This window comes from Alosa pseudoharengus, unplaced genomic scaffold (assembly GCF_046254945.1).
Source record: "Alosa pseudoharengus isolate Yale_2024_CS ecotype anadromous, Long Island Sound unplaced genomic scaffold, YU_APseudo_1.1 YU_APseudo_1.1_scf_48, whole genome shotgun sequence".
NCBI lineage: Eukaryota > Metazoa > Chordata > Actinopteri > Clupeiformes > Clupeidae > Alosa > Alosa pseudoharengus.
In genome coordinates, this window is record NW_027468822.1 from 66,555 (window position 1) to 134,759 (window position 68,205).

The following is a 68,205-nucleotide window of genomic DNA, read 5'->3' on the forward strand; positions in this document are numbered from 1 at the left end:
CGATGGTGCAGGTGCCTGGCTCGATGGGCTTCCCATAGTGCTCCATCCAGGTGTTGTTGAAGAAGGCTCGCAGTTTCTGACACACAACATGACAGACAGGAGTGCAGGAGTGAAAGACCAGCATACTTATTTCAGCTGATTATTTCAGACAGAAATACACACACACACAAACACATCACACCTGTTCTGGAGCATTGATGACACCCGTGTTGTATCCAAACTGAAGGGATCCGATTACGGCTGTAGTCAGTGAGAACAGCAGATAACCAAATCAACCTGTTTGGGTTTCTGACGGAAGAAAGACAGAGAGAGAGAGAGACATATTAAATATGTCAGACATAGGTATGAGCTACACGGAACAAAAACATGAAAAAAACAATACTCGTTCGTCCTCTCCTCTGTGCCGACTCATGCTTCACTCAATCCTAATTGGGTGATTTCATCCGGTGACATTTGCGGAGGCTAACGTTTCATTCTTACCAAAGGGTATGATTCACAACGAAAATGAAGTAAAAATAAGAAATGAGAAATCTGAATATCAGCATCTGAATTTCACAATTGGTGCATCCCAAATAATCATCCCCAGACAGCACACATACAGCTTCCATGTATGTTGGCTTTTGATCGTTCCTACTACCCAAAGCAGATCCCACTATCTGTTTTTTTTACCCCAGCTTCCATGTATGTTGGCTTTTGATCGTTCCTACTACCCAACGCAGATCCCGCTCTCTGTTCTTTTTTTGTGTGTGTGTAGCAGGCAGCCAGGCATGTCAGATCAGCCTCCTGGAGCAGCGATTTTCAGGTTGGTAAATTCACTCATGTGAATGGTCAGAAAATAGGCATTGTGTCAATTAAATGACTTGATATATTTGCCTGCCTGGCTAAGCCATAACTTGGTGTACATTATATAAAGAGCGGTTTTGGGGTAATTACAACTTCGTTGTGAACTAATTCACGTTAGCTAGTTGAGCTAACACTGGAAAATATGTTAAACCTATAACGTTAACGGCTATGGTGAAATGTTAACACTACAGCATCCATGATTACCGGTACAAGGACAGCAATATGCTTGGGTGTAAGAATAGAAAGTTGTTAGTTGACCGTGAGACTTAACCCAGGAAAGGCTGTCGTTTTTGTATGGAGAGGAGTGGGAGTAGGCTATTAGCTAACGTTACTGTCTTGGCTGAGCTAACCTGCTGGACGAGCCATCATAACGGTTACATGCAGCTATTCCGACATGCCGCTACTTAGACATTGGCGTCTAATTGTCGAAGTGGCGGCATTAACATTCATTTTCAAGCGTCCCACTACTGCGACAATTTTGTTTTTCCATTGTCGGAGTAGCGACACCTTTTTTTTTCAGACGTCCTGCCATTCCGACACAAGGTCATTAACAGTGGCGTAGCCAGGATTTTTCAACGGAGTGGACTTTTGCGAAGAAGGCCTAGGGTGGGCCTTTATTTTTTTTATTCCAATATGGGCAGTATAGCCTAGGCCTACCGTAATCCCAACTTTAAACAACACACGATTTCATCACAGCTCAGACGATTCATGGCAAAAAAACAATAAAAGGCTACATTGATAAATAGCAGGGGCAACAGGATTGGATTATATAACAGCCTACGCACAATAACTTCAACCGAAAGGATAGTCGTGTCTCAAGGAGTCCAAGAGTGCGCCTCACACACACCAGCTCCGTTGAACAGTGTATTTTAGGTGTTTAAGAGCTAAAAAAAAGTTGATTAGAGAGTCACATTTGAAATGTCGGGTAGCCTAAATTATAGCCTATAGCGTGTGCATCTCAGAGGAAGAGATTTTGGAGAGAGAGAGAGGATTTAACCTAGGTGATGATTATTTGTGTCTGGTGGTAATTAGACTTGAGTATGGATACCTACGAATTGTTTTGAATAAAAAAAAAGATGAAGACAATGAATGAAATGTGACCCTGCAAGGCGAAACCAGTCGTTTTGGTAAAATTTACAAAATTAAGTTATTGTACTCACACGAACAGCCATAAGCTTTCCAACAATATGTATATTGAGGGTATTGCAAATAGTATTGGGCATTGGATAGTCGCCGACCCTCAGTAGATGTGGATATCTGGTGTCGGTTGTGCAGGAGGACCCAAATGCAAGACTCCACCAGGCAGAATTACGGACAAAAACAATTTAATTCTTAACACAAACTTTCAAAGACTTACTTACATACAAACAGGACTTGGGCTAGACAAGGTGAAACTGAGAGACGATCCAACAAGGAACAGAGAAACAGGAGGGTAGAAATATACATACCAATTAACAGAAAGACAGAGGACTGGACGAAATCAGAAATCAGAGACAATAACAGGTGAGGAGGCAGAAATGGAGGGAAAACAAACAAGACAGGAAACACAGACCAAATAAGGAGATGGGGCGGAGACAAAGACAGATGACAGGCAGGTAACACAAAGCACATGGGGAACAGGCAAAAACAAACACAGGACAATACACAAAATGGCCACCAGGGTGGCACAAACTCAACAGTCCGGGCCAGATCCTGACAATCTGGACGTAAGCATAGCCTTCAAGAAACAAGGTTATCGCAGTTGCTGTGAGACATACGGCCCTTCTCCAGTCTCTCTCAAAATCAAAACACACCCAATTCACGCTTGGACTTTTCGATTATGTTTCCAAATGTTGGGACTGATGGACACTGAACTCTGGGGGTTATTTGAACGTTCGTTGTGAAGTGGTTTACTGTAAAAGGAGCGTCGGATATCCCGCCTGTCTTTGCACAATTATAGGGCCATGATAATGCATGCGCTAGCCTAGAGTCGAGAGAAAGAAGACTAAATAAATATGCAGACATGTTATGTGCAATTCAACAATTGCACGCATGACATATAAAAGATATATTCCTAGCATACATTACTGTGTAGTAAATTGAGTTTATCCAACCTGCTGGCAAGCCAAAATGCGTTGCACATGGCTTTATCATTGTCCTCTAAAATGCAATATAAGCAACTTGAATATATCGCACATCCAGTTTGAACACCCTGATGGACACTGAACTCTGGGGGTTATTTGAACGTTCACTGAAGTAGTTTAGGCTACTGGACTGTAAGAATTCTAACCTGACTCTCGCTAGGCGAAACAAAATTCATCTGGCGAGAGTCAGGTTATAAGAATTCCGCCGGTCTTTGCGCAATTGGCCCGTCTTTGCGCAATTGGCCATTGATTGACGGCCATTAATTAATCAATATAGGTGGCCTGCACGCACAGAGTTTGTTTGATGCATAGAGTTTCCGACCGTTTCCCCCTGAGAGCTTAGAGAATAAAATGAGGAAAGCTACCTGTGTTTTACATAATGTGTAACATTTATTCACATGGCCAGTTCAAAATCACCTAAGGTTTTGACTGAAATGTGTGGCGATTATGTGGAAAAACATTGTTTGGAGTGGATGGCGGGTGTTGGTGTAGCTGCAGGTGCAGATGACATGACTAGCTCATCCATGCATCTAGGATGTTGGTGCAGAGATAAATTGAAAATGAGGATTGGTAATGTCGGACTAGCGGTACTAAAAAAAATCGGAGTAGGGGCATGTCTAAATAGAGGCATGTCGTAATAACGGTATGTCATAATAGAGGGTTGTCGTACTAACGGGATGTCATAATAAAGGGTGAACCCCCATCATAACACCTTTGCACAGAGGAAATGCACAGATATATGCATCAGCCGAAGTTCCCAAAGCAAATGTAGGCTACGTTTCAGTCCCAACTTTATCTAGTCACTTCCAGAGTTTGTGTTTTGGCCGGCGTTAGCGCACTAGCCAAGTAAACGGCATTAGCTCGCTTCTGCTTGATTTAAATATCAGCTGAGGTAACGCTAATGGGTTTGAAATCTATTTCTCCGAGCTCGGTAGTGGTTCTCTGCATCTATGGAAGTTCATTAACAGCAATCGGTAAGGGTAGACTTAAAAGATGAAAGTGTTGCGGTGAATTAATTGTTGTTTTTGTCTCTTGCAGGAGAAGAACCTGATTTTTGGGGGAACATTTTCTAACAACATTCAATAAAATGAAATGAAAATATTTCTGGCATCTTTCTTGTGTCTTTATAGATCGAATCATTTATAGCCTAGTGTAAAATGTGCAATCTCAAGTTCCGACCTAAATAAATAAAGGTCGTATAAGCCGGGGGTGGGCATAGTTTTGATGAGTCGTTGAAACATTGGCTCATCGTCGTTTTCGATGATTTGCCGACATCCCGGCGATGTCTTGTAAATGAGCAAATGCTTCCTAGGCGATGTCTTCTAGACTGTAACAGCATTCATCGGCCCGACCTCGGTAAGATTTATGTGTGCTGTCTGGGTCATCAAATAAGTTATTATTTTGTGTACATGCTTGGTGTATGGATTAGAGAGTTTTATCAGGCCATTAAATGGCTGGCCATTTTTTACAGTCTACAATACACAGATCCTTGTCGATTGTATATGGATCTGGTAAGCTCTCAACATTCCAAAGGTTTTTTTGTTTGTTTTTTGTGTTGTTGTAGTCAGCATGATCAGGGCTTCCATAATCCATGTTGAAAATCTACTAGCCTGTGTACAGTCCAGTATTTAGTGACTGTATGTGATTTTATGTGTGCACCTTAAACCTGCCAGGTCATAAACTAACGTAAATGTAGCTAGCACCTTAGCAAATAGCTTGCATCTGTCATGTCAAATATGTACATAGACAAAGGCTTAAATATGTAAATAGTTAGTAGAATGCTTGAACATTCTATTTTGGCCTCCAACTACTTCCTGTTACATTAACATGACATATGGAATGTTAATGCCTGCATCTTAGAAGTCACCAATGACAGGCAGACACCCAGAGCTTCGATTCAAGCTCAACCTCACATGAAGAACAGTGCATTTCCTCCATAACGCGGAAGCGATGCGGGCCATAGTTTTGCACAAATTGAAGCAGAAATACACCAAATCTTGAAGAAAAAAAAACATGTGTGATGAAGTCTTGGATCTGTTATTCACCTATTTTGATTCTGAAGGAGAATATCTGCCTTTTGGAGAAGAATATGATCGATCGTCTATTGACTGATAGTCACGGAGCGTCGACAGTGTCCACTAAGCATACCATGCTTATTTCGACCCTCTGCCCAACATAGCTGGAGGTGCCAGTGACAATAGTGATGATAGTGTCCTTAAGGGGACAGATACTGTGGCTTATGAAGGGGTAGGGTCGTGGTAAAATACTGAGTTTTCAGTTTGGTAACCTTTGTGAATAAATTGGCTACAACTGTTAAACGTTTCATAAATCATGCCAAATGAATCGCTCACTTTCATGTCAAATTTGTACGTAGACAAAGGCTTAAATATGTAAAATTACATTTTGAATTACGCCGAGGGTGTGTCTGCGAGCCTTCTTGGCCACAACTACATGTAATAAACAATTACATTTAAACTGGGCTGATGAACTGCACTAGTAATTACGCCAAAAGTTCAAGGTGATGAAGTTCATACAAAATGAGTTCATTAGATTATTGGTAGCGACAATTCACACACAACACTTACCATAGTCACTGGTGGTAGGCTATCCATTATGCTCTAAAATTACAATCTATTATCTGCAAGGCAAGAAAAACGGTTTAAGCTCAACAAGTGGAATGTAGGCCTATAGCCTACTACACTGTATTAAAATGCTACGGAGTGACATCTGTTAAATCAAACCTGTTTCAGAATATTTTATATGAAAAAACATAAACATTACAGATTTAACGTTTGGCCGTCCTCTTACCACTGTCAATCTCACCCAATCTCACTGGTCTCGATAAGGACAGATGTCACCTGGTTTTATGCTACTGCACTGCCTAAGCTATTTTCTGTATGTACAGGAAACCCAACTTTTCACATGAATGATATATGGCCAGGGCATGAAATTGGCACCCGCCCACACGCCAAATGCGGGTAACTTTTGTGTTTGGCGGGTAAAACTGTCAATCTACCTGCCACGTTGGCGGGTAGCCAATAAGACAACACTGAGCAAGGAGATGCACTGTCTGGATTGCCGTAGGAAATGTACTCTTTACTCCGCTACATTTTCAATTGCCTTTCGTTACGAGAACAAGTTTATTATTGGAGAAAGTAGGCTATCTCAAGGGAGAAAAGAGCACCTCTCCCCCGGTACACAACGGCGTGGGAGAAAAGAAACAGGGCTTCAGAAAGCATTGCTACGTTTCCCCGCGATTATAAAAGTGATGGCTGGCCTATGTAGCCTACTACACAGAAGTAGATGTTCTATATAGCTAACAACTCAGTTAACGCAATGACGTCCTGCCAGTTGCTGCATCTTCTGGTGAGGCTGCCAGAGTGCCAACGAGACTAGAGGTATGGCATGACACGGAAACTTCCACATATATTCATTTCTGGCCAACATCGTTCAACAGTCACATTGGACAAGGAAAGTAGGCCTACAACTTAATTTACAAGCAAAGCAAATGCACTGGAAATCGAGCATACAAGTTAGAAAAAGCCTAGCATTCATTTATGTAGCCTCAATGTTGCAGGACATGACATGAGACGGTCGGCTGAGAAAACAGATAGCCTGCTCTGTCGCTCTACCCGAGTGGATATGCCTAGGCTATTATAGCCTAAATATAGGTCTACCCATAATATAGCCATTGTTTTTAGGTTACAAAGTATATTAAATAAAATATATTTGAATAGGGCTATGTTTGACTATATGATTAGCCTACAGAGGAGGAGAAAAGCAAATAGGCATAAAGGATACTTTTGTATCCCTTTAAAGGTCCATCAAAAATATAAAAATGTAGGCCTACAAAAAAGTAACTTGTTAGGCCTACTTGAGTAATTTATTAACAAAGTACTTTTTTACTTTTACTTGAATACTGTAATGTGTATTATGTACAAGTTCAAGAACCATTCTTATGCATTTTCTGAGCCGTTCACCTTTATTTTGGGCACAAAATAATTTTGGCTGGTAAAAAACCACTGTGGCAGGTGGATTTCAAAATTCACCTGCCACAGTGGCTGGTGGCCAAAAAAGTTAACTTCAGGCCCTGTATATGGCCTACATTAATTAATTCATTAATCCATTGCATGTAAATAAAAACAATGGCAAAACAATGCTTGAACATTCTATTTTGGCCTCCAACTACTTCCTGTTACATTAAGTAAGTATAACAGAGTTAGCATGAAATTAGTACAATAATATGTTTTCAATGTCCTATACAAATATTTTGTACATTGATGTTCCTTGGGGTCAGTTTGACCCCAGCTGTATGAAACATAGGATACATGAATATTTGACACAATATGGATATTATTATTTGAATAGTATGAGAACATTCTTGAATTTCCCCTGGGGATAAATAAAGTATCTATCTATCTATCTATCTACATATTGTTATTATCATTATTAGATACACAAGTACATATTACATATAAGTCATTTTGGCAGGACTGTATAAGTCAAAAGGGGAAGCAACAGCAAGCATTTGGGCTGCTGACACTGGATGGGCAATATTGCCAGCCAGGGTTCCAAGGATCATAAAGGGGTGTGGGGGGGGGGGGGGGTGGAATTGTTTTTTAGGGCTTTTGGTGGTGGCTATTACACTCTTGTTAAGTACCTGTCACAAAAAAACTGGGTAACAATATGAACTAGAATTGCGGTTCCGAGGAACTGCAAGAGTGGGTTTGATCAGTGGCACGGAACTCGGCCTCATCCAAGGATTCCAGCGGTACCTCATTTATGAAAATCGGGCACACGGATCAAAAGTTGTCTGCATTAACGCAACATCCAATAAGCTAAAACGCATAAATAACATGGTTGCTATGCTGGTTGCTATGGTGGTCGCTAGGTTGACATTACAGGGGTGGTTTCTAGGTTGTTGCTAGGGTAATTAGTTAGTTGCTAGTAAGCCATCTTAAGCTGACTGCATAAAGTGATTATTTTAAGAGATACATTTTCAAACCAGAACTGTGTATAGGTCATGGTTAAAAACGTATCAGAATCTCAGAAATAATCAATGCAGTAATGCAGCCAGTTTAAGATTTTTTAAGAAGTCAGATTTTTTAAAGGCAATCAAATTTCTGCTGACTCTCTTCTGGCTGCGGTTAAAGGCCAGCGCCTGCTGAGAGGCCTGAAGGGTCAGTTCTGAGGTTGTTGGCTGCTGGAACCGAAAAAAGGACTGCATTTTCTTAAAAGACTGTGACTGAAGTGCGGGCAAAGTTTGCACAGAAATGTACGATTTTTCCCACCCTCATCGACCTTGTCATAAAACTTGTTTAAATGATCACACGACGCCTCCTTGCTGCTTTGTTGTCTACATCAGCATTTCTCAAACTTCTTTGACCTGAGGCCCAGTCAAGGCATACTTTGGGGTCATAGGGCCCACCTACATGAACCCACCCCCTCCTCCCAACCCCTATCAAATTGTAATGATATCACAATTATTATTTTTATACTATATTGCCTACATGCACTTCAAAACAGTCAATGTTTAAAGTACAAAGATTGTTTACAAAAGTTTGTGAAAGCATGCACATCAGAGTACTGCTTTACTAATGTAAAATATAATTAGGCCTACACTAGTTTCATTGTTTTTGCATTGTTGCATGATTGATATGCTATTTAATTACATTTCATTTGAATGCCTGAATGTAAGAATTCAGGAAACACAATACCAGCTTTTAACATTTCTGTTGTTAGTTTATGTAAATCACATAACACATGAACTGTTTACATACTACTGATAGCCCATTACTGTACACAATAATACTGTGCCCATTCATTAACATATATTAAACATCAGGCGTCTTGTTTACACATTTAAACCATATTTGCACTTCGAATTTCGCTTCCAAACTGTAATAACTACATCTACAAAGTCTAAAGAAGATAACCATGTAGTCTGTTCATAGATAAGATCAATTTTGACAGAACTACAGACTTCGTGAAAGTAGCCTAGTAGTCCTACATAAAAGGCTCCATATTCACTTCATTGCAAAATCGCGGTTGGTCTGTTTACACACTAAAACCATATTTACACTTCGAAATTCGCTTCCAAATTGTAGTAACTACATCTACGAAGTCTAAGGAAGATAATCATGTAGTCAGTTCATAGATAAGATACATTTTGACAGAACTACAGACTTCGTGAAAGTAGCCTAGAAGCCCTACATAAAAGGCTCCATTAACTTCATTGCAAAATCGCGGTTGGTCTGTTTACACACTAAAACCATATTTACACTTCGAAATTCGCTTCCAAATTGTAGTAACTACATCTACGAAGTCTAAGGAAGATAATCATGTAGTCTGTTCATAGATAAGATACATTTTGACAGAACTACAGACCTCGTAAAAGTAGTACCTAAAATGAGTGTGATAAATGGCCATCACGTAGCCTAAAGCATATAGCACTAGCATATGACAACAGCAAATAGCTAACGTTTACGTTAGCCTAACTTACTTATCGTTGACGTTGACCCCTTTGACGTTGACGTTCTTTTTAATAAACTGCCTGTAGACTTACACAGTTCTGAATGCTTCGGTTTACATGTAGATACCCTCATTATGCTACGGTGTGAGTGTGTTGCTATTTGGAGCCTTGGTAGCTATTTATTTTTAGCCTACTACGTTTAGTTCAAGTGCTCTGGTTCAAGCATCGTTGTGTTTGGTGGGTCAGGTGACGAGCCGTCGGATCACAGCACAGCACCCAGAATGCATTGCAACTTGAATAGTGATGCGTGGATGTGCATAATATCTGTATGAATGCGTGTTTCTCAATGTAATAATCTATACAACTGTACACATGACTGTGTTTGAATGGAGCTAGCTGGGCATAGAACTGGGCTGAATGGATTGGGAAAAAACTTTATTTATTTAGTTTTTTAATGACCTATATGAACATGGTTTGGCTTTAAAAAAAAAGTCTCCTCTTTTTTTACATGACCTTTACACTTAGTGCTGGCAAGGCATTGAACTGGGCTGAATGGATTTGGAAAATATATATATTTTTTTTTTAATGACCTGTATCAACATGGTTTGGCTTTAAAAAAAAGATGAGACAGCATTACCTTTACACTTAGTGCTGGCAAGGCATTGAACTGGGCTTCATTCAAGGATTCCAACGGTACCTCATTCATGAAAATGCCATGCTGTGGTCTTGCTGGATCAAACCCACTAATTATAATCATTTTCTGAGGGTTTATTTGGCTGGGGTCAAATTGACCCCAAGAATAAAGAGTGTCGGTAAGATTTGAGGGATAACACAAGGGTTAAACAGACCTCTACGCTTGTGCGCAGGCTTTAGCAGTTCACCAATAGCGCCACAGGGTGGCACACTTGCACTGTGACAAATGTTGTCCTGGCTAGAACTCCTTGTTGTGTCATTGGTTAAACAGTACCATCAATGGTGGACTAACTGTGCTGCAGTATCCCAGTTTAGGTAGACAAGTGCTGGATAGGCCTACGACATGAGACGCTGCCTTCTACGTTTGAAAGCCTCAAAGCTTCTTGAAGGAATTCTCTTTTCAGAGCACTGTTTCACATAAAGCTTGTTTAACTACAGTACATAGTGTGTTCATTTTACTAAATCGTGCTCTCGTTTTATTAAAAAGTACACTTATTTTACCTAAATTGTGTGTTATTTTTCCAAAAATTAAAATGAGAATGTGATGAAATAAAATGAGTGCAATTTAGCAAATGAGCCGACAATGTAGTAAAATAAACACACTGTTTAGTAAAACAAACACACGATTTACAAAATTGAGCGCACAATTTAGTAAAATGAGCACGCACACTTTAGTAAAGCACATTCCCTCCATATACACAAGCAAATATGTTGCAAACATACCCCCGGTGTTCCGTATTGGAACATGTAATTTAAAAATTCAATTTAACAGTTCAGTTCACAAGACTGTGTGAAAGTGCAAAATGCAAAAAACAACGCAAACTGTGTGTGTATATTGAAAACTGCTAAACATTTTGTACTAGCACCACAGGTATTGTGTGGACGCAATCTGGCACATTAGTTAATGTGGTCACACTTATACATTTCTTAAATAGTTAAATATATAGATATATAGACTTTATTTACTTTGATTTACTTTACTTTACTTCTGCATTGTTGCACTGTTGAACTTACTCATTTGCTCTATCACCATGACCACTACCACTATCACCATTGCACTACCACCATGACACTCATTCGCAGAGCACCTTAGAGCACCTTAGAGCACCTTACCATATCTCACTATGCACAGAGAATCACAGGCTCAGTCCCTGCCTCAGTCATTGCAAGCGCCTTTGATTGATTAATCACCACTATGTGGATACTGTTCTTAGAATGACTTAGATTAAGTGTTAGTTAGTATAATTTGTATTTTTGTCATTTGTATTTTAGTATATTTTTATATATTGTATTAAGTGTTAGTTAGTATAATTTGTATTTGAGTATATTTAGCATATTCTTTATCTTCTACTGTCCTTATTGCCTAGTTGTGTTTTTATATTATATACTTTAACTACTATTTCTGATGTTAAAGAATGTGTTTGTGTTGTATGTATGCTGCTGAGACCTTGAATTTCCCCTAGGGATCAATAAAGTATCTATCTATCTATCTATCTATCTATCTATCTATCTATCTATGTGCATGTTTTGACATGCTCATAGACATATAAAAACATTTAGACACATGCAAACATCCAGTTCCAAATGTTTAAGTCATACGTGATTATTACTTTCAATACTATACTCATGTCATTTTACACCTATTTAGTCGAGGCGTCCATTGTAATGGACATTAAAAAACAGTAATAAAGACATGATTTATCAAATAATTCTTTTTTCCCCTTTATTAGTAAAAATCAGCTGAATAACTTTTTTTAACAGAAAAAAAATCAGGTCTGAAGGGATTCCAGCAGGGGTTAAACAGACCTCTACGCTTGTGCGCAGGCTTTAGCAGTTCACCAATAGCGCCACAGGGTGGCACACTTGCACTGTGACAAATGTTGTCCTGGCTAGAACTCCTTGGTGTGTCATTGGTTAAACAGTACCATCAATGGTGGACTAACTGTGCTGCAGTATCCCAGTTTAGGTAGACAAGTGCTGGATAGGCCTACGACATGAGACGCTGCCTTCTACGTTTGAAAGCCTCAAAGCTTCTTGAAGGAATTCTCTTTTCAGAGCACCGTTTCAGATAAAGCTGAAAGGCCTCATTGTGTGAATCTGTTGGACTTGTACTGACGCACGAGTCCTCAGGTCTCGTCCAGCGGCGATTATGGTTTGCGGGCAGGCGCATGGCAGGTGAATCCACTACTGGTTTGGCATTGTCCTGGTCTTCGACAGCCTGCACGTCAGCATCTTCTGGTTGGGCGAGGTCCTGAAATACCTGGGCTGACGGTTGTAGACTTGGGATGGGACGATTTGTCTGCTGTAGCTTGTATGGGAGTGTTGGATGGAGGGTCCATATATTAACATTTCTCACCTTGGGATAGATGAATCTCCCCAAAATCTGGTAATCCTGGAGTTTTTTCTGGGACACCCCGCGCAGACTCATCTCATTTACTAAATCTTTGAGATGTATAAAGTCCACATATCCTCCATTTTGAAGTACTGCCACGCATGATATGAAAGTCAAGGTGATCAGGTGTGTAGATGTCCCTGTCATTGCTGGAGGAAGTCTCTCCAAGGATTTTGCCATCCATGGCATACCATGCTCTCTGTAAAGATAGGTGTCAAACAATTAGAATCTATTTTAATATTTCATTTCATTTCCTTCATTAATTCAAGGCAAAAATGACACTTGTATTACAAAGTCATTGCACATAAAGTGAACTATTAATAATTCAAGGCAAAAATGACACTTGTATTACAAAGTCATTACACATTAAGTGAACTTTTTAAGTCATTGTGTCAATTTTGATGACTGGCTTAGAGCCAATGAAAACCACAAATTTGGTATGTCAAAATGTTGGAATAATTTTTGGAGACCTACCTGTATAGTTCGAGTTGATTCGAATAACAAAGTGTGCGCCGTTCTATTTCTGTCAAAACTTTGAGAGTGTTGGAAGCCACCACTGACAATTGTGAAACACGTCCATCTTGTTGAAGATAAACCCAGTCTTTAAAATTCCAGTTTATCCTCCTTGTCCCTCTTGTGTCCACGAACTTGAAGGATGGGAAATATGCAATGGCCTCTGACGCAAAGCCTTCTTCTAGGCACTTTGTCACATCCTGCCCTTTATCTTCTACCATTTCGCGGGCTCTTTTAAAGGTGTTGGGTGGAGGGAAACTGTTTTTCGTCGCGAGATCACAGGAGAGAGTCTTCACATCCAAGGCACCGACCAGCCTGCCTGGGGGTTGGTCAGATTTAAGCTCTGCCCACGGGAGCCTGTCATTTCTCTTGTACAAGTCCCCCAAGACGACCTTAATTAGTGCAACCCCTATCACTGGCGGACCAGCGTCGAGACATTGGCAGAATGTCCAAATCCTCTCAATCCGTGTTCTTTGGAGGGCATCCATGGTCCAGTGCTGCAGGGGTGGTGGTGACTCCTCAACACTGGCACTGTTATGAGGAGCAAGTCCAAGAAAACCTCTCTCATGTGTGATGCTTCTCTCTCTCAGACTACATGTTCCCAAGCTTGCACTCCATACACTGTCCAGGGCTGACAATGGATGGCCAAAGAACAGTTCCTCTAAGGCCAGCTCTGCTTGGAAGGCACGCCAAGTCATGTCATACCTGCCTACACCCTCGCTCGATCCGAAAGCCTCTTTGAGGGTGCCAATGAGGAAGTGAACAGCACACCGTACTACAGAAAGCAGGCCCAGGCCATCCGTTAAGTCTTTAAAAGGCACTAAGAGAGCGTTACTACCCAAGAGCTCAGTTAGGGCATTCATGTTGAAATGTTCAGCTGGCGCCACAGCAGTAGGAATTTCACCATACTCAAACCTCACAACCTGCTCTATCCGGCAGCCAACCTGACAAACCAGGCGATTGTTTAAGTCTTGCATGTGTGTCATATATTTGAGCGCCCTAGAAATGACTGCAGACTGGTGGTTGGGATGGGATAACCTGCAGGTTGCCAAAGTACCACTGACCGGGTGTTTAAAGGGCTGGCGGTAATGGGCATGTGGGGTATCCGCATAGAGCTGTACAAATGTAATTAAGCCACTCGGGGACAATGTGTCAGTAACGGCCTTGCTCAGATCCATTCGCAAATTATTCAAGTTGGATTGAAAATTGCAGGTCTCGTGCATTCCTAGTGTTGAAAACAAGGATCCTCTCACACCGGTAATATCCTGCAGACCAAAGCGGGAAAAGAAAAGGTGCGTGTCCTTCTCTGCCGCCGTTATTTTAACAGCCAAATGATAAGTAACAGAGTCCACACACTCCGGGTTGACCACGTCAAGTATGTCAATTTCTTCTGAATCTCGCTGGCCAAACTGCCCAAGGGTAGCAACTGCTTTCAGAAAGTTACAGGAGTTTACCGTCTCCACAGCCTTATCCAAGAGCTTAAGGATAAACACTTGATCCTGCCTCAAGACTCTGAAACTGCCCAAGTTTGTTGTTCCCTGTTTTTGAATAGTAGGGCGACACATATCTTCCAGTGGCAGGGAGGTAAGAAGCTTTTTGAACTCGGCAGTCACAGACCACAGCAGTTCTGAAGCCATCTGACGGTACAGGACAGAATTCTCCAATCTTACATCTGGGCTCTGTAGGCTGGCAGGGATAGCACAGAGTGTGAGGACGTACCCCCCAGTCACGTGGCCCAATTTGTAGCCAACTGCATTTTTAAGTGCACGGATGCCTTTTTCCGTGCACTTGGTCAGTGGTATATGTTTTTTCAAGTAGTTGTATTGTGGCGTCAGCTGCATACTGTCTGAATGTGGAAAATTTATATGGTAAATTTCCGACAGGATCCCCACTAATTCTTTCATCTGGAACATTATTCCATCAACATCAAATCTGTAGTCCAGGCAGTTGGGATCTGAGACGATAGTGGAGTGAATTGGGAGGCGAATATCAGCATGTAGAAAATCCTTGATGCCACTGCACTTTTCAAACTCGATTAATAGGGCGTTCGTGTTCTCAAGCGCCACATCCCTCAAGCTGACCGTGGCTGTTGATGGTATGGAGCTGGGTTGGTCCACCTCTTCTGCAGAGGACACATCCAACTCTTCATCGTCGTCGTCGTCGTCATCGTCGTCTCTGGGAGGTGTGATTGCTCTTGATGTGTCATGTCTGGACCTTGCAGAAGACTCACCCATCTGGTCATCATCTCTGAGAGGTATGATGGGCCTTGATATTGGTGTCAGTCTCATCCTTTTAGGGTCAAAAAGCCCTTCAGAGTCCACACTCCTCCCTTGCTGCACACCAGAGGTTCGTTTCGATGCACTGCGGACAGGGTTCAGTGTCACTTCTCTGACGTCTGATGTATTTGCTGATTGTCCACTGGTTCTCTCATCTTCAGGCACGGTAGAAGCTTCAGGTGCTGCACTAGGGTCTGCCATCATTCGCAATCTCTTATCTTCTCCTGGTCACTCTCACACCACACACATTTTTAAGAGTTTCACTGAACACCACATATGGCCAGCCAATAGAGGCTTTTGATATCACATATGATTACTGGCCACCATGCATATATGGTGTACTCTATCAGATATCATATATGATATCATATATGATATCTGATAGAGTACACCATATATGCATGGTGGCCAGTAATCATATGTGCTTCATGGCAAAGGCTTTTGCAATCATGAGTCAAATATTATATGGTAATGTAGTGTTTCATTGTATACTGTATCTTGCCTAATTGTGGTCTTAATAGTTTTATTGTCAATACATATGTGTGAATACAGAGTAACGGAAATACAGTTTAGCATCTTGCTCAGATCCAAATGTGGAACCCACCACCACAAATGCTCACTAACCCCTGGTGGCATCATATGTGAAATCCACTGCTAGAGATATCACATCTGAAGACCACTGCAATGGCATCGTATATGGGGAATCCACTAAATGATTGTCACATATGACGCTCAAACCCACAGTTTAAAAGACAAACCTGCTATCATATATGATATCTGATAGAGTACACCATATATGCATGGTGGCCAGTAATCATATGTGCTTCATGGTAAAGGCTTTTGCAATCATGAGTCAAATATTATATGGTAATGTAGTGTTTCATTGTACACCGTATCTTGGAATGAGATGCCTAATTGTGGTCTTAATAGTTTTATTGTCAATATGTGTGAATACAGAGTAACGGAAATACAGTTTAGCATCTAATCAGAAGGGCAAGTAGCAGGGTAAAGATGGGTATGAATAAGTATTGATTTACTAAAGAGCAATGTGCAGCTGAAGTATGTTAATATACAAAATATGCTGTACTACTATATATAAGGCAATGTACAGATGTACAGGTATACATATGTAATATGTAGCCTACTAATACACAGATGTTTAGATACATTCATATATGTGTATGCAGATGTACAGCGTGAATAGGAAGGGAAGGTTAAGCAGGAGACAGGGTTTCAATAGGGTGACAACCGTGGGGAACCTGCTGGTTTTAGGCTGAAGGTGTACACATCTCTTGTGACCAAGGAGAGCGGGCTGAACTCCAAGCTATGGGCCTTGGCTATTGGCAGTAGACCCCGATTCATATGATAGATAGATAGATAGATAGATAGATAGATAGATAGATAGATAGATACTTTATTGATCCCCGGGGGAAATTCAAGAAATGTGATTCCAGGTGATTAATCTAGAATCTCACCCAATCCTGAGCGCCCCCCCCCCCCCCCCCCCCCCCCCCACACACACACACATTAGCTTAGGCTAAGGCCTTGTGAGAGGCCTACTAGCTACTGTGATGGCTTGGGGAAGAGTGCTTGTGCTCACACGGGCTGCAGATACTCACAGAGGCCCCAACTTAGGCTGAGGCCTTGTCAGAGGCCTACTAGCTACAGCTTGACCTCTGGTTTGACGCTTGGAGTCTTTTTCAACAGCTATTTTAACAGTTTTTGCCCTTTTTGACCCCCTGTCAGCATTTTTTCGACCCCAACCTCCAGTGGCCTCTCCGGGCATGAATTTCAGACAGTTTGACCATTTTTAGCCTCTTCTGTTTACAGCTATTGGCTCCATTTTCACCGTTTTCAGCTTCCAGAGGGCTTTTTTTTAAAATTGGCTACCTGGAATTCAGAGGCTTGCCCTGCAGGGCCGGGAGAGGCCTGGGGATGAGTGCTTGTGCTCAGACGGGCTCAACTTGGGCCTAGGAGCAGGGAGAGACACAGAGAGCTGCGCTAGACCCCCCCCCAGCAAGCACAGCCACACACACGCACACACGCGTGCGCAGGTGATAGAGAGGGACATGGAGAGGGGCCTGTTGCTCACACAGGCTGCAGCTGCTCACAGAGGCTCCAAAGACTCCTCTCTGTCCCCTATGCGCATGTGTGTGAGCATCACCCTGTATCCTACACCTAAACTTAACCCAAATTAAACACGCTAATCAAACTAGCTAACACACTCTATCCTAAGCCCGCAACACAAAGTGCCAATCACCCCCCCCCCTCTGGGTACCACCCCCCCCCCCCCCCCCCCACGGACAACCAGGCTTAAGCACCGATAAGTACTGGTGCACTGTGCCCCACTTAAGCTAACCTCTCAAGGGTTAAGGCCTTAAGCAGAACCGAAAAAATCTCAAACCCATGGTATACCTGCGGATTCGCATACGATTCCGGCCCTAGCAAACCTACTAGCTCCGCTAGTGAAGACCGCTGCCAAAAGTATCAAATGTGGAACACACTTCCAAATGTGGAACCCACCACCACAAATGCTCACTAACCCATAGTTGCATCATATGTGAAATCCACTGCTAGAGACATCACATCTGAAGACCACTGCAATGGCATCGTATATGGGGAATCCACTACATGATTTTCACATATGACGCTCACTCCCACAGCATATGTGAAATCCACTGCTAGAGATATCACATCTGAAGACCACTGCAATGGCATCGTATATGGGGAATCCACTACATGATTGTCACATATGACGCTCACTCCCACAGTTTAAAAGACGACCTGAAAATTTTTGTTCACAAACTAGTGTGTGTGACTCGCCTTTTGACCCAGAGAGCGCTAAGAAGTTGGAACATTTCACTGACGGAAATTGGAATTGTGGAGGCTACAATAAACGGTATGGTACACAGTAAAACATATTTTTCTGTTGTTATTCTAAAGAAATCTGACCCATGTTTAAACTCTTTGGGACAGATGTGCATTCATGCTCTGAAGACAGCAAACTACATGTTGATGTACTAATAACCAGCAAGCTGACTAGACCATTTGAGTGAAATGATTTTTTCTTAAATTATTTTCCTTTTCAGGGCCTACATAACTCATCAGGATTGGTATTCCTTGGTTGTCAAGCAGCATTGACAAGTAAGTACAACATGGAGCAGATAGCAAAGCTCAATGGATCAGACATCCTACTCATAACATTGGTATTTCACTATTTCAATGAACTCTCTCTCTCTCTCTCTCTCTCTGTGTGTGTGTGTTTTTTGCATTTATTGAAGGATGGCCGCTGATAGGCGTATTGTCTACTGCCTGTTATGTGAGAAGCCTCATGAAAATTTGTCAAGTCACCTTAAGAAGGCCTGTATGAAGGACAACACAGAAGAAGAGCGTAACGCTGAGTTGACCAAGGCCAAAATATCCCAAAAAGAATGGACGAGAGTGGGCAGACGTTGGGAGTACCATGAGGTTGATTCCTTAATGAATGAGGAAGATCCCCTCCGTGCCCTCATCGACCGGCTGAAAAGCAAGGGCTTCTTTATAGTCAAAGACCCATCGGAAAGGTTCGATTCTCCCTTTAAATGACTTATGGTTTCAATCTTTATTAGTGTTCATAAGGCGTCTAATATGTGTCTCTCATCTGTTGTTGGTTATAATTAGCTCTCCAGCTGAGCAACGGCAGCTTCTGCAAGACGTCACTCCGTGGATGCGCAGTATGGTTGCCAAACTTAAGACTGGAGTGAACGTGGCAACAAACTACACGACACAGTTCCGATACTTTTGTATGGGCGTGTTGTCTGTGGTATACAACAAATCTTTGAAGAGTATAGAGACTTTCAAAGTACGCAAGTGTCCAAATTTTATTCCTGCACAACAAAATTAAATCATCTCAGTCATGAAATGCTTTTCATACATTTAAAGGTAAGAAATTATACCTGTTTCAAAAAAATTGTGCTCATTCATGTATACCATCTGCTCTACAGACTGCAGGTTGGGTTGATAGACAGCAGACATCAAGTGGTGTGACCATCCAATTCAGTGATAATTCAGTGGCCTGTACTCTCAGAAAGGAAGAAGAAGAGGTACTGTATGTTGCCACAGTCTAAACGACTTGAATAATGTATTCCAAATTCAATCTGGTTGCTGATATTTTCATTTAATTCAACAGTGGTTTGAGTTGTACTTTACCAAGATACGGCCACTGGCTTTACTTAGACAAGATGAAGATACGGACGACGAAGGCTGCTTCTTTCTAGGACAGAATGGTGGTCCCATTGCAAACACAAAAACAGATTTACAACGTCTTTGGAAGTTGTAAGTATATGTACTGTGCACACACACACACACACACACACACACAAGTACACTGTATAAGTTGATCCACAGACACCAGCTAGAAGATGTTTAAATTGGATCAGGTTCTATTTTTTTTCACAGTTCATGTCATGCATACATAGGTAAAGCATATTTATCTTTCCATGTTGTCAGTTGTGAGCAGAAAACTCAAAGCAGTGAGCCGATTCCAGAGGATACACAGACAGCTAGTGGGAGGTGTGTGCAAGCAGTGGTATATGTTCTTCCAAGGTCTGTGTCATGCACACCAGTGTAAACCATATGTATTTTTTTCCTATTTACTCAGTTGTGAGCAGACGACTCAAAGCAGTGAGCCGATTCCTGAGGATACACAGACAGCTAGTGGGAGGTGTGTGCAAGCAGTGGTATATGTTCTTCCAAGGTCTGTGTCATGCACACCAGTGTAAACCATATGTATTTTTTTCCTATTTACTCAGTTGTGAGCAGACGACTCAAAGCAGTGAGCCGATTCCAGAGGATACACAGACAGCTAGTGGGAGGTGTGTGCAAGCAGTGGTATATGTTCTTCCAAGGTCTGTGTCATGCACACCAGTGTAAACCATATGTATTTTTTTCCTATTTACTCAGTTGTGAGCAGACGACTCAAAGCAGTGAGCCGATTCCTGAGGATACACAGACAGCTAGTGGGAGGTGTGTGCAAGCAGTGGTATATGTTCTTCCAAGGTCTGTGTCATGCACACCAGTGTAAACCATATGTATTTTTTTCCTATTTACTCAGTTGTGAGCAGACGACTCAAAGCAGTGAGCCGATTCCTGAGGATACACAGGTGGCTGGTGAGAGGTGTGTATTGTGTTTGCAAACAATTATCTTTTAAGGTCCCTGTTACACCAATGTAATGCACATTAATTTCCCTATATTCTCAGTTGTGAGAACATCAGTCAGAGCAGTGTTTCCCAAAGACTGGGTTAGGTTATTTGGGTCGTCAGCACAATTTATGTTGTGTAATAGGCCTAACTTATACCATTTAGCCAGGAAAGCTATCAGTTTTCTATTAGGATAGTTTACCACAGTCACGGCCCTCTGCGCAATTTTGTATTTAGAATAGCTCTGAAACTGGGGGGGGGGGGGGCAACACGTCGCACAGGGGACAGCGTGGACATCTCATTCGCAAAATGAAACATTTCTGTGCGGACCTCGCAGTGGCAAAATGCAAGGGACATCAGCCTAATCAGCTCTTCAACTTGAAATCCAGTCAACTAAAGCAGGCATCCGTATGCGGACATGGCTATTCAATTTGCGTTATAGGCTGTAGATAGTTTTGATTGTAGATGCACTCTTTAAAGTTAATAGCAACCTCCTCACATTCCTTATTATTTCGGATTTAAAACGCTCAACAGTGCATTATTAGGCTACAATTTAAAAGGACATTTTAAACGCTATTATTTCCTCTCTTTTTCCACCTCGCAAACTCTATACTGTAGGCTACAGTAAAGGTGCATTATCTTTTGACTATTACGCGAAAGCCTCTTGTTCTGATATTTATTCATTTCTCATTCTTACAATCTGTTGAAAGGTATGTGCTATATGAATGAGTGAATGCTTTAATGTAGCGCTTTTGAAAGTACACCCAGCAGTCCTGAAATTAACCTATTCTCATAGCTCTTCTTCCTCAGCTTTGAATACAACAGCTCTTGACCAGTTTGAAACATTTGTTGAAATGTTTCCCGTCACTCTCAACGACGAACCACCCACAAAAAAGAGGAGGATGAGCGCTGGATTTGAAGGCCGTGACGTTTATGACAAGTGGAGAGGAGAGCAGTACAAGATGCGCTTAAATTATATCCTCGGTAAGCATCATGCCATGCATCATGTCATAAGTGTCATGTCTTTGAAAACAAAACAGAATGTTGTAGATACTCTAAAAGAGAAGGTGTGCTGATTTTCATTGTTTCTGTACTGACACCAGCTTACAATTCCATCTCAGCTCACATTGGCAGGCATCAACCGACTTTGGACAAAGTCCGTCTCGTCATCTCCAAAGAAAAGTGGCACGCAAACCTCCCGGACCTTAAGGATATTCTTCAGGCTTGGATATCTGAACAGAAGACGAGCATTGAAAAGGATGGCAAAATCATAAAGGCAGTTTCGGAGCAAAAATGGAAAGGGCTTCAGATCCAGGACTTTGGTGGAGATAAGGGAAAAGGTGAGCAAACAAGAAACATAACAAATGAAAAGCAATGTCAAGATTTGAAATGGACATGGCCGTAAATATTCTAGTCTGTTCTGTTGTAGGTGTCGTTGCCACCATGCCATTCACCAAAGGAGATGTCCTTTGTGACTACCATGGCCGAATAATCCCGGCATCTGAAGGAAAGAAATTGCTTGCAGAACAGCAGAGTGGAGAAATGGGCTATCTTTTTTTTTTCAAGACCAGAGGTGGTGCCAGTCTTTGTATGGATGCACAGACCTTCCCTTGTGAATGTCACCCTCTCAAAGACACATTTGGGAGGAGGATGAATCATTCTAAAAAGAAATTCAATGTCAAGCCGGTACATTTCCAATTGAAATTCCCTGATGGTTGCAGAGACACTATACTGTTCCTGGCAACAAAGGATATCCAGTGCAATGACGAAATCTTGTGGGACTATGGCGTAAACAAGACATCATTCAGAGGTGAAGGTCTTGACTTGGACTGGTTAGATGAATGAGACAAACATTTTTCTGGTGTTTGCTGACATTGCTGTGCTGGATTTGCCTCCTATATGCCGCTTTTAAGCACCAAAAAAGAACGTATGTGTATGTTGATTTGTATTCAAATAAAGTTCAAAGTTCTAGACTCTGCCCAATATCTCTCTCTCTCACACAAACACATACATACACACATACACACAGACTGCTAGACTATGTTCTCTCTCTGTCTCTCTCCCTCTCTCTCTCTCTCTCTCTCAAACACACACACACTCTCTCTCTTCTCTTTCTCTCTCTCTCACACACACACACACACACACACACTGCTAGACTGTCATCTCCCAATCTCTCTCTCTCTCTCTCTCTCTCTCTCTCTCACACACACACACACACACACACACATACTGTGTTCTCTCTCTCTCTCACAAACACACACTGCTAGACTCTAGACTGTGCTGTCTCGCTCTCTCACTCACACACACACACACTCTCTGCTAGACTGTTCTCTCTCTCTCTCTCTCTCTCTCTCTCTCTCTGTCAAGAATCTTTATTGGCATGAATGTAGATACAATATTGCCAAAGCAGGTAATAAAGATGTAAAAAGAAAATTAAAAAATAATAATAATAATATTTAAAAAAAGAGATAAAATAGCAGTGAAATAGGTGAATAAATGAATAATAATAAAACATAACAATAATAATAATAATGACAATAAAAAAGAGCATTGTGCTTTGTTTATATTATTTGGTTGACTCCTCTCTCAAAATGTGGCAGGACTGTAGGTATTTTGAGGCAAGTTGGGTAAGTGACTATCTCACCCAGGAGGAATGGAAGTTTTAGTTCATTTTTGAGAGTAATGAATACAGGGTGAATATATTCTATATCATTGTAGGTAGTCGGTGAGGAAATGTAATTCATCCTCTATTGCTCCATTATTACAATGAGCACATAATGTGCACTGTCTCACACACACACACACACACACACTGTTAGACTGTAATCTCCCAATCTCTCTCTCTCTCTCTCACACACACACGCACACACTCTGCTAGACTGTGTTCTCAGAGTGAAAACATGCTAATAAAAGTCATATGTGATTACATTTATGCATTTAGCAGACGCTTTTATCCAAAGCGACATACATTTTGTCAGCTATCAATTACTTCAGGGCCCTAACATTTACACTATTCCTTTTCCAGAAGCACTATCAGAAGCACTCTTTTTAGAGCTCATTTCACATCTCCCATTAGCCTACATTACCAGTGGCGGAGCCAACTGGCCAAAACAATTCCCTGCACCCTTTTCACTTTGAGGTTTTTTGCACATACACTTTAAAAGTGTTTTAAAGCTTACTACACACCAGAAAAGGACACAACCTGTTTTATAAATTTCTTGGAGTGTTCCTTTATTCGTTAATAATTTTTAGATTTGAATTAGACCTTATTTTACAGGCTTATACACAAGGGAATATTTTACAACACTTGGAAACTTCATTTATTGCATTCACAATAGGTTTTTTTTTTTCAACTTTCTTCCTTCAGTCAACATTTCAGTTAACAATAACACACTTTAGTATTCATTTTTTTACTTTGAAACACTCTATATTCGTATTATAATTATTATGTCTGACTGTTATTTCCTTAAAGTCCAAATAGCAGGGCCTTGTTAAAGTTAAGGTTACACATTGTGTTATACAGTAACAATGGATGTGTGGATAGGATAGTCCACATTGTTAAGGGCAATGATGGGTTTGAGACAGTCGCAAGGTATGTCATGGGAAGGGGGTTTGTAGGAAAGTATCTTGCTAGATAATGTACTGTAATACCTGGCCAGAACTACAAGGCCCAGAATGCTTAGCGGGGAGAGAGGAAGTGGCAAGGAAGAAGAGGGAAAGTGGCTGGTGAATAAACCTGGAATAAACACGCTTTTCAGTTTGAACTCGTTTGTACGTGAATCCTTTATATACTATGCAGAGAATCTCCCCCTGAACATATCAAGGTTTACAATAATTTAGCCTACTTGACGCAAGTATGGATGTTTAATCTGCTCACCAATATCGCCATAGGGGAGCAGTATTGCCATAGAGCAGTCTTTTAGGCTATCCTTGTCTCGGCCTATCATTGCAGAGCGCGACCTCCAAAACATGACGTCAGCCCGCCCTTAAAACAGGCACACACACCCCCGTCTTTAACTGAGAAGACGTAGCTTACAGACAGCAACGAAGAATTATCAGCAGCAAAGGAATCAGCTAAAGGTAAGTCCATGGAAACTTGATTTGTTGATGATAAAGTTTGTCAGTGCAGTGATGTTAAGGCCTGTAAACAAAGTCTTTGGGGTCACTTTTAAGAGAGCCCCGTGCGCAGGGATGGAGTGAGAGAAAGCGGAGAGGTTTTTCGAACTGAGAATGAGATGCTTGTGGAACGTGCTGTTGAGACTGGAGCTAGTCATATTCAAAATAATGCAAAAATAAATCCGCAGATAAAACCAAAATCCTCGTTCATTTGCTAACCACTTTCAGATAGAATGTAAGATTGAATATGTTGTCAGAGATTTGTAGGAAGCAAGAAACCAATAGAGCTGCACAGTCCCGCCCACAGCCAAAACGCGGTTAGGTGCCGGATGTAAGCTTCCCATTCATTTGTCCCATTGACGTTTGGAAAAATCCGTATCTAAAGAGTTTTACAGCATGTCTTAGGCTAACCAGCTACGGCATAACTCATAAGCATACAACATATCATTTCGGGACTGTGCAGCTCTATTTTTACTGGTCCCATTGACCTATTTGGGGGAGGGGTAGTATAATACCAGTGGAGATCACAAAAGGAGGAGATCGCGGGGGTGCGACACACACACACAGACACACACACACACTTTAAGACACACCTCTTTTGTTGCTGGGGACAGTGGCAGACACACAGAAAGTGAGTGACTAAATCCACTAGCAACTTTTACCACTGTCTTTCTGCCTCACTGATAGCACATTAGCACATGTGCATAACCCCTCCCTCCATGCCACAGCCGAGCTGTGGCCACACTTATACCTTTTCTTAAAATAGTTATATATATATATATATATATATATATATATAGACTTTATTTCTGCATTGTTACACTGTTGGACTTACTCATTTGCACTATCACCATGACCACTATCACCATTGCACTCACTCACACAGAGAACCTTACCTTACCTTACTATGCACAGAGAATAACAGGCTCAGTCCCTGCCTCAGTCATTGCAAGTGCCTCTTGATTGATTAATCACCACTATGTGTATACTGTTTTTTAGAATTGATTTATATAAAGTGTTAGTTAGTATAATTTGTATTTTAGTATATTTACTATATTCTTTATCTTCTACTGTCCTTGCTTAGTTGTGTTTTTATATTATATACTTTAATTACTTTTTCTGCTGTTAGTGAATGTGTGTGTATTGTCTGTGTGCTACTGAGACCTTGAATTTCCACTGGGGATCAATAAAGTATATATCTATCTATCTATCTATCTATCTATCTATCTAAATTCACCTCATTCTGTGAAAAGTTTGCTTATAACAGTGTCATGTAATAACAGTGTCATTTCCTTCATTTTTCATTTTGATTTCTAGGTAACCCCTGCCTTGAAGTGCATTTGTTGTTTGACTTAAATCGACAGCTGTTGAAGTGGCATACAATGTAAGAATTAGAAAACGCTGAATACTTGCTAATTCCTTAATAATACATCTCAATTGTCTATTTGCATGTATTTTAAGAAAGAAAGGAACAGTGTACATCAATCAACAGGACCTTAACATGTAAATGCACCAGGTTTAGTCACTAACTAGTTTTCATCTGCAGTCCCTGGCAGGTTGATATTTTAAAAATGGGATTGCACATCCCAGTGATCTCATGACTCTGTGTATGTGGATTGTGATGAACCTCTTTAGGCCTATCCACTCTTCCGTTGTTTCTGCATGTGTTTGCACGTGTCTGCATGAGCCAGTTGTAACAGTGTGTAAATCATTGTTTATTTATGTTTTTTATAGGGACGGACCTGACAGGCAAATCATTTACTGCCTTAAATGCAAAAAGCCGTATGAAAACTTGTCCACGCATATGAGAAAGGTCTGCATGAAAAAAGACACGGAGGTAATGCAGAAAGAACGACTCAGGCAAGCAAAGACATCCCAAAAAGACTGGACCAAGGTGGCCAGAAGTTGGGAATACGGTGAGATCGCGGAGTTAATGAACAGCGCAGATCCCTGCCGTGCACTCATTGAGAGATTGGAGAGCAAAGGCTTTTTTGTGCTCAATAACCCAGGACGCTCCACGGCAGATGTCGTTACAAATGAAAAAGAAGTGGTATGTTTTTTTCTTAACTTGTTTTGTGTGTGTGTGTGTGTATTTGTTGTTTTCATTGCTGTTGTTTCTGTAGATGATCCAAGCTTAGGGGTTAGGAAATTTACATAAATCGCTGTTTGTTTGTATTGCAGGTGAACAATGTTCCGGGTAGCCCTGGGGAACAGAACCATGTCCTGGACAGGTGAATATTACATTACATTACATTACATGTATGCATTTAGCAGATGCTTTTATCCAAAGCGACTTACAAACGAGGATTAACAATCAAGCTACATAGAGGGAAGTGTGTAGAAGAAAGTAGTGCTGTACAGGGTGGAGAGGGTAATGCAGGGTAAGTGCTAAGACAGGAGGTGCTCTCTAAAGAGTTGGGTCTTGAAGTTTCTTGAAGCTGGAAAGAGACACCCCTGTTCTCTTGTGTGTTCCTCAAAAAGACCAGATCTTGATTTCACAACTGACGATGCTGGGACCTCTGCCACCTATCCCCAGCAGTGCAGTGCTCTAAATATAAACTAAATTCATGTGTGTGTCACACTTCTTTTGTCAACTTTTATATAGCTAAAAACATGAATTCTGGTTAATGATCACTGTGGAATTGTTTTGTGTAAACATTTTGCATTATTACAATATTGTTTATGTCAAATGATTAAAGACATAACAAAAATGTATTTATATAGTGTTGATAACAGCATAATAATAACCACATTCATAATCTCATGTAAAAAACAAACAAGCACAAGGCACATTTTTGGACACATTGGGGACTGAAATGGATTTAAGAACCCCCTGAGATTGAATGTCATCACTGAGACATGGTGAAACACATGGATGCCAATCAACATACATGTGTATGAACACCAGTCAACACTAAGATATTACTCTGTGCTCTTCTGGGAGTACTTGATGCAGGCATTTCACATATATTTTTTACATCACTTTGGCTACGCAAGGCTCTGACTTGCACAACATTGACACAATGCAACACAGGACCTCAACAAGCCCCACTCTTTAACTTTTTTTTTTCCTAAGGACCATTGTATTTTCCGTCTGCAATCTGTGTTCTCTCCAGTCCTGTGAATCTTTGTTACTGACTTTAACTGTAAATTTTTTGACAAAAGCAGACCATAATTATTCTTTTCACTTCTAATTTTCATGGCTTGTGAATCCCATTTTAGTTTCACTAGAGCAATATCCACATGTCTTCTGTCTTTTTGGTTTTTTTCAGTTCACGTATGACACAATCGATTGGGAGGAGTTTTGAAACCTGTGATGGGGCAGCTCCCCCTCCCTGAGCAGACACTGTGTGTGTGTGTGTGTGTGTGTGTGTGTGTGTGTGTGTGTGTGTGTGTGTGTGTGTGTGTGTGTGTGGTGTGTGTGTGTGTGTGTGTGATGGGGCAGCTCCCCCTCCCTGAGCAGACACTTTGTGTGTGTGTGTGTGTTCAAGTTCAAAGACCACCTGTAAGGTAGAGACTAGGGTCTGAAATGGACAGTGTAAAACACAGGGTGCCGAGGCTCCTTCCCAACAGGGGGTGCCTACACACCTCCTGATGAAAACAATAGAGGTGCCGTCCTGCGAGAACATGGGGGTTTGACCGGACTGGTAGGTGTGTCTTGGTAGGTGAGGCAAAAACAGACTGTCAAATCATTCAACCACTTTATTTGAGCAGAATGGAAGGCAGAAAAGCAACACAAAAGACCAAACATCTGGAGTCTTTCTCTCTCTCTCTCTCTCTCTCTCTCACACACACACACACACACACACACACACACACACACACACTCTGCTAGACTGTGTTCTCTCTCATAGACACAGACAGACTGTCATTCTCATATACTGTCGCTAAAGGGCCCAGAGTGAAAACATGCTATTAAAAGAGTCATATGTGATTACATTTATGCATTTAGCAGACGCTTTTATCCAAAGCGACATACATTTTGTCAGCTATCAATTACTTCAGGACCATTGTATTATAATTGTTATATTTTTTATTATTATTGTTATATTTTTATTATTATTACTATTATTGTCTGTTTGATTGCCCTGTTCTACATTTTAAATATTTATAATAAACATTTCATTGATTACAACCTTGTCTTTGTCTATTTACATTCTTTTTAACTCAACCTGGAGCCATTCATAAGGCTAAAACTATGCAAATAACTCCAAAACAAAAATGCAGAAACAAGTCATAAAATCAATGTTTAACTTTACTTTACTTTACTAACTTTGAGCCATTCATAAGGCTAAAACCATGCAAACATAAATGCACCTTTTAAAAAACAGGCCTTGTTGCTTTAAATGTGTGCTGGTGCCTTTAATACGTCATATGGTAAGTAGCCATGTGCTCGGGGTGACATGAACAACAGCTTTTGAGTGACACGATGGGCAAAGGAGGATGAAAGGGGGTTTCGTTCCAAAAAGATTCCAGTTTTTACTGCAAAATTATTATTATTATTATTATTATTACATACCAAACAAGCAACTGACACAAGTGATAATGGATAAACCTTTGAAATGTTTATTTATGTCTGCAAATTGTTTAACAACATCATTGCATTTTGGTTTTAGTGTAGAACATCTCTTTTCCATCATATCGGCATAACAAAGATGACTCAGTGATTTTGTCTGTCAGAAATGTCCCATAATCCACGACCCGGTCGACTCCTGTACCCATCCAGTCAGCGCCAGCACGGAATTCCAGAGAGAGTCCCCGAAATCTGGAGGTTCGCTTTACATCCTCCGCTATCAGAGTGGGAACTTCACACTCGGTGATCCGGAATAGGTTCCTTCTCCTTCTGTTGCAGAAGCGTAGAGAAGTGGCCCAGTTCAGCGCTCGGGGAGGGTAATTGTCGGCACCCACTCGTACATGCCGCGGCTCTCTTTGCAGAACAGCCGGAGTTTGTCCAAAGCAGGATCCTTCCACGAGTCCACATTTGGGCTCTGCAATAACAAGGCACAAGAATTAGTATGACCTAAACACGAACTTAACCTACAAATAGCTGCAACATAAATGTCATGATAGGTTAAACAGGAACTGAAGTGATGCAAAAGTGTAGCCTACCGTGATAAGAATGCAGTGAACGTCTTTAGATTCCTCCGACTCGTCAATGCCAACGATACTGGCAAGGCGCTCGATGTCATTCACCCTCACGATGTTGATGTCGTTTTCAAAGCAAAAAGCCTGGATGAGGGTGAAGTGAATCTGACGGGCAATGTCGCATTCGTACTCCTCGTCAATCACTAAGACGCAGCATGCCACATTGTCTGGATAACTGTTGAATGACAATGACACTTGGTTAGAAACTGATTCAAATAACCATGTCATGTAACAATAGCAGATATATTTATCAGGTTCCAGAAAGATTTCTTATCCAGAAATATTCGCTGCTTTACTTACACATTCATGACTTTTGCTGATTCATGTACCCCGACTGTCAAGCAATCTTGATTCTTCGCCGAAACGAGTAGCTCTTCCAAAGCAGTACCGATGACCTGCATTCTGTGGATAAGAGAATAACGAGTTAAATCACTATTGTAAGCAATTGCGCAGTAGGCCTAGGCTAAATCAGTGTTTCCCAAAGACTGGGTCGCGACCCACGGGTGGGTCGCAGGAGATTTTATTTGGGTCGTCAGCACAATGTATGTTGTCTAATAGGCCTAATTTATACCATTTAGCCAGGAAAGCTATCAGTTTTCTATTAGGATAGTTGGCTATTGGACATGGCTATTCAATTTGCGTCATAGGCTGTAGATAGTTTTGATTGTAGATTTAAAGTTAATAGCAACCTCCTCACATTCCTTATTATTTCGGATTTAAAACGCTCAACAGTGCATTATTAGGCTACAATTGAAATGGACATTTTAAACGCTATTATTTCCTCTACCGCTACAGTAAAGGCGCATTATCTTTTGACTATTACGCAAAAGCCTCTTGTTCTGATAGCAACCTCCACGCATTCCTTATTATTTTGGATTAGTCCTCCTCATCCATTTTGGTGTTTTGTTGTCAGAGATGGTTTCCTCTGGTTTTTCTGCCATTACCTGTGAAACCTCGATATAATCCACTACACAAACTTTCAACAGACAGTGCAACCACTTGAAATACTTGCAGTGAAATGACAAATTGTGGTTGGTGCTTAAATCTGCTATCTGCAAACCACATGTGCAGACCTGTTACAGTGCACCACATGAGCTGCCGTGCAACACATGTGGAGATCTCTCTCTCTCTCTCTCTCTCTCTCTCTCTCTCTCTCTCTCTCTCTCTGATACGTCTCACTCACACACACAGACACACACACACACATACACACACACATACACACTGTTAGACTGTAATCTCCCAATCTCTCTATCTCTATCTCTCACACACACACACACGCACACACACACACACACTCTGCTAGACTGTGTTCTCTCTCATAGACACAGACTGTCATTCTCCTATGTCACTAGAGGGCCCAGAGTGAAAACATGCTAGGAAAGAGTCATATGTGATTACATTTATGCATTTAGCAGAAGCTTTTATCCAAAGCGACATACATTTTGTCAGCTATCAATTACTTCAGGGCCCTAACATTTACACTCTTCCTTTTCCAGAAGCACTATCAGAAGCACTCTTTTTAGAGCTCATTTCACATCTCCCATTAGCCTACATTACCAGTGGCGGAGCCAACTGGCCAAAACAATTCCCTGCGCCCTTTTCACTCTGAGGTTTTTTGCACATACACTTTAAAAGTGTTTTAAAGCTTACTACACACCAGAAAAGGACACAACCTGTTTTATAAATTTCTTGGAGTGTTCCTTTATTCGTTAATAATTTTTAGATTTGAATTATACCTTATTTTACAGGCTTGTACACAAGGGAATATTTTACAACACTTGGAAACTTCATTTATTGCATTCACAATAGGTTTTTTTTTTCAACTTTCTTACTTCAGTCAACATTTCAGTTAACAATAACACACTTTAATATTCTTTTTTTTTTTACTTTGAAACACTTTATATTCGTATTATAATTATTATTTCTGACTGTTATTTCCTCAAAGTCCAAATGGCAGGGCCTTGTTAAAGTTTAGGTTTACACATTGTGTTATACAATAACAATGGATGTGTGGATAGGATAGTCCACATTGTTAAGGGCAATGATGGGTTTGAGACTGTCGCAAGGTATGTCATGGGAAGGGGGTTTGTAGGAAAGAGTCTTGCTAGATAATTTAGCCTACTTGACGCAAGTATGGATGTTTAATCTGCTCACCAATATCGCCATAGGGGAGCAGTATTGCCATAGAGCAGTCTTTTAGGCTACCCTTGTCTCGGCCTATCATTGCAGAGCGCGACCTCCAAAACATGACGTCAGCCCGCCCTTAAAACAGGCACACACACCCCCGTCTTTAACTGAGAAGACGTAGCTTACAGACAGCAACGAAGAATTATCAGCAGCAAAGGAATCAGCTAAAGGTAAGCCCATGGAAACTTGATTTGTTGATGATAAAGTTTGTCAGTGCAGTGATGTTAAGGCCTGTAAACAAAGTCTTTGGGGTCACTTTTAAGAGAGCCCCGTGCGCAGGGATGGAGTGAGAGAAAGCGGAGAGGGGATATGTGTGTTCTAACTGAATGAGATGCGTGTGGACAAAGTATATGTGCTGTTGAGACTGGAGCTAGTCATAGTCAAAATAATGCAAAAATAAACAGATGTCCTTTGGTCAAAACATAGAGCATGTTAACCTCCTTCTATCAGCCAAATATCTTCCTGCTATGTCATTTTATCACGGAGTTACAGGCGATAAACGAGTTTCAATGCGCAAAAGTAAACTTCATTAGCGGTTACATTTTTTCGATTATTAATCAGTGTTTTTCATTTAAAGTTTCGACTTAATGCTTATTCAGTACACCATTTAGTGTTCTCCACAATCCCAGACTTTCATATCGCATGCTTGTTTACATGGAAAGCAAAACAAGCTATAGTGTCATATGTCTGTGTCGGGACGATTGAAACAAGTGTTTCAATCGTCCCGAACAGGCTGTACCTCCATGTATTTTAATTAAATGCACAAATATCTGTGTTTAAACAATCATCTACGGAGGTGAGACATGGAAAAACAGTTTTAGGAAGATGAAAATACATTTGGGCCCACCAGGTAGGGGGTTGAGTTTTCCCATGTTATCCTATGGAGACTGACGGCCGATGGGTCGTTAAGCCTACTTATTTGGATGTGCAGTGGTCTAACCCACGTAAAAACCTAGTGAAACGACATTTTCAACAATATAAACATGATATAAATGGGAAAGCTTACCATTCTAGCTATAAACATGGCAGAATCATCCACAGGACATGATATTTCAAAAACCGCTTCATACACGCTTCACGATGATGGCAATGAATTGTAAACAGACATGCACGAAGACGTATAGCCCTGCAACAATCTATCTAAAATAACACCTTTTGGGAGTACTATTCATGATATGTAGTAACATTTTGAAGTTGTGGGACGTTTATATGGCTTAAACTGTATGTTTCATTCGTCCCCTTATGTGGTTTCAACTGTCCCGACCTGGAGGGACGAATGAAACAAAACGCACGTCCCACTTTTGCTGTAATAATTCCTGAACGGTTTTGTTCAAAGCTGAAAATGCATTTGTATTTGACAGAGGACAGATGTAGCTTACTAGTGACCAAATATTAGCTTTCAGTGTGGTAAGATCGCTTTGTAAATTACGTTTAATTTAAAAGTGTTTCAACTGTCCCGGCTCTCCCCTACTATTACAGCTCCGCGAGTTTTTGTCCCAGAGACATAAAAGTATCGTCTAAAATGTGAATCTTCTAAAATGTAAGATTAAATTTGTTGTCAGAGATATGTAGGGATCAAGAAACCAATTTTTACCTGCTCCTAGGTAGATCACCCAGGAGATCGCGGGGGGTGCTTCACACACACACACACACACACACACACACACACTTTAAGATACACCCCTTTTGTTGCTGGGGACAGTGGTAGACACACAGAAAGTGAGTGACTAAATCAACTTCTTACCACCAGCCATGAACCTCACTGTTTGCGTGCTATATTAGCACATGTGCATAACCCCTCCCTCCTGTGTATACTGTTTTTTAGAATTGATTAAGTGTTAGTTAGTTAGTTAAGTCTTAATAGATTAAGTGTTAGTTAGTATAATTTGTATTTTAGTATATTTAGTATATTATTTCTCTTCTACTGTCCTTGCTTAGTTGTGTTTTTATATTATATACTTTAATTACTTTTTCTGCTGTTAGTGAATGTGTGTGTGTTGTCTGTATGCTACTGAGACCTTGAATTTCCCCTGGGGATCAATAAAGTATCTATCTATCTATCTATCTATCTATCTATCTATCTATCTAAATTCGCCTCATTCTGTGAAAAGTTTGCTTATAACAGTGTCATATAATAACAGTGTCATTTCCTTTATTTTTCATTTTGATTTCTAGGTAACCCCTGCCTTGAAGTGCAAAGGAACACTGTACCAACAGTCAATCAACAGGACCTTAACATGTAAATGCACCAGATTTAGTCACTAACTAGTTTTCATCTGCAGTCCCTGGCAGGTTGATGTTTTAAAAATGGGATTGCACATCCCAGTGATCTCATGACTCTGTGTATGTGGATTGTGATGAACCTCTTTAGGCCTATCCACTCTTCCGTTGTTTCTGCATGTGTTTGCACGTGTCTGCATGAGCCAGTTGTAACAGTGTGTAAATCATTGTTTATTTATGTTTTTTATAGGGACGGACCTGACAGGCGAATCCTTTACTGTCTCAACTGCAAAAAGCCATACGAAAATTTGTCCACTCATATGAGAAAGGTCTGCATGAAAAAAGACACGAAGGAAATGCGGAAAGAACGACTCAGGCAAGCAAAGATATCCCAAAAAGACTGGACCAAGGTGGCCAGAAGTTGGGAATACAGGGAGATTGCTGAGTTGGTGAACAGCACAGATCCCTGCCGTGCACTAATAGACAGATTGGAGAGCAAGGGATTTTTTGTGCTAAAGAAGCCAGGATGCTCCACGGCAGATGTATCATCAAATGAAGTGGTATGATTTTTTTCTTAACTTGTTTTGTGTGTGTGTGTGTGTATTTGTTGTTTTCATTGCTGTTGTTTCTGTAGATGATCCAAGCTTAGGGGTTAGGAAATTTACATAAATCGCTGTTTGTTTGTATTGCAGGTGAACAATGTTCCGGGTAGCCCTGGGGAACAGAACCATGTCCTGGACAGGTGAATATTACATTACATTACATTACATGTATGCATTTAGCAGATGCTTTTATCCAAAGCGACTTACAAACGAGGATTAACAATGTACATGTACTTAGTTGCAGCTCTTCATCCTCTGTGGGCCACATGAGCCAGGAAGTACTAACTGTACTTTCCCTGACCATTCCTCTTTAATAATGACTGTATATCGCCAGGAAACAACTGTATTGTAATGTGGCGCTGCACAAATGCTGTCTGTAGTCTGGAAGACAGGCCATGAATCTTGCAGAGTTAGGAATGCCATGTTCATTCACTAATGTATTTTTCTCCGTTTCCATTCTGCTAAGTGAGCCTGGTGTTGCCCCAGAAACAAGTGGTGCCACAAATATCCCTGAGTGGCCAGATTACAGCCAAGACCCCATGGCTATCCTTGACCAACTGTTCCCACAAGAGGTTAATATGAATCTAGTAATCAAGTAACAAGTAATCAAGTGCATTCCCTCTATGTCCCTCCGCAATCTGTGTTCTCTCCAGTCCTGTGAATCCGCTCTTTGTTACTGACTTTAACTGTACATTTTTTGACAAAAGCAGACCATAATTATTCTTTTCACTTCTGATTTTCATGGCTTGTATTGCAGGTGAACAATGTTCCGGGTAGCCCTGGGGAACAACAGAACCATGTCCTGGACAGGTGAATATTACATTACATTACATTACATTACATGTATGCATTTAGAAGATGCTTTTATCCAAAGCGACTTACAAACGAGGATTAACAATCAAGCTACATAGAGGGAAGTGTGTAGAAGAAAGTAGTGCTGTACAGGGTGGAGAGGGTAATGCAGGGTAAGTGCTAAGACAGGAGGTGCTCTCTAAAGAGTTGGGTCTTGAAGTTTCTTGAAGCTGGAAAGAGACACCCCTGTTCTCTTGTGTGTTCCTCAAAAAGACCAGATCTTGATTTCACAACTGACGATGCTGGGACCTCTGCCACCTATCCCCAGCAGTGCAGTGCTCTAAATATAAACTAAATTCATGTGTGTGTCACACTTCTTTTGTCAACTTTTATATAGCTAAAAACATGAATTCTGGTTAATGATCACTGTGGAATTGTTTTGTGTAAACATTTTGCATTATTACAATATTGTTTATGTCAAATGATTAAAGACATAACAAAAATGTATTTATATAGTGTTGATAACAGCATAATAATAACCACATTCATAATCTCATGTAAAAAACAAACAAGCACAAGGCACATTTTTGGACACATTGGGGACTGAAATGGATTTAAGAACCCCCTGAGATTGAATGTCATCACTGAGACATGGTGAAACACATGGATGCCAATCAACATACATGTGTATGAACACCAGTCAACACTAAGATATTACTCTGTGCTCTTCTGGGAGTACTTGATGCAGGCATTTCACATATATTTTTTACATCACTTTGGCTACGCAAGGCTCTGACTTGCACAACATTGACACAATGCAACACAGGACCTCAACAAGCCCCACTCTTTAACTTTTTTTTTTCCTAACGAGGCGCCGTTGGATTCCCGCTGACCTACTCTATCCCATTAGTGTATCGAAGGAAAACCACTTGGTAAAGGTTAGGAAGCAGTCGAGGGCCAGGAGAAGGCACTGCACCATCCTCCCTGGAATGTTTTACCCCCACACGTGTCGTTGAAGATGAGGCAGGAGTATCCAAGAGACCCGGGAGTATGTAATCCTCCAGGTCAATCAACTGATTTTCCCACCACGCTCTCATACTCTGGAAAGCCCACCACAGATGTTTCATTTTTAACTTCACTTTTCTACGTTTTCACTTTTTTTGTGTGTGTGTGTGTGTGTGTGTGTGTGTGTGTGTGTGTGTGTGTGTGTGTGTGTGTTTTTCCTCCTTTTTTGTCCTTCTCTTATAATACATCCATTTCATTACAACCCAGCTACAGTTATTGTTTTATGCTTTTCTTGCCAGTGCTGAACATGACCATAACATGAGCTGTTTTAAATTTGCTTTAGAAATGACATGTACTTAGTTGCAGCTCTTCATCCTCTGTGGGCCACATGAGCCAGGAAGTACTAACTGTACTTTCCCTGACCATTCCTCTTTAATAATGACTGTATATCGCCAGGAAACAACTGTATTGTAATGTGGCGCTGCACAAATGCAGTCTGTAGTCTGGAAGACAGGCCATGAATCTTGCAGAGTTAGGAATGCCATGTTCATTCACTAATGTATTTTTCTCCGTTTCCATTCTGCTAAGTGAGCCTGGTGTTGCCCCAGAAACAAGTGGTGCCACAAATATCCCTGAGTGGCCAGATTACAGCCAAGACCCCATGGCTATCCTTGACCAACTGTTCCCACAAGAGGTTAATATGAATCTAGTAATCAAGTAACAAGTAATCAAGTGCATTCCCTCTATGTCCCTCCGCAATCTGTGTTCTCTCCAGTCCTGTGAATCCGCTCTTTGTTACTGACTTTAACTGTACATTTTTTGACAAAAGCAGACCATAATTATTCTTTTCACTTCTGATTTTCATGGCTCTTATTGCAGGTGAACAATGTTCCGGGTAGCCCTGGGGAACAACAGAACCATGTCCTGGACAGGTGAATATTACATTACATTACATTACATTACATGTATGCATTTAGAAGATGCTTTTATCCAAAGCGACTTACAAACGAGGATTAACAATCAAGCTACATAGAGGGAAGTGTGTAGAAGAAAGTAGTGCTGTACAGGGTGGAGAGGGTAATGCAGGGTAAGTGCTAAGACAGGAGGTGCTCTCTAAAGAGTTGGGTCTTGAAGTTTCTTGAAGCTGGAAAGAGACACCCCTGTTCTCTTGTGTGTTCCTCAAAAAGACCAGATCTTGATTTCACAACTGACGATGCTGGGACCTCTGCCACCTATCCCCAGCAGTGCAGTGCTCTAAATATAAACTAAATTCATGTGTGTGTCACACTTCTTTTGTCAACTTTTATATAGCTAAAAACATGAATTCTGGTTAATGATCACTGTGGAATTGTTTTGTGTAAACATTTTGCATTATTACAATATTGTTTATGTCAAATGATTAAAGACATAACAAAAATGTATTTATATAGTGTTGATAACAGCATAATAATAACCACATTCATAATCTCATGTAAAAAACAAACAAGCACAAGGCACATTTTTGGACACATTGGGGACTGAAATGGATTTAAGAACCCCCTGAGATTGAATGTCATCACTGAGACATGGTGAAACACATGGATGCCAATCAACATACATGTGTATGAACACCAGTCAACACTAAGATATTACTCTGTGCTCTTCTGGGAGTACTTGATGCAGGCATTTCACATATATTTTTTACATCACTTTGGCTACGCAAGGCTCTGACTTGCACAACATTGACACAATGCAACACAGGACCTCAACAAGCCCCACTCTTTAACTTTTTTTTTTCCTAACGAGGCGCCGTTGGATTCCCGCTGACCTACTCTATCCCATTAGTGTATCGAAGGAAAACCACTTGGTAAAGGTTAGGAAGCAGTCGAGGGCCAGGAGAAGGCACTGCACCATCCTCCCTGGAATGTTTTACCCCCACACGTGTCGTTGAAGATGAGGCAGGAGTATCCAAGAGACCCGGGAGTATGTAATCCTCCAGGTCAATCAACTGATTTTCCCACCACGCTCTCATACTCTGGAAAGCCCACCACAGATGTTTCATTTTTAACTTCACTTTTCTACGTTTTCACTTTTTTTGTGTGTGTGTGTGTGTGTGTGTGTGTGTGTGTGTGTGTGTGTGTGTGTGTGTGTGTTTTTCCTCCTTTTTTGTCCTTCTCTTATAATACATCCATTTCATTACAACCCAGCTACAGTTATTGTTTTATGCTTTTCTTGCCAGTGCTGAACATGACCATAACATGAGCTGTTTTAAATTTGCTTTAGAAATGACATGTACTTAGTTGCAGCTCTTCATCCTCTGTGGGCCACATGAGCCAGGAAGTACTAACTGTACTTTCCCTGACCATTCCTCTTTAATAATGACTGTATATCGCCAGGAAACAACTGTATTGTAATGTGGCGCTGCACAAATGCAGTCTGTAGTCTGGAAGACAGGCCATGAATCTTGCAGAGTTAGGAATGCCATGTTCATTCACTAATGTATTTTTCTCCGTTTCCATTCTGCTAAGTGAGCCTGGTGTTGCCCCAGAAACAAGTGGTGCCACAAATATCCCTGAGTGGCCAGATTACAGCCAAGACCCCATGGCTATCCTTGACCAACTGTTCCCACAAGAGGTTAATATGAATCTAGTAATCAAGTAACAAGTAATCAAGTGCATTCCCTCTATGTCCCTCCGCAATCTGTGTTCTCTCCAGTCCTGTGAATCCGCTCTTTGTTACTGACTTTAACTGTACATTTTTTGACAAAAGCAGACCATAATTATTCTTTTCACTTCTGATTTTCATGGCTCTTATTGCAGGTGAACAATGTTCCGGGTAGCCCTGGGGAACAACAGAACCATGTCCTGGACAGGTGAATATTACATTACATTACATTACATTACATGTATGCATTTAGAAGATGCTTTTATCCAAAGCGACTTACAAACGAGGATTAACAATCAAGCTACATAGAGGGAAGTGTGTAGAAGAAAGTAGTGCTGTACAGGGTGGAGAGGGTAATGCAGGGTAAGTGCTAAGACAGGAGGTGCTCTCTAAAGAGTTGGGTCTTGAAGTTTCTTGAAGCTGGAAAGAGACACCCCTGTTCTCTTGTGTGTTCCTCAAAAAGACCAGATCTTGATTTCACAACTGACGATGCTGGGACCTCTGCCACCTATCCCCAGCAGTGCAGTGCTCTAAATATAAACTAAATTCATGTGTGTGTCACACTTCTTTTGTCAACTTTTATATAGCTAAAAACATGAATTCTGGTTAATGATCACTGTGGAATTGTTTTGTGTAAACATTTTGCATTATTACAATATTGTTTATGTCAAATGATTAAAGACATAACAAAAATGTATTTATATAGTGTTGATAACAGCATAATAATAACCACATTCATAATCTCATGTAAAAAACAAACAAGCACAAGGCACATTTTTGGACACATTGGGGACTGAAATGGATTTAAGAACCCCCTGAGATTGAATGTCATCACTGAGACATGGTGAAACACATGGATGCCAATCAACATACATGTGTATGAACACCAGTCAACACTAAGATATTACTCTGTGCTCTTCTGGGAGTACTTGATGCAGGCATTTCACATATATTTTTTACATCACTTTGGCTACGCAAGGCTCTGACTTGCACAACATTGACACAATGCAACACAGGACCTCAACAAGCCCCACTCTTTAACTTTTTTTTTTCCTAACGAGGCGCCGTTGGATTCCCGCTGACCTACTCTATCCCATTAGTGTATCGAAGGAAAACCACTTGGTAAAGGTTAGGAAGCAGTCGAGGGCCAGGAGAAGGCACTGCACCATCCTCCCTGGAATGTTTTACCCCCACACGTGTCGTTGAAGATGAGGCAGGAGTATCCAAGAGACCCGGGAGTATGTAATCCTCCAGGTCAATCAACTGATTTTCCCACCACGCTCTCATACTCTGGAAAGCCCACCACAGATGTTTCATTTTTAACTTCACTTTTCTACGTTTTCACTTTTTTTGTGTGTGTGTGTGTGTGTGTGTGTGTGTGTGTGTGTGTGTGTGTGTGTGTGTGTGTTTTTCCTCCTTTTTTGTCCTTCTCTTATAATACATCCATTTCATTACAACCCAGCTACAGTTATTGTTTTATGCTTTTCTTGCCAGTGCTGAACATGACCATAACATGAGCTGTTTTAAATTTGCTTTAGAAATGACATGTACTTAGTTGCAGCTCTTCATCCTCTGTGGGCCACATGAGCCAGGAAGTACTAACTGTACTTTCCCTGACCATTCCTCTTTAATAATGACTGTATATCGCCAGGAAACAACTGTATTGTAATGTGGCGCTGCACAAATGCAGTCTGTAGTCTGGAAGACAGGCCATGAATCTTGCAGAGTTAGGAATGCCATGTTCATTCACTAATGTATTTTTCTCCGTTTCCATTCTGCTAAGTGAGCCTGGTGTTGCCCCAGAAACAAGTGGTGCCACAAATATCCCTGAGTGGCCAGATTACAGCCAAGACCCCATGGCTATCCTTGACCAACTGTTCCCACAAGAGGTTAATATGAATCTAGTAATCAAGTAACAAGTAATCAAGTGCATTCCCTCTATGTCCCTCCGCAATCTGTGTTCTCTCCAGTCCTGTGAATCCGCTCTGACTTTAACTGTACATTTTTTGACAAAAGCAGACCATAATTATTCTATTCACTTCTGATTTTCATGGCTTGTGAATCCCATTTTAGTTTCACTAGAGCAATATCCACATGTCTTCTGTCTTTTTGTTTTTTTTCAGTGCACGTATGACACAATTGATTTGGAGTTTTTAGACCTGTGATGGGACAGCTCCCCCTCCCTGAGCAGACACTTTGTGTGTGTGTGTGTGTGTGTGTGTGTGTGTGTGTGTGTGTGTGTGTGTGTGTGTGTCTGATGGGGCAGCTCCCCCTCGCTGAGCAGACACTTTGTGTGTGTGTGTGTGTGTGTGTGTGTGTGTGTGTGTGTGTGATGGGGCAGCTCGCCCTCCCTGAGCGGACACTTTGTGTGTGTGTGTGTGTTTGTAAATATTGTGTATATAGTTTGTGTTTTATAATAAATATTATATAGTTGTTTTAATTGTTTTTGTTTTAAATAAACTTTTCTTTAAAAAAAAACTTGATATATCCTGCTTTTTTTTCTACCTTTAAAAATCTAGACTAGGTGCCTGATATCACTAAATCCCCACAAGTTAGTCACACAACACATCATTCCCTCTCCTCACTTCAAATAAGGGTCATGAGGGTCAAACCAGGGACATCAAGGGGGTCAAACCAGGGACAAGTTCAAAGACCACCTCTAAGGTAGAGACTAGGCTCTGAAATGGACAGTGTAAAACACAGGGTGCCGAGGCTCCTTCCCAACAGGGGGTGCCTACACACCTCCTGATGAAAACAATAGAGGTGCCGTCCTGCGAGAACATGGGGGTTTGACCGGACTGGTAGGTGTGTCTTGGTAGGTGAGGCAAAAACAGACTGTCAAATCATTCAAGCAGAATGGAAGGCAGAAAAGCAACACAAAAGACCAAACATCTGGAGTCTTCTTTAGGTTTGTTAGAAATATACTTTGTATACGTCTATACGTCTTTGTATATATACGTCTATACGTCTCACTCACACACACACACACACACATACACACTGTTAGACTGTAATCTCCCAATCTCTCTCTCTTTCTCTCTCTCTCTCTCTCTCACACACACACACTCTGCTAGACTGTGTTCTCTCTCATAGACACAGACAGACTGTCATTCTCATATACTGTCGCTAAAGGGCCCAGAGTGAAAACATGCTATTAAAAGAGTCATATGTGATTACATTTATGCATTTAGCAGACGCTTTTATCTTTTATATAAACATACATTTTGTCAGCTATCAATTACTTCAGGACCATTGTATTATAATTGTTATATTTTTTATTATTATTGTTATATTTTTATTATTATTACTATTATTGTCTGTTTGATTGCCCTGTTCTACATTTTAAATATTTTTAATAAACATTTCATTGATTACAACCTTGTCTTTGTCTATTTACATTCTTTTTAACTTTACTTTTTAAACCTGGAGCCATTCATAAGGCTAAAACTATGCAAATAACTTCAAAACAATAATACTAATACATATTTTGTTTATTTAAATGCAGAAACAAGTCATAAAATCAATGTTTAACTTTACTTTACTTTACTTTACTAACTTTGAGCCATTCATAAGGCTAAAACCATGCAAACATAAATGCACCTTTTAAAAAACAGGCCTTGTTGCTTTAAATGTGTGCTGGTGCCTTTAATACGTCATATGGTAAGTAGCCATGTGCTCGGGGTGACATCGAACAACAGCTTTTGAGTGACACGATGGGCAAAGGAGGATGAAAGGGGGTTTCGTTCCAAAAATATTCCAGTTTTTACTGCAAAATTCTTCTTCTTATTATTATTATTATTATTATTACATACCAAACAAGCAACTGACACAAGTGATAATGGATAAACCTTTGAAATGTTTATTTATGTCTGCAAATTGTTTAACAACATCATTGCATTTTGGTTTTAGTGTAGAACATCTCTTTTCCATCATATCGGCATAACAAAGATGACTCAGTGATTTTGTCTGTCAGAAATGTCCCATAATCCACGACCCGGTCGACTCCTGTACCCATCCAGTCAGCGCCAGCACGGAATTCCAGAGAGAGTCCCCGAAATCTGGAGGTTCGCTTTACATCCTCCGCTATCAGAGTGGGAACTTCACACTCGGTGATCCGGAATAGGTTCCTTCTCCTTCTGTTGCAGAAGCGTAGAGAAGTGGCCCAGTTCAGCGCTCGGGGAGGGTAATTGTCGGCACCCACTCGTACATGCCGCGGCTCTCTTTGCAGAACAGCCGGAGTTTGTCCAAAGCAGGATCCTTCCACGAGTCCACATTTGGGCTCTGCAATAACAAGGCACACAAGAATTAGTATGACCTAAACACGAACTTAACCTACAAATAGCTGCAGCATAAATGTCATGATAGGTTAAACAGGAACTGAAGTGATGCAAAAGTGTAGCCTACCGTGATAAGAATGCAGTGAACGTCTTTAGATTCCTCCGACTCGTCAATGCCAACGATACTGGCAAGGCGCTCGATGTCATTCACCCTCACGATGTTGATGTCGTTTTCAAAGCAAAAAGCCTGGATGAGGGTGAAGTGAATCTGACGGGCAATGTCGCATTCGTACTCCTCGTCAATCACTAAGACGCAGCATGCCACATTGTCTGGATAACTGTTGAATGACAATGACACTTGGTTAGAAACTGATTCAAATAACCATGTCATGTAACAATAGCAGATATATTTATCAGGTTCCAGAAAGATTTCTTATCCAGAAATATTCGCTGTTTTACTTACACATTCATGACTTTTGCTGATTCATGTACCCCGACTGTCAAGCAATCTTGATTCTTCGCCGAAACGAGTAGCTCTTCCAAAGCAGTACCGATGACCTGCATTCTGTGGATAAGAGAATAACGAGTTAAATCACTATTGTAAGCAATTGCGCAGTAGGCCTAGGCTAAATCAGTGTTTCCCAAAGACTGGGTCGCGACCCACGGGTGGGTCGCAGGAGATTTTATTTGGGTCGTCAGCACAATTTATGTTGTCTAATAGGCCTATTTTATACCATTTAGCCAGGAAAGCTATCAGTTTTCTATTAGGATAGTTGGCTATTGGACATGGCTATTCAATTTGCGTCATAGGCTGTAGATAGTTTTGATTGTAGATTTAAAGTTAATAGCAACCTCCTCACATTCCTTATTTTTTCGGATTTAAAACGCTCAACAGTGCATTATTAGGCTACAATTTAAATTGACATTTTAAACGCTATTATTTCCTCTCGTTTTCCACCTCGCAAACTCTATACTGTAGGCTACAGTAAAGGCGCATTCTCTTTTGACTATTACGCAAAAGCCTCTTGTTCTGATAGCAACCTCCTCACATTCCTTATTATTTCGGATTAATCCTCCTCATCCATTTTGGTGTTTTGTTGTCAGAGATGGTTTCCTCTGGTTTTTCTGCCATTACCTGTGAAACCTCGATATAATCCACTACACAAACTTTCAACAGTCAGTGCAACCACTTGAAATACTTGCAGTGAAATGACAAATTGTGGTTGGTGCTTAAATCTGCTATCTGCAAACCACATGTGCAGACCTGTTACAGTGCACCACATGAGCTGCCTTGCAACACATGTGGAGATCTCTCTCTCTCTCTCTCTCTCTCTCTCTCTGATACGTCTCACTCACACACACAGACACACACACACACACACACACACACACACACTACATGATTGTCACATATGACGCTCAAACCCACAGTTTAAAAGACAACCCTGCTATCATATATGATATCTGATAGAGTACACCATATATGCATGGTGGCCAGTAATCATATGTGCTTCATGGTAAAGGCTTTTGCAATCATGAGTCAAATATTATATGGTAATGTAGTGTTTCATTGTACACCGTATCTTGGAATGAGATGCCTAATTGTGGTCTTAATAGTTTTATTGTCAATATGTGTGAATACAGAGTAACGGAAATACAGTTTAGCATCTAATCAGAAGGGCAAGTAGCAGGGTAAAGATGGGTATGAATAAGTATTGATCTACTAAAGAGCAATGTGCAGCTGAAGTATGTTAATATACAAAATATGCTGTACTACTATATATAAGGCAATGTACAGATGTACAGGTATACATATGTAATATGTAGCCTACTAATACACAGATGTTTAGATACATTCATATATGTGTATGCAGATGTACAGCGTGAATAGGAAGGGAAGGTTAAGCAGGAGACAGGGTTTCAATAGGGTGACAACCGTGGGGAACCTGCTGGTTTTAGGCTGAAGGTGTACACATCTCTTGTGACCAAGGAGAGCGGGCTGAACTCCAAGCTATGGGCCTTGGCTATTGGCAGTAGACCCCGATTCAAAATTAATCTAGAATCTCACCCAAGCGCCCCCCCCCCCCCACACACACACATTAGCTTAGGCTAAGGTCTTGTGAGAGGCCTACTAGCTACTGTGATGGCTTGGGGAAGAGTGCTTGTGCTCACACAGGCTGCAGCTACTCACAGAGGCCCAAACTTAGGCTGAGGCCTTGTCAGAGGCCTACTAGCTACAGCTTGACCTCTGGTTTGACCCCTGACGCTTGGAGAGGCACAGAGAGGCCTAGGAGACAGTGCATGTTCTCACACAGGCTGCAGCTGCTCACAGAGGCTCCAAAGACTCCTCTCTGTCCCCTGCGCGCGGGTGTGTGAGCATTACCCTGTATGTATCCTACACCTAAACTTAACCCAAATTAAACACGCTAATCAAACTAGCTAACACACTCTATCCTAAGCCCGCAACACAAAGTGCCAATCACCCCCCCCCCCCCCCCCCTCTGGGTACCACCCCCCCCCCCACGGACAACCAGGCTTAAGCACCGATAAGTACTGGTGCACTGTGCCCCACTTAAGCTAACCTCTCAAGGGTTAAGGCCTTAAGCAGAACCGAAAAAATCTCAAACCCATGGTATACCTGCGGATTCGCATACGATTCCGGCCCTAGCAAACCTACTAGCTCCGCTAGTGAAGACCGCTGCCAAAAGTATCAAATGTGGAACACACTTCCAAATGTGGAACCCACCACCACAAATGCTCACTAACCCATAGTTGCATCATATGTGAAATCCACTGCTAGAGACATCACATCTGAAGACCACTGCAATGGCATCGTATATGGGGAATCCACTACATGATTTTCACATATGACGCTCACTCCCACAGCATATGTGAAATCCACTGCTAGAGATATCACATCTGAAGACCACTGCAATGGCATCGTATATGGGGAATCCACTACATGATTGTCACATATGACGCTCACTCCCACAGTTTAAAAGACGACCTGAACATTTTTGTTCACAAACTAGTGTGTGTGACTCGCCTTTTGACCCAGAGAGCGCTAAGAAGTTGGAACATTTCACTGACGGAAATTGGAATTGTGGAGGCTACAATAAACGGTATGGTACACAGTAAAACATATTTTTCTGTTGTTATTCTAAAGAAATCTGACCCATGTTTAAACTCTTTGGGACAGATGTGCATTCATGCTCTGAAGACAGCAAACTACATGTTGATGTACTAATAACCAGCAAGCTGACTAGACCATTTGAGTGAAATGATTTTTTCTTAAATTATTTTCCTTTTCAGGGCCTACATAACTAATCAGGATTGGTATTCCTTGGTTGTCAAGCAGCATTGACAAGTAAGTACAACATGGAGCAGATAGCAAAGCTCAATGGATCAGACATCCTACTCATAACATTGGTATTTCACTATTTCAATGAACTCTCTCTCTCTCTCTCTCTCTGTGTGTGTGTGTTTTTTGCATTTATTGAAGGATGGCCGCTGATAGGCGTATTGTCTACTGCCTGTTATGTGAGAAGCCTCATGAAAATTTGTCAAGTCACCTTAAGAAGGCCTGTATGAAGGACAACACAGAAGAAGAGCGTAACGCTGAGTTGACCAAGGCCAAAATATCCCAAAAAGAATGGACGAGAGTGGGCAGACGTTGGGAGTACCATGAGGTTGATTCCTTAATGAATGAGGAAGATCCCCTCCGTGCCCTCATCGACCGGCTGAAAAGCAAGGGCTTCTTTATAGTCAAAGACCCATCGGAAAGGTTCGATTCTCCCTTTAACCCTCTATACCGTTCTGTATTCTCCTGTAGCGGCCGGCCGCAATTCTTAAAGAGACACCTGCTACAGTATAACCTTCATACATGAAATAATACGGCGTTAGTGGGTACATAAACACCAGACTTTTATTTTGACACACTTAAATGGCTAGGTCGCTATTGACATTTCTCCGGTATTTTTGAGTTTAGCCTGTTGACTGACCGGCTGAGGACTTACGGTGCCTCTGGAGTTATGGCTTCTAACAAGCGTTCGCGTCTTTTCTCATTAGATGCATCCACCATGTTTTGATGTAAGTGACGATCATATTGATGTAAGAAAATGACAAAATAAAAACATGAAAGTGTAATATATTTAACGTTAGCATCCTCCCGTTTGTCATGACTGACTAGCTGCCTCTCTGGCATAAAAAAAATCGTATGGCTGTCACTGTGAAAGTTTGAGTTTGAGTTTAGCTAGCACCAGCAAAATATAGGCATAATTCAGTGATGGGTCATGGCCTAATTAACAATAAAGTTTATGATAAACCCATGCCAGGTTTATTTGCAGTTATATCTTAACACATAACATTAACATTACCCCTTTCTGGCATGTACAGTAAAGCTAACATTATCAAATCCCACTTACAGATAGTTATTGCAAACTAGGCTACTATTATGTATGTCTCTCTCAATGAGTTTTTATGTTGACTAATAACCAAAGCGGGAACCACCGTTGTGTTTTCTGCTTATGGATGTTAGGAAAATGTATTTGTATACAAGTAGGCCAATGTCTCGTCATCTTTGTGATTACAAAAAAGCCTGCTAATTTGCTACCTTCACTGATGTAACGTTAGTCTGAGACTCGTAATGTTAACGTTAGCACAGGATAGGTTGAAGGTTAGTGAACGAGTGCAACAGGTTCATTATCATCAACTGATCAAGTTTAGATAAATTATATAACATGATGTGCATGTAAAACAAAACGTAAATCCATGTCAGGTTTAACAGTCCCTGTTCTTGGTGACATGCTTATCAAATGAGTCACGATTTCATGCGCTATGCTTCTGGCCTACGTTAGTTCATATCCTCATCATTTTTTAGCTGTAGCCTAAGGCTTACTGTCCAGCTAAATCCCAAATAAGTGCAAGATATGCCAGTCTATTTCAATGAAATCAGTACTCATATAGTATCTTGTTTCCCAGCTTCTAATACATAAATATGTGAACCATATTTATAACTTTTTGTTAGTGAAAGACTTTGAGACTGTAAGTGAGTAGGCCTATGGCCGTCTATGGGAAACATGAATATATAATTCTTAATGGATCATATATCATTTGAAAGAGCCATTTCTAATCTTTAAACTGAAAGAAACTTACAATTGACACTTTTCATTAGATTTTTAGTTATTCTTGGTTATTTGAAATGTTTCTCAAATTGCCCTTTTCTCTTAGAATTCCCAGGAATCTGGGGCATTGTTATAGAATTCCACTGGGGTATAGAGGGTTAAATGACTTATGGTTTCAATCTTTATTAGTGTTCATAAGGCATCTAATATGTGTCTCTCATCTGTTGTTGGTTATAATTAGCTCTCCAGCTGAGCAACGGCAGCTTCTGCAAGACGTCACTCCGTGGATGCGCAGTATGGTTGCCAAACTTAAGACTGGAGTGAACGTGGCAACAAACTACACGACACAGTTCCGATACTTTTGTATGGGCGTGTTGTCTGTGGTATACAACAAATCTTTGAAGAGTATAGAGACTTTCAAAGTACGCAAGTGTCCAAATTTTATTCCTGCACAACAAAATTAAATCATCTCAGTCATGAAATGCTTTGCATACATTTAAAGGTAAGAAATTATACCTGTTTCAAAAAAAATGTGCTCATTCATGTATACCATCTGCTCTACAGACTGCAGGTTGGGTTGATAGACAGCAGACATCAAGTGGTGTGACCATCCAATTCAGTGATAATTCAGTGGCCTGTACTCTCAGAAAGGAAGAAGAAGAGGTACTGTATGTTGCCACAGTCTAAACGACTTGAATAATGTATTCCAAATTCAATCTGGTTGCTGATATTTTCATTTAATTCAACAGTGGTTTGAGTTGTACTTTACCAAGATACGGCCACTGGCTTTACTTAGACAAGATGAAGATACGGACGACGAAGGCTGCTTCTTTCTAGGACAGAATGGTGGTCCCATTGCAAACACAAAAACAGATTTACAACGTCTTTGGAAGTTGTAAGTATATGTACTGTGCACACACACACACACACACACACACACACACACACACACACAAGTACACTGTATAAGTTGATCCACAGACACCAGCTAGAAGATGTTTAAATTGGATCAGGTTCTATTTTTTTTCACAGTTCATGTCATGCATACATAGGTAAAGCATATTTATCTTTCCATGTTGTCAGTTGTGAGCAGAAAACTCAAAGCAGTGAGCCGATTCCAGAGGATACACAGACAGCTAGTGGGAGGTGTGTGCAAGCAGTGGTATATGTTCTTCCAAGGTCTGTGTCATGCACACCAGTGTAAACCATATGTATTTGTTTCCTATTTACTCAGTTGTGAGCAGACGACTCAAAGCAGTGAGCCGATTCCTGAGGATACACAGACAGCTAGTGGGAGGTGTGTGCAAGCAGTGGTATATGTTCTTCCAAGGTCTGTGTCATGCACACCAGTGTAAACCATATGTATTTTTTTCCTATTTACTCAGTTGTGAGCAGACGACTCAAAGCAGTGAGCCGATTCCTGAGGATACACAGACAGCTAGTGGGAGGTGTGTGCAAGCAGTGGTATATGTTCTTCCAAGGTCTGTGTCATGCACACCAGTGTAAACCATATGTATTTTTTTCCTATTTACTCAGTTGTGAGCAGACGACTCAAAGCAGTGAGCCGATTCCTGAGGATACACAGACAGCTAGTGGGAGGTGTGTGCAAGCAGTGGTATATGTTCTTCCAAGGTCTGTGTCATGCACACCAGTGTAAACCATATGTATTTTTTTCCTATTTACTCAGTTGTGAGCAGACGACTCAAAGCAGTGAGCCGATTCCTGAGGATACACAGGTGGCTGGTGAGAGGTGTGTATTGTGTTTGCAAACAATTATCTTTTAAGGTCCCTGTTACACCAATGTAATGCACATTAATTTCCCTATATTCTCAGTTGTGAGAACATCAGTCAGAGCAGTGTTTCCCAAAGACTGGGTTAGGTTATTTGGGTCGTCAGCACAATTTATGTTGTGTAATAGGCCTAACTTATACCATTTAGCCAGGAAAGCTATCAGTTTTCTATTAGGATAGTTTACCACAGTCACGGCCCTCTGCGCAATTTTGTATTTAGAATAGCTCTGAAACTGGGGGGGGGGGGGGGGGGCAACACGTCGCACAGGGGACAGCGTGGACATCTCATTCGCAAAATGAAACATTTCTGTGCGGACCTCGCAGTGGCAAAATGCAAGGGACATCAGCCTAATCAGCTCTTCAACTTGAAATCCAGTCAACTAAAGCAGGCATCCGTATGCGGACATGGCTATTCAATTTGCGTTATAGGCTGTAGATAGTTTTGATTGTAGATGCACTCTTTAAAGTTAATAGCAACCTCCTCACATTCCTTATTATTTCGGATTTAAAACGCTCAACAGTGCATTATTAGGCTACAATTTAAAAGGACATTTTAAACGCTATTATTTCCTCTCTTTTTCCACCTCGCAAACTCTATACTGTAGGCTACAGTAAAGGCGCATTATCTTTTGACTATTACGCGAAAGCCTCTTGTTCTGATATTTATTCATTTCTCATTCTTACAATCTGTTGAAAGGTATGTGCTATATGAATGAGTGAATGCTTTAATGTAGCGCTTTTGAAAGTACACCCAGCAGTCCTGAAATTAACCTATTCTCATAGCTCTTCTTCCTCAGCTTTGAATACAACAGCTCTTGACCAGTTTGAAACATTTGTTGAAATGTTTCCCGTCACTCTCAACGACGAACCACCCACAAAAAAGAGGAGGATGAGCGCTGGATTTGAAGGCCGTGACGTTTATGACAAGTGGAGAGGAGAGCAGTACAAGATGCGCTTAAATTATATCCTCGGTAAGCATCATGCCATGCATCATGTCATAAGTGTCATGTCTTTGAAAACAAAACAGAATGTTGTAGATACTCTAAAAGAGAAGGTGTGCTGATTTTCATTGTTTCTGTACTGACACCAGCTTACAATTCCATCTCAGCTCACATTGGCAGGCATCAACCGACTTTGGACAAAGTCCGTCTCGTCATCTCCAAAGAAAAGTGGCACGCAAACCTCCCGGACCTTAAGGATATTCTTCAGGCTTGGATATCTGAACAGAAGACGAGCATTGAAAAGGATGGCAAAATCATAAAGGCAGTTTCGGAGCAAAAATGGAAAGGGCTTCAGATCCAGGACTTTGGTGGAGATAAGGGAAAAGGTGAGCAAACAAGAAACATAACAAATGAAAAGCAATGTCAAGATTTGAAATGGACATGGCCGTAAATATTCTAGTCTGTTCTGTTGTAGGTGTCGTTGCCACCATGCCATTCACCAAAGGAGATGTCCTTTGTGACTACCATGGCCGAATAATCCCGGCATCTGAAGGAAAGAAATTGCTTGCAGAACAGCAGAGTGGAGAAATGGGCTATCTTTTTTTTTTCAAGACCAGAGGTGGTGCCAGTCTTTGTATGGATGCACAGACCTTCCCTTGTGAATGTCACCCTCTCAAAGACACATTTGGGAGGAGGATGAATCATTCTAAAAAGAAATTCAATGTCAAGCCGGTACATTTCCAATTGAAATTCCCTGATGGTTGCAGAGACACTATACTGTTCCTGGCAACAAAGGATATCCAGTGCAATGACGAAATCTTGTGGGACTATGGCGTAAACAAGACATCATTCAGAGGTGAAGGTCTTGACTTGGACTGGTTAGATGAATGAGACAAACATTTTTCTGGTGTTTGCTGACATTGCTGTGCTGGATTTGCCTCCTATATGCCGCTTTTAAGCACCAAAAAAGAACGTATGTGTATGTTGATTTGTATTCAAATAAAGTTCAAAGTTCTAGACTCTGCCCAATATCTCTCTCTCTCACACAAACACATACATACACACATACACACACACTGCTAGACTATGTTCTCTCTCTGTCTCTCTCCCTCTCTCTCTCTCTCTCTCTCAAACACACACACACTCTCTCTCTTCTCTTTCTCTCTCTCTCACACACACACACACACACACACACTGCTAGACTGTCATCTCCCAATCTCTCTCTCTCTCTCTCTCTCTCTCTCTCTCTCACACACACACACACACACACACATACTGTGTTCTCTCTCTCTCTCACAAACACACACTGCTAGACTCTAGACTGTGCTGTCTCGCTCTCTCACTCACACACACACACACTCTCTGCTAGACTGTTCTCTCTCTCTCTCTCTCTCTCTCTCTCTCTCTGTCAAGAATCTTTATTGGCATGAATGTAGATACAATATTGCCAAAGCAGGTAATAAAGATGTAAAAAGAAAATTAAAAAATAATAATAATAATATTTAAAAAAAGAGATAAAATAGCAGTGAAATAGGTGAATAAATGAATAATAATAAAACATAACAATAATAATAATAATGACAATAAAAAAGAGCATTGTGCTTTGTTTATATTATTTGGTTGACTCCTCTCTCAAAATGTGGCAGGACTGTAGGTATTTTGAGGCAAGTTGGGTAAGTGACTATCTCACCCAGGAGGAATGGAAGTTTTAGTTCATTTTTGAGAGTAATGAATACAGGGTGAATATATTCTATATCATTGTAGGTAGTCGGGGAGGAAATGTAATTCATCCTCTATTGCTCCATTATTACAATGAGCACATAATGTGCACTGTCTCACACACACACACACACACACACTGTTAGACTGTAATCTCCCAATCTCTCTCTCTCTCTCTCACACACACACGCACACACTCTGCTAGACTGTGTTCTCAGAGTGAAAACATGCTAATAAAAGTCATATGTGATTACATTTATGCATTTAGCAGACGCTTTTATCCAAAGCGACATACATTTTGTCAGCTATCAATTACTTCAGGGCCCTAACATTTACACTATTCCTTTTCCAGAAGCACTATCAGAAGCACTCTTTTTAGAGCTCATTTCACATCTCCCATTAGCCTACATTACCAGTGGCGGAGCCAACTGGCCAAAACAATTCCCTGCACCCTTTTCACTTTGAGGTTTTTTGCACATACACTTTAAAAGTGTTTTAAAGCTTACTACACACCAGAAAAGGACACAACCTGTTTTATAAATTTCTTGGAGTGTTCCTTTATTCGTTAATAATTTTTAGATTTGAATTAGACCTTATTTTACAGGCTTATACACAAGGGAATATTTTACAACACTTGGAAACTTCATTTATTGCATTCACAATAGTTTTTTTTTTTTCAACTTTCTTCCTTCAGTCAACATTTCAGTTAACAATAACACACTTTAGTATTCATTTTTTTACTTTGAAACACTCTATATTCGTATTATAATTATTATGTCTGACTGTTATTTCCTTAAAGTCCAAATAGCAGGGCCTTGTTAAAGTTAAGGTTACACATTGTGTTATACAGTAACAATGGATGTGTGGATAGGATAGTCCACATTGTTAAGGGCAATGATGGGTTTGAGACAGTCGCAAGGTATGTCATGGGAAGGGGGTTTGTAGGAAAGTATCTTGCTAGATAATGTACTGTAATACCTGGCCAGAACTACAAGGCCCAGAATGCTTAGCGGGGAGAGAGGAAGTGGCAAGGAAGAAGAGGGAAAGTGGCTGGTGAATAAACCTGGAATAAACACGCTTTTCAGTTTGAACTCGTTTGTACGTGAATCCTTTATATACTATGCAGAGAACCTCCCCCTGAACATATCAAGGTTTACAATAATTTAGCCTACTTGACGCAAGTATGGATGTTTAATCTGCTCACCAATATCGCCATAGGGGAGCAGTATTGCCATAGAGCAGTCTTTTAGGCTATCCTTGTCTCGGCCTATCATTGCAGAGCGCGACCTCCAAAACATGACGTCAGCCCGCCCTTAAAACAGGCACACACACCCCCGTCTTTAACTGAGAAGACGTAGCTTACAGACAGCAACGAAGAATTATCAGCAGCAAAGGAATCAGCTAAAGGTAAGTCCATGGAAACTTGATTTGTTGATGATAAAGTTTGTCAGTGCAGTGATGTTAAGGCCTGTAAACAAAGTCTTTGGGGTCACTTTTAAGAGAGCCCCGTGCGCAGGGATGGAGTGAGAGAAAGCGGAGAGGTTTTTCGAACTGAGAATGAGATGCTTGTGGAACGTGCTGTTGAGACTGGAGCTAGTCATATTCAAAATAATGCAAAAATAAATCCGCAGATAAAACCAAAATCCTCGTTCATTTGCTAACCACTTTCAGATAGAATGTAAGATTGAATATGTTGTCAGAGATTTGTAGGAAGCAAGAAACCAATAGAGCTGCACAGTCCCGCCCACAGCCAAAACGCGGTTAGGTGCCGGATGTAAGCTTCCCATTCATTTGTCCCATTGACGTTTGGAAAAATCCGTATCTAAAGAGTTTTACAGCATGTCTTAGGCTAACCAGCTACGGCATAACTCATAAGCATACAACATATCATTTCGGGACTGTGCAGCTCTATTTTTACTGGTCCCATTGACCTATTTGGGGGAGGGGTAGTATAATACCAGTGGAGATCACAAAAGGAGGAGATCGCGGGGGTGCGACACACACACACAGACACACACACACACTTTAAGACACACCTCTTTTGTTGCTGGGGACAGTGGCAGACACACAGAAAGTGAGTGACTAAATCCACTAGCAACTTTTACCACTGTCTTTCTGCCTCACTGATAGCACATTAGCACATGTGCATAACCCCTCCCTCCATGCCACAGCCGAGCTGTGGCCACACTTATACCTTTTCTTAAAATAGTTATATATATATAGATATATATATATATATATATAGACTTTATTTCTGCATTGTTACACTGTTGGACTTACTCATTTGCACTATCACCATGACCACTATCACCATTGCACTCACTCACACAGAGAACCTTACCTTACCTTACTATGCACAGAGAATAACAGGCTCAGTCCCTGCCTCAGTCATTGCAAGTGCCTCTTGATTGATTAATCACAACTATGTGTATACTGTTTTTTAGAATTGATTTATATAAAGTGTTAGTTAGTATAATTTGTATGTTAGTATATTTACTATTTATCTTCTACTGTCCTTGCTTAGTTGTGTTTTTATATTATATACTTTAATTACTTTTTCTGCTGTTAGTGAATGTGTGTGTATTGTCTGTGTGCTACTGAGACCTTGAATTTCCACTGGGGATCAATAAAGTATATATCTATCTATCTATCTATCTATCTATCTATCTAAATTCACCTCATTCTGTGAAAAGTTTGCTTATAACAGTGTCATGTAATAACAGTGTCATTTCCTTCATTTTTCATTTTGATTTCTAGGTAACCCCTGCCTTGAAGTGCATTTGTTGTTTGACTTAAATCGACAGCTGTTGAAGTGGCATACAATGTAAGAATTAGAAAACGCTGAATACTTGCTAATTCCTTAATAATACATCTCAATTGTCTATTTGCATGTATTTTAAGAAAGAAAGGAACAGTGTACATCAATCAACAGGACCTTAACATGTAAATGCACCAGGTTTAGTCACTAACTAGTTTTCATCTGCAGTCCCTGGCAGGTTGATATTTTAAAAATGGGATTGCACATCCCAGTGATCTCATGACTCTGTGTATGTGGATTGTGATGAACCTCTTTAGGCCTATCCACTCTTCCGTTGTTTCTGCATGTGTTTGCACGTGTCTGCATGAGCCAGTTGTAACAGTGTGTAAATCATTGTTTATTTATGTTTTTTATAGGGACGGACCTGACAGGCAAATCATTTACTGCCTTAAATGCAAAAAGCCGTATGAAAACTTGTCCACGCATATGAGAAAGGTCTGCATGAAAAAAGACACGGAGGTAATGCAGAAAGAACGACTCAGGCAAGCAAAGACATCCCAAAAAGACTGGACCAAGGTGGCCAGAAGTTGGGAATACGGTGAGATCGCGGAGTTAATGAACAGCGCAGATCCCTGCCGTGCACTCATTGAGAGATTGGAGAGCAAAGGCTTTTTTGTGCTCAATAACCCAGGACGCTCCACGGCAGATGTCGTTACAAATGAAAAAGAAGTGGTATGTTTTTTTCTTAACTTGTTTTGTGTGTGTGTGTGTGTATTTGTTGTTTTCATTGCTGTTGTTTCTGTAGATGATCCAAGCTTAGGGGTTAGGAAATTTACATAAATCGCTGTTTGTTTGTATTGCAGGTGAACAATGTTCCGGGTAGCCCTGGGGAACAGAACCATGTCCTGGACAGGTGAATATTACATTACATTACATTACATGTATGCATTTAGCAGATGCTTTTATCCAAAGCGACTTACAAACGAGGATTAACAATCAAGCTACATAGAGGGAAGTGTGTAGAAGAAAGTAGTGCTGTACAGGGTGGAGAGGGTAATGCAGGGTAAGTGCTAAGACAGGAGGTGCTCTCTAAAGAGTTGGGTCTTGAAGTTTCTTGAAGCTGGAAAGAGACACCCCTGTTCTCTTGTGTGTTCCTCAAAAAGACCAGATCTTGATTTCACAACTGACGATGCTGGGACCTCTGCCACCTATCCCCAGCAGTGCAGTGCTCTAAATATAAACTAAATTCATGTGTGTGTCACACTTCTTTTGTCAACTTTTATATAGCTAAAAACATGAATTCTGGTTAATGATCACTGTGGAATTGTTTTGTGTAAACATTTTGCATTATTACAATATTGTTTATGTCAAATGATTAAAGACATAACAAAAATGTATTTATATAGTGTTGATAACAGCATAATAATAACCACATTCATAATCTCATGTAAAAAACAAACAAGCACAAGGCACATTTTTGGACACATTGGGGACTGAAATGGATTTAAGAACCCCCTGAGATTGAATGTCATCACTGAGACATGGTGAAACACATGGATGCCAATCAACATACATGTGTATGAACACCAGTCAACACTAAGATATTACTCTGTGCTCTTCTGGGAGTACTTGATGCAGGCATTTCACATATATTTTTTACATCACTTTGGCTACGCAAGGCTCTGACTTGCACAACATTGACACAATGCAACACAGGACCTCAACAAGCCCCACTCTTTAACTTTTTTTTTTCCTAAGGACCATTGTATTTTCCCTCTGCAATCTGTGTTCTCTCCAGTCCTGTGAATCTTTGTTACTGACTTTAACTGTAAATTTTTTGACAAAAGCAGACCATAATTATTCTTTTCACTTCTAATTTTCATGGCTTGTGAATCCCATTTTAGTTTCACTAGAGCAATATCCACATGTCTTCTGTCTTTTTGGTTTTTTTCAGTGCACGTATGACACAATCGATTGGGAGGAGTTTTGAAACCTGTGATGGGGCAGCTCCCCCTCCCTGAGCAGACACTGTGTGTGTGTGTGTGTGTGTGTGTGTGTGTGTGTGTGTGTGTGTGTGTGTGTGTGTGTGGTGTGTGTGTGTGTGTGTGTGATGGGGCAGCTCCCCCTCCCTGAGCAGACACTTTGTGTGTGTGTGTGTGTTCAAGTTCAAAGACCACCTGTAAGGTAGAGACTAGGGTCTGAAATGGACAGTGTAAAACACAGGGTGCCGAGGCTCCTTCCCAACAGGGGGTGCCTACACACCTCCTGATGAAAACAATAGAGGTGCCGTCCTGCGAGAACATGGGGGTTTGACCGGACTGGTAGGTGTGTCTTGGTAGGTGAGGCAAAAACAGACTGTCAAATCATTCAACCACTTTATTTGAGCAGAATGGAAGGCAGAAAAGCAACACAAAAGACCAAACATCTGGAGTCTTTCTCTCTCTCTCTCTCTCTCTCTCACACACACACACACACACACACACACACACACACACACACACACACACACACACACACACACACACACACTCTGCTAGACTGTGTTCTCTCTCATAGACACAGACAGACTGTCATTCTCATATACTGTCGCTAAAGGGCCCAGAGTGAAAACATGCTATTAAAAGAGTCATATGTGATTACATTTATGCATTTAGCAGACGCTTTTATCCAAAGCGACATACATTTTGTCAGCTATCAATTACTTCAGGACCATTGTATTATAATTGTTATATTTTTTATTATTATTGTTATATTTTTATTATTATTACTATTATTGTCTGTTTGATTGCCCTGTTCTACATTTTAAATATTTATAATAAACATTTCATTGATTACAACCTTGTCTTTGTCTATTTACATTCTTTTTAACTCAACCTGGAGCCATTCATAAGGCTAAAACTATGCAAATAACTCCAAAACAAAAATGCAGAAACAAGTCATAAAATCAATGTTTAACTTTACTTTACTTTACTAACTTTGAGCCATTCATAAGGCTAAAACCATGCAAACATAAATGCACCTTTTAAAAAACAGGCCTTGTTGCTTTAAATGTGTGCTGGTGCCTTTAATACGTCATATGGTAAGTAGCCATGTGCTCGGGGTGACATGAACAACAGCTTTTGAGTGACACGATGGGCAAAGGAGGATGAAAGGGGGTTTCGTTCCAAAAAGATTCCAGTTTTTACTGCAAAATTATTATTATTATTATTATTATTATTATTACATACCAAACAAGCAACTGACACAAGTGATAATGGATAAACCTTTGAAATGTTTATTTATGTCTGCAAATTGTTTAACAACATCATTGCATTTTGGTTTTAGTGTAGAACATCTCTTTTCCATCATATCGGCATAACAAAGATGACTCAGTGATTTTGTCTGTCAGAAATGTCCCATAATCCACGACCCGGTCGACTCCTGTACCCATCCAGTCAGCGCCAGCACGGAATTCCAGAGAGAGTCCCCGAAATCTGGAGGTTCGCTTTACATCCTCCGCTATCAGAGTGGGAACTTCACACTCGGTGATCCGGAATAGGTTCCTTCTCCTTCTGTTGCAGAAGCGTAGAGAAGTGGCCCAGTTCAGCGCTCGGGGAGGGTAATTGTCGGCACCCACTCGTACATGCCGCGGCTCTCTTTGCAGAACAGCCGGAGTTTGTCCAAAGCAGGATCCTTCCACGAGTCCACATTTGGGCTCTGCAATAACAAGGCACACAAGAATTAGTATGACCTAAACACGAACTTAACCTACAAATAGCTGCAGCATAAATGTCATGATAGGTTAAACAGGAACTGAAGTGATGCAAAAGTGTAGCCTACCGTGATAAGAATGCAGTGAACGTCTTTAGATTCCTCCGACTCGTCAATGCCAACGATACTGGCAAGGCGCTCGATGTCATTCACCCTCACGATGTTGATGTCGTTTTCAAAGCAAAAAGCCTGGATGAGGGTGAAGTGAATCTGACGGGCAATGTCGCATTCGTACTCCTCGTCAATCACTAAGACGCAGCATGCCACATTGTCTGGATAACTGTTGAATGACAATGACACTTGGTTAGAAACTGATTCAAATAACCATGTCATGTAACAATAGCAGATATATTTATCAGGTTCCAGAAAGATTTCTTATCCAGAAATATTCGCTGTTTTACTTACACATTCATGACTTTTGCTGATTCATGTACCCCGACTGTCAAGCAATCTTGATTCTTCGCCGAAACGAGTAGCTCTTCCAAAGCAGTACCGATGACCTGCATTCTGTGGATAAGAGAATAACGAGTTAAATCACTATTGTAAGCAATTGCGCAGTAGGCCTAGGCTAAATCAGTGTTTCCCAAAGACTGGGTCGCGACCCACGGGTGGGTCGCAGGAGATTTTATTTGGGTCGTCAGCACAATTTATGTTGTCTAATAGGCCTATTTTATACCATTTAGCCAGGAAAGCTATCAGTTTTCTATTAGGATAGTTGGCTATTGGACATGGCTATTCAATTTGCGTCATAGGCTGTAGATAGTTTTGATTGTAGATTTAAAGTTAATAGCAACCTCCTCACATTCCTTATTTTTTCGGATTTAAAACGCTCAACAGTGCATTATTAGGCTACAATTTAAATTGACATTTTAAACGCTATTATTTCCTCTCGTTTTCCACCTCGCAAACTCTATACTGTAGGCTACAGTAAAGGCGCATTCTCTTTTGACTATTACGCAAAAGCCTCTTGTTCTGATAGCAACCTCCTCACATTCCTTATTATTTCGGATTAATCCTCCTCATCCATTTTGGTGTTTTGTTGTCAGAGATGGTTTCCTCTGGTTTTTCTGCCATTACCTGTGAAACCTCGATATAATCCACTACACAAACTTTCAACAGTCAGTGCAACCACTTGAAATACTTGCAGTGAAATGACAAATTGTGGTTGGTGCTTAAATCTGCTATCTGCAAACCACATGTGCAGACCTGTTACAGTGCACCACATGAGCTGCCTTGCAACACATGTGGAGATCTCTCTCTCTCTCTCTCTCTCTCTCTCTCTGATACGTCTCACTCACACACACAGACACACACACACACACACACACACACACACTACATGATTGTCACATATGACGCTCAAACCCACAGTTTAAAAGACAACCCTGCTATCATATATGATATCTGATAGAGTACACCATATATGCATGGTGGCCAGTAATCATATGTGCTTCATGGTAAAGGCTTTTGCAATCATGAGTCAAATATTATATGGTAATGTAGTGTTTCATTGTACACCGTATCTTGGAATGAGATGCCTAATTGTGGTCTTAATAGTTTTATTGTCAATATGTGTGAATACAGAGTAACGGAAATACAGTTTAGCATCTAATCAGAAGGGCAAGTAGCAGGGTAAAGATGGGTATGAATAAGTATTGATCTACTAAAGAGCAATGTGCAGCTGAAGTATGTTAATATACAAAATATGCTGTACTACTATATATAAGGCAATGTACAGATGTACAGGTATACATATGTAATATGTAGCCTACTAATACACAGATGTTTAGATACATTCATATATGTGTATGCAGATGTACAGCGTGAATAGGAAGGGAAGGTTAAGCAGGAGACAGGGTTTCAATAGGGTGACAACCGTGGGGAACCTGCTGGTTTTAGGCTGAAGGTGTACACATCTCTTGTGACCAAGGAGAGCGGGCTGAACTCCAAGCTATGGGCCTTGGCTATTGGCAGTAGACCCCGATTCAAAATTAATCTAGAATCTCACCCAAGCGCCCCCCCCCCCCACACACACACATTAGCTTAGGCTAAGGTCTTGTGAGAGGCCTACTAGCTACTGTGATGGCTTGGGGAAGAGTGCTTGTGCTCACACAGGCTGCAGCTACTCACAGAGGCCCAAACTTAGGCTGAGGCCTTGTCAGAGGCCTACTAGCTACAGCTTGACCTCTGGTTTGACCCCTGACGCTTGGAGAGGCACAGAGAGGCCTAGGAGACAGTGCATGTTCTCACACAGGCTGCAGCTGCTCACAGAGGCTCCAAAGACTCCTCTCTGTCCCCTGCGCGCGGGTGTGTGAGCATTACCCTGTATGTATCCTACACCTAAACTTAACCCAAATTAAACACGCTAATCAAACTAGCTAACACACTCTATCCTAAGCCCGCAACACAAAGTGCCAATCACCCCCCCCCCCCCCCCCTCTGGGTACCACCCCCCCCCCCCACGGACAACCAGGCTTAAGCACCGATAAGTACTGGTGCACTGTGCCCCACTTAAGCTAACCTCTCAAGGGTTAAGGCCTTAAGCAGAACCGAAAAAATCTCAAACCCATGGTATACCTGCGGATTCGCATACGATTCCGGCCCTAGCAAACCTACTAGCTCCGCTAGTGAAGACCGCTGCCAAAAGTATCAAATGTGGAACACACTTCCAAATGTGGAACCCACCACCACAAATGCTCACTAACCCATAGTTGCATCATATGTGAAATCCACTGCTAGAGACATCACATCTGAAGACCACTGCAATGGCATCGTATATGGGGAATCCACTACATGATTTTCACATATGACGCTCACTCCCACAGCATATGTGAAATCCACTGCTAGAGATATCACATCTGAAGACCACTGCAATGGCATCGTATATGGGGAATCCACTACATGATTGTCACATATGACGCTCACTCCCACAGTTTAAAAGACGACCTGAACATTTTTGTTCACAAACTAGTGTGTGTGACTCGCCTTTTGACCCAGAGAGCGCTAAGAAGTTGGAACATTTCACTGACGGAAATTGGAATTGTGGAGGCTACAATAAACGGTATGGTACACAGTAAAACATATTTTTCTGTTGTTATTCTAAAGAAATCTGACCCATGTTTAAACTCTTTGGGACAGATGTGCATTCATGCTCTGAAGACAGCAAACTACATGTTGATGTACTAATAACCAGCAAGCTGACTAGACCATTTGAGTGAAATGATTTTTTCTTAAATTATTTTCCTTTTCAGGGCCTACATAACTAATCAGGATTGGTATTCCTTGGTTGTCAAGCAGCATTGACAAGTAAGTACAACATGGAGCAGATAGCAAAGCTCAATGGATCAGACATCCTACTCATAACATTGGTATTTCACTATTTCAATGAACTCTCTCTCTCTCTCTCTCTCTGTGTGTGTGTGTTTTTTGCATTTATTGAAGGATGGCCGCTGATAGGCGTATTGTCTACTGCCTGTTATGTGAGAAGCCTCATGAAAATTTGTCAAGTCACCTTAAGAAGGCCTGTATGAAGGACAACACAGAAGAAGAGCGTAACGCTGAGTTGACCAAGGCCAAAATATCCCAAAAAGAATGGACGAGAGTGGGCAGACGTTGGGAGTACCATGAGGTTGATTCCTTAATGAATGAGGAAGATCCCTTCCGTGCCCTCATCGACCGGCTGAAAAGCAAGGGCTTCTTTATAGTCAAAGACCCATCGGAAAGGTTCGATTCTCCCTTTAACCCTCTATACCGTTCTGTATTCTCCTGTAGCGGCCGGCCGCAATTCTTAAAGAGACACCTGCTACAGTATAACCTTCATACATGAAATAATACGGCGTTAGTGGGTACATAAACACCAGACTTTTATTTTGACACACTTAAATGGCTAGGTCGCTATTGACATTTCTCCGGTATTTTTGAGTTTAGCCTGTTGACTGACCGGCTGAGGACTTACGGTGCCTCTGGAGTTATGGCTTCTAACAAGCGTTCGCGTCTTTTCTCATTAGATGCATCCACCATGTTTTGATGTAAGTGACGATCATATTGATGTAAGAAAATGACAAAATAAAAACATGAAAGTGTAATATATTTAACGTTAGCATCCTCCCGTTTGTCATGACTGACTAGCTGCCTCTCTGGCATAAAAAAAATCGTATGGCTGTCACTGTGAAAGTTTGAGTTTGAGTTTAGCTAGCACCAGCAAAATATAGGCATAATTCAGTGATGGGTCATGGCCTAATTAACAATAAAGTTTATGATAAACCCATGCCAGGTTTATTTGCAGTTATATCTTAACACATAACATTAACATTACCCCTTTCTGGCATGTACAGTAAAGCTAACATTATCAAATCCCACTTACAGATAGTTATTGCAAACTAGGCTACTATTATGTATGTCTCTCTCAATGAGTTTTTATGTTGACTAATAACCAAAGCGGGAACCACCGTTGTGTTTTCTGCTTATGGATGTTAGGAAAATGTATTTGTATACAAGTAGGCCAATGTCTCGTCATCTTTGTGATTACAAAAAAGCCTGCTAATTTGCTACCTTCACTGATGTAACGTTAGTCTGAGACTCGTAATGTTAACGTTAGCACAGGATAGGTTGAAGGTTAGTGAACGAGTGCAACAGGTTCATTATCATCAACTGATCAAGTTTAGATAAATTATATAACATGATGTGCATGTAAAACAAAACGTAAATCCATGTCAGGTTTAACAGTCCCTGTTCTTGGTGACATGCTTATCAAATGAGTCACGATTTCATGCGCTATGCTTCTGGCCTACGTTAGTTCATATCCTCATCATTTTTTAGCTGTAGCCTAAGGCTTACTGTCCAGCTAAATCCCAAATAAGTGCAAGATATGCCAGTCTATTTCAATGAAATCAGTACTCATATAGTATCTTGTTTCCCAGCTTCTAATACATAAATATGTGAACCATATTTATAACTTTTTGTTAGTGAAAGACTTTGAGACTGTAAGTGAGTAGGCCTATGGCCGTCTATGGGAAACATGAATATATAATTCTTAATGGATCATATATCATTTGAAAGAGCCATTTCTAATCTTTAAACTGAAAGAAACTTACAATTGACACTTTTCATTAGATTTTTAGTTATTCTTGGTTATTTGAAATGTTTCTCAAATTGCCCTTTTCTCTTAGAATTCCCAGGAATCTGGGGCATTGTTATAGAATTCCACTGGGGTATAGAGGGTTAAATGACTTATGGTTTCAATCTTTATTAGTGTTCATAAGGCATCTAATATGTGTCTCTCATCTGTTGTTGGTTATAATTAGCTCTCCAGCTGAGCAACGGCAGCTTCTGCAAGACGTCACTCCGTGGATGCGCAGTATGGTTGCCAAACTTAAGACTGGAGTGAACGTGGCAACAAACTACACGACACAGTTCCGATACTTTTGTATGGGCGTGTTGTCTGTGGTATACAACAAATCTTTGAAGAGTATAGAGACTTTCAAAGTACGCAAGTGTCCAAATTTTATTCCTGCACAACAAAATTAAATCATCTCAGTCATGAAATGCTTTGCATACATTTAAAGGTAAGAAATTATACCTGTTTCAAAAAAAATGTGCTCATTCATGTATACCATCTGCTCTACAGACTGCAGGTTGGGTTGATAGACAGCAGACATCAAGTGGTGTGACCATCCAATTCAGTGATAATTCAGTGGCCTGTACTCTCAGAAAGGAAGAAGAAGAGGTACTGTATGTTGCCACAGTCTAAACGACTTGAATAATGTATTCCAAATTCAATCTGGTTGCTGATATTTTCATTTAATTCAACAGTGGTTTGAGTTGTACTTTACCAAGATACGGCCACTGGCTTTACTTAGACAAGATGAAGATACGGACGACGAAGGCTGCTTCTTTCTAGGACAGAATGGTGGTCCCATTGCAAACACAAAAACAGATTTACAACGTCTTTGGAAGTTGTAAGTATATGTACTGTGCACACACACACACACACACACACACACACACACACACACACACACACAAGTACACTGTATAAGTTGATCCACAGACACCAGCTAGAAGATGTTTAAATTGGATCAGGTTCTATTTTTTTTCACAGTTCATGTCATGCATACATAGGTAAAGCATATTTATCTTTCCATGTTGTCAGTTGTGAGCAGAAAACTCAAAGCAGTGAGCCGATTCCTGAGGATACACAGACAGCTAGTGGGAGGTGTGTGCAAGCAGTGGTATATGTTCTTCCAAGGTCTGTGTCATGCACACCAGTGTAAACCATATGTATTTTTTTCCTATTTACTCAGTTGTGAGCAGACGACTCAAAGCAGTGAGCCGATTCCTGAGGATACACAGACAGCTAGTGGGAGGTGTGTGCAAGCAGTGGTATATGTTCTTCCAAGGTCTGTGTCATGCACACCAGTGTAAACCATATGTATTTTTTTCCTATTTACTCAGTTGTGAGCAGACGACTCAAAGCAGTGAGCCGATTCCTGAGGATACACAGACAGCTAGTGGGAGGTGTGTGCAAGCAGTGGTATATGTTCTTCCAAGGTCTGTGTCATGCACACCAGTGTAAACCATATGTATTTTTTTCCTATTTACTCAGTTGTGAGCAGACGACTCAAAGCAGTGAGCCGATTCCTGAGGATACACAGACAGCTAGTGGGAGGTGTGTGCAAGCAGTGGTATATGTTCTTCCAAGGTCTGTGTCATGCACACCAGTGTAAACCATATGTATTTTTTTCCTATTTACTCAGTTGTGAGCAGACGACTCAAAGCAGTGAGCCGATTCCTGAGGATACACAGACAGCTAGTGGGAGGTGTGTGCAAGCAGTGGTATATGTTCTTCCAAGGTCTGTGTCATGCACACCAGTGTAAACCATATGTATTTTTTTCCTATTTACTCAGTTGTGAGCAGACGACTCAAAGCAGTGAGCCGATTCCTGAGGATACACAGGTGGCTGGTGAGAGGTGTGTATTGTGTTTGCAAACAATTATCTTTTAAGGTCCCTGTTACACCAATGTAATGCACATTAATTTCCCTATATTCTCAGTTGTGAGAACATCAGTCAGAGCAGTGTTTCCCAAAGACTGGGTTAGGTTATTTGGGTCGTCAGCACAATTTATGTTGTGTAATAGGCCTAACTTATACCATTTAGCCAGGAAAGCTATCAGTTTTCTATTAGGATAGTTTACCACAGTCACGGCCCTCTGCGCAATTTTGTATTTAGAATAGCTCTGAAACTGGGGGGGGGGGGGGGGGCAACACGTCGCACAGGGGACAGCGTGGACATCTCATTCGCAAAATGAAACATTTCTGTGCGGACCTCGCAGTGGCAAAATGCAAGGGACATCAGCCTAATCAGCTCTTCAACTTGAAATCCAGTCAACTAAAGCAGGCATCCGTATGCGGACATGGCTATTCAATTTGCGTTATAGGCTGTAGATAGTTTTGATTGTAGATGCACTCTTTAAAGTTAATAGCAACCTCCTCACATTCCTTATTATTTCGGATTTAAAACGCTCAACAGTGCATTATTAGGCTACAATTTAAAAGGACATTTTAAACGCTATTATTTCCTCTCTTTTTCCACCTCGCAAACTCTATACTGTAGGCTACAGTAAAGGCGCATTATCTTTTGACTATTACGCGAAAGCCTCTTGTTCTGATATTTATTAATTTCTCATTCTTACAATCTGTTGAAAGGTATGTGCTATATGAATGAGTGAATGCTTTAATGTAGCGCTTTTGAAAGTACACCCAGCAGTCCTGAAATTAACCTATTCTCATAGCTCTTCTTCCTCAGCTTTGAATACAACAGCTCTTGACCAGTTTGAAACATTTGTTGAAATGTTTCCCGTCACTCTCAACGACGAACCACCCACAAAAAAGAGGAGGATGAGCGCTGGATTTGAAGGCCGTGACGTTTATGACAAGTGGAGAGGAGAGCAGTACAAGATGCGCTTAAATTATATCCTCGGTAAGCATCATGCCATGCATCATGTCATAAGTGTCATGTCTTTGAAAACAAAACAGAATGTTGTAGATACTCTAAAAGAGAAGGTGTGCTGATTTTCATTGTTTCTGTACTGACACCAGCTTACAATTCCATCTCAGCTCACATTGGCAGGCATCAACCGACTTTGGACAAAGTCCGTCTCGTCATCTCCAAAGAAAAGTGGCACGCAAACCTCCCGGACCTTAAGGATATTCTTCAGGCTTGGATATCTGAACAGAAGACGAGCATTGAAAAGGATGGCAAAATCATAAAGGCAGTTTCGGAGCAAAAATGGAAAGGGCTTCAGATCCAGGACTTTGGTGGAGATAAGGGAAAAGGTGAGCAAACAAGAAACATAACAAATGAAAAGCAATGTCAAGATTTGAAATGGACATGGCCGTAAATATTCTAGTCTGTTCTGTTGTAGGTGTCGTTGCCACCATGCCATTCACCAAAGGAGATGTCCTTTGTGACTACCATGGCCGAATAATCCCGGCATCTGAAGGAAAGAAATTGCTTGCAGAACAGCAGAGTGGAGAAATGGGCTATCTTTTTTTTTTCAAGACCAGAGGTGGTGCCAGTCTTTGTATGGATGCACAGACCTTCCCTTGTGAATGTCACCCTCTCAAAGACACATTTGGGAGGAG

General features: G+C 40.9%; 3 protein-coding genes and 8 long non-coding RNA genes across 11 annotated transcripts in view; 8 read left to right on the forward strand and 3 right to left on the reverse strand.

Moving 5' to 3' along the window:
* The first annotated feature begins 18,978 nt into the window (after positions 1-18,978).
* On the forward strand, positions 18,979-19,868 carry LOC143103589 (uncharacterized). Its single transcript, XR_012982910.1, has 4 exons — positions 18,979-19,153; positions 19,296-19,394; positions 19,481-19,626; positions 19,801-19,868. It is a non-coding gene; the product is annotated as an uncharacterized LOC143103589 (long non-coding RNA).
* Positions 19,869-20,402: 534 nt separating this feature from the next.
* Positions 20,403-22,403, forward strand: LOC143103579 (uncharacterized). Its single transcript, XR_012982901.1, has 4 exons — positions 20,403-20,467; positions 21,287-21,474; positions 21,612-21,830; positions 21,920-22,403. It is a non-coding gene; the product is annotated as an uncharacterized LOC143103579 (long non-coding RNA).
* A 1,916-nt stretch (positions 22,404-24,319) lies between these two features.
* Positions 24,320-36,737, forward strand: LOC143103565 (uncharacterized). The gene is made up of 5 exons (XR_012982889.1): positions 24,320-24,570; positions 25,924-25,990; positions 26,341-26,656; positions 26,788-26,837; positions 36,427-36,737. It is a non-coding gene; the product is annotated as an uncharacterized LOC143103565 (long non-coding RNA).
* Positions 29,481-30,152, reverse strand: LOC143103562 (growth arrest and DNA damage-inducible protein GADD45 gamma-like). Its single transcript, XM_076267293.1, has 3 exons — positions 30,052-30,152; positions 29,716-29,926; positions 29,481-29,594 (listed from the first exon to the last, which is right to left on the reverse strand). The coding sequence occupies exons 1-3, from the start codon at positions 30,150-30,152 to the stop codon at positions 29,481-29,483; spliced, it is 426 nt and encodes a 141-aa protein (XP_076123408.1).
* A 6,633-nt stretch (positions 36,738-43,370) lies between the features above and the next one.
* LOC143103556 (growth arrest and DNA damage-inducible protein GADD45 gamma-like) lies at positions 43,371-44,044 on the reverse strand. The gene is made up of 3 exons (XM_076267288.1): positions 43,944-44,044; positions 43,608-43,818; positions 43,371-43,484 (listed from the first exon to the last, which is right to left on the reverse strand). Exons 1-3 carry the CDS (start codon positions 44,042-44,044, stop codon positions 43,371-43,373), a joined length of 426 nt encoding a protein of 141 aa, XP_076123403.1.
* Positions 44,045-47,397: 3,353 nt separating this feature from the next.
* Positions 47,398-49,754, forward strand: LOC143103570 (uncharacterized). Its single transcript, XR_012982894.1, has 5 exons — positions 47,398-47,569; positions 48,845-49,025; positions 49,168-49,266; positions 49,353-49,498; positions 49,687-49,754. It is a non-coding gene; the product is annotated as an uncharacterized LOC143103570 (long non-coding RNA).
* Positions 49,755-50,288: 534 nt separating this feature from the next.
* On the forward strand, positions 50,289-52,293 carry LOC143103581 (uncharacterized). Its single transcript, XR_012982903.1, has 4 exons — positions 50,289-50,353; positions 51,177-51,364; positions 51,502-51,720; positions 51,810-52,293. It is a non-coding gene; the product is annotated as an uncharacterized LOC143103581 (long non-coding RNA).
* Positions 52,294-54,209: 1,916 nt separating this feature from the next.
* LOC143103568 (uncharacterized) lies at positions 54,210-58,507 on the forward strand. Its single transcript, XR_012982892.1, has 5 exons — positions 54,210-54,460; positions 55,811-55,877; positions 56,228-56,543; positions 56,675-56,724; positions 57,766-58,507. It is a non-coding gene; the product is annotated as an uncharacterized LOC143103568 (long non-coding RNA).
* An 886-nt stretch (positions 58,508-59,393) lies between these two features.
* Positions 59,394-60,067, reverse strand: LOC143103559 (growth arrest and DNA damage-inducible protein GADD45 gamma-like). Its single transcript, XM_076267291.1, has 3 exons — positions 59,967-60,067; positions 59,631-59,841; positions 59,394-59,507 (listed from the first exon to the last, which is right to left on the reverse strand). The coding sequence occupies exons 1-3, from the start codon at positions 60,065-60,067 to the stop codon at positions 59,394-59,396; spliced, it is 426 nt and encodes a 141-aa protein (XP_076123406.1).
* A 3,350-nt stretch (positions 60,068-63,417) lies between these two features.
* LOC143103572 (uncharacterized) lies at positions 63,418-65,780 on the forward strand. Its single transcript, XR_012982896.1, has 5 exons — positions 63,418-63,589; positions 64,865-65,045; positions 65,188-65,286; positions 65,373-65,518; positions 65,713-65,780. It is a non-coding gene; the product is annotated as an uncharacterized LOC143103572 (long non-coding RNA).
* A 685-nt stretch (positions 65,781-66,465) lies between these two features.
* Positions 66,466-68,205, forward strand: part of LOC143103583 (uncharacterized) — a 2,004-nt gene continuing 264 nt past the window's right edge. Inside the window, exons 1-4 of the long non-coding RNA XR_012982905.1 lie at positions 66,466-66,530; positions 67,353-67,540; positions 67,678-67,896; positions 67,986-68,205. The exon at positions 67,986-68,205 is cut by the window's right edge and continues 264 nt beyond it. This is a non-coding gene — a long non-coding RNA (uncharacterized LOC143103583). The remainder of the gene's footprint in view (positions 66,531-67,352; positions 67,541-67,677; positions 67,897-67,985) is intronic.

Coding starts and splice junctions, on each gene's coding strand:
- LOC143103562 (XM_076267293.1), bottom strand. CDS start 30,152: ATGCAGGTCATCGGTACTGCTTTGGAAGAGCTACTCGTTTCGGCGAAG. Junction 29,927..30,051: donor TCAGCAAAAGTCATGAATGT/GTAAGTAAAGCA, acceptor GTCATTCAACAG/TTATCCAGACAATGTGGCAT. Junction 29,595..29,715: donor TTCACTGCATTCTTATCACG/GTAGGCTACACT, acceptor TTGTTATTGCAG/AGCCCAAATGTGGACTCGTG.
- LOC143103556 (XM_076267288.1), bottom strand. CDS start 44,044: ATGCAGGTCATCGGTACTGCTTTGGAAGAGCTACTCGTTTCGGCGAAG. Junction 43,819..43,943: donor TCAGCAAAAGTCATGAATGT/GTAAGTAAAACA, acceptor GTCATTCAACAG/TTATCCAGACAATGTGGCAT. Junction 43,485..43,607: donor TTCACTGCATTCTTATCACG/GTAGGCTACACT, acceptor TTGTTATTGCAG/AGCCCAAATGTGGACTCGTG.
- LOC143103559 (XM_076267291.1), bottom strand. CDS start 60,067: ATGCAGGTCATCGGTACTGCTTTGGAAGAGCTACTCGTTTCGGCGAAG. Junction 59,842..59,966: donor TCAGCAAAAGTCATGAATGT/GTAAGTAAAACA, acceptor GTCATTCAACAG/TTATCCAGACAATGTGGCAT. Junction 59,508..59,630: donor TTCACTGCATTCTTATCACG/GTAGGCTACACT, acceptor TTGTTATTGCAG/AGCCCAAATGTGGACTCGTG.